The 70556-nt window shown below is 34.1% G+C and overlaps 7 protein-coding genes across 12 annotated transcripts; 5 read left to right on the plus strand and 2 right to left on the minus strand.

Annotated features, from left to right (window-relative positions):
* Positions 1 to 577: 577 nt before the first annotated feature.
* On the plus strand, positions 578 to 1525 carry LOC100255451 (citrate-binding protein). The gene is made up of 2 exons (XM_010666838.3): positions 578 to 982; positions 1056 to 1525. The coding sequence occupies exons 1-2, from the start codon at positions 716 to 718 to the stop codon at positions 1437 to 1439; spliced, it is 651 nt and encodes a 216-aa protein (XP_010665140.1). The 5' UTR covers positions 578 to 715; the 3' UTR covers positions 1440 to 1525.
* A 2468-nt stretch (positions 1526 to 3993) lies between these two features.
* LOC100250270 (sterol 3-beta-glucosyltransferase UGT80B1) lies at positions 3994 to 25141 on the minus strand. 5 transcript variants are annotated; one of them, XM_010666837.3, is made up of 15 exons: positions 24962 to 25141; positions 23994 to 24323; positions 19501 to 19649; positions 18752 to 18997; positions 15585 to 15696; positions 14497 to 14667; positions 12123 to 12186; positions 9507 to 9564; positions 9175 to 9352; positions 8419 to 8549; positions 7736 to 7838; positions 6312 to 6388; positions 5816 to 5863; positions 5428 to 5577; positions 3994 to 4489 (listed from the first exon to the last, which is right to left on the minus strand). In XM_010666837.3, the coding sequence occupies exons 2-15, from the start codon at positions 24199 to 24201 to the stop codon at positions 4289 to 4291; spliced, it is 1896 nt and encodes a 631-aa protein (XP_010665139.1). In that variant the 5' UTR covers positions 24202 to 24323; positions 24962 to 25141; the 3' UTR covers positions 3994 to 4288. The 5 variants fall into 5 exon arrangements, with proteins under 5 accessions (XP_010665139.1, XP_010665137.1, XP_010665138.1 ...); XM_010666835.3 differs by having other exon boundaries at positions 24428 to 25118; XM_010666836.3 differs by lacking the exon at positions 24962 to 25141 and adding an exon at positions 24528 to 24952.
* Positions 25142 to 28905: 3764 nt separating this feature from the next.
* Positions 28906 to 30447, minus strand: LOC104882682 (UPF0496 protein At1g20180). Its single transcript, XM_010666834.3, has 2 exons — positions 30223 to 30447; positions 28906 to 30106 (listed from the first exon to the last, which is right to left on the minus strand). Exons 1-2 carry the CDS (start codon positions 30260 to 30262, stop codon positions 29046 to 29048), a joined length of 1101 nt encoding a protein of 366 aa, XP_010665136.1. The 5' UTR covers positions 30263 to 30447; the 3' UTR covers positions 28906 to 29045.
* A 19878-nt stretch (positions 30448 to 50325) lies between these two features.
* LOC100262291 (probable mediator of RNA polymerase II transcription subunit 26c) lies at positions 50326 to 53954 on the plus strand. Of its 2 annotated transcripts, XM_010666833.3 has the most exons (11): positions 50326 to 50880; positions 50971 to 51394; positions 51547 to 51615; positions 51692 to 51774; positions 51959 to 52032; positions 52149 to 52207; positions 52280 to 52313; positions 52526 to 52650; positions 52731 to 52824; positions 52928 to 53066; positions 53570 to 53954. In XM_010666833.3, the coding sequence occupies exons 2-10, from the start codon at positions 51041 to 51043 to the stop codon at positions 53032 to 53034; spliced, it is 999 nt and encodes a 332-aa protein (XP_010665135.1). In that variant the 5' UTR covers positions 50326 to 50880; positions 50971 to 51040; the 3' UTR covers positions 53035 to 53066; positions 53570 to 53954. The 2 variants fall into 2 exon arrangements, with proteins under 2 accessions (XP_010665135.1, XP_002265433.2); XM_002265397.5 differs by having other exon boundaries at positions 50339 to 51394.
* A 1298-nt stretch (positions 53955 to 55252) lies between these two features.
* LOC100262305 (G-box-binding factor 4) lies at positions 55253 to 62756 on the plus strand. Its single transcript, XM_002266790.4, has 4 exons — positions 55253 to 56408; positions 56599 to 56670; positions 59839 to 59868; positions 62318 to 62756. The coding sequence occupies exons 1-4, from the start codon at positions 55764 to 55766 to the stop codon at positions 62396 to 62398; spliced, it is 828 nt and encodes a 275-aa protein (XP_002266826.1). The 5' UTR covers positions 55253 to 55763; the 3' UTR covers positions 62399 to 62756.
* A 1805-nt stretch (positions 62757 to 64561) lies between these two features.
* Positions 64562 to 66216, plus strand: LOC100257188 (early nodulin-like protein 14). Its single transcript, XM_002265447.5, has 4 exons — positions 64562 to 65066; positions 65167 to 65282; positions 65397 to 65795; positions 65971 to 66216. The coding sequence occupies exons 1-4, from the start codon at positions 64928 to 64930 to the stop codon at positions 66031 to 66033; spliced, it is 717 nt and encodes a 238-aa protein (XP_002265483.1). The 5' UTR covers positions 64562 to 64927; the 3' UTR covers positions 66034 to 66216.
* Positions 66217 to 66411: 195 nt separating this feature from the next.
* Positions 66412 to 68233, plus strand: LOC104882680 (uncharacterized). The gene is made up of 2 exons (XM_010666832.3): positions 66412 to 67186; positions 67263 to 68233. Exons 1-2 carry the CDS (start codon positions 67042 to 67044, stop codon positions 68213 to 68215), a joined length of 1098 nt encoding a protein of 365 aa, XP_010665134.1. The 5' UTR covers positions 66412 to 67041; the 3' UTR covers positions 68216 to 68233.
* Positions 68234 to 70556: the final 2323 nt, after the last annotated feature.

Raw genomic sequence — 70556 nt, forward strand, 5'->3', positions numbered from 1 at the left:
AAATCAATGTATAACCTCTAGTTAAAATTGCTTCTCAAATATGAATTTGATGACTGTACCGTCCATGGTGATCAGTTACCTTACAGCCCAGTCGACCAGGCTAAATAATCCAAAAATAATAATAATAATAACTTCCAACTACAACTCATGCCAAAGAAACTTCCTAAATATCAACACACATTCACCACCCAGTCCTAAATCCTATATGGAATCAAACTGCATACTGTTATTTAGAGATGATATTCTGAACCAAACAAACCCAGACAAGAAGCTCCAACCATGGCTGCTCTGCATTCAGAATGGAACCTCCACCGGAGTTACCCCCATTTTTTCAAGTGCAGATTGGAACATCATACCCACCATTCAATCGGTACACCTTACTCTTTTATATGGTCTTTGTCTATATATTTGTCTGGAGTGTGGCATGTGGATGGTCTAAATTTGATAATCCTTAGCCATGACCTTTAACAAAGCTACAAATATAATGACCCTCACAGTGAATCATCAAATGTGAAATATCATAATCATCCTATACATATATAATATCCTCGTTGTGGCCTTCACGGGTCTAAAACAAACCCCCACACATGCAAAAGAGGCCAATTCATCCACAAGTGGGAGTTTATATATAACCCACTATAAATATGCCCTCAAACATGGCCTCATGCATCCTTAGGGCTTAGAGTCATCTCCCAGCTTAGGACACTGCATAAAAATGAAGATTTCTCATTACTACTGCATCACTAGTCTCCTGCTTCTGATTCTCTTCTGCTTTTCAGAGGGCTGGCGCGCTGATCCCACATATGGGTTCACTGTTGTGCCCTTGACAGAATGGAATTTTGAACTGCAAAAGCCATATGATGTGCCGCTGGAGGAGCGCTACAGCTATGAAAATGGAGTAAGGAAGCTGTGGGTGTATGCTGATGATAAGCCCCATGACCCTAACAGTCTCACTCAGCCACGGACCGAAGTCCGCATTCGGGTACTCTTCCTCTCTCTTCCTCTGCCTATACACCATGCTTAAACACAGTACTCTCATTGTGATCTTCTTGCAGGGACTTGACTACTCATCTGGGGTTTGGCAGTTTGAAGGGTATGGCTTTGTGCCAAATGGAACCTCTGGTGTGACTGTCTCCCAGATACATGGTGCAGCTCAGGCCGCTACAACTTTGATTCTGAGGATCTACAATGGTGATATGAGGTACTATAGTGCTGATCTGATAGCCACTGGTATGTATGATAGGTGGTTCAGGCTTAATGTCATCCACGACGTCGATGGGGGGAAGGTGACAGTGTTCATCGATGGCGTTCAGAAATTTCAAGTGAAGGATAAAGGGCCAGGAGACTTGTATTTCAAGTGTGGAGTTTATGCTGCCCCGGGTAATATCAGCTACTGCATGGAATCAAGGTGGAGAGACATCAAGATTTACAAAAAGTAATGGTGAAGGATTGAGATCTTTGTAGTCTGTATTGAGAAAACTCTTGATTAGCTATTATGCAGATGGACTTTTTCTCTCAAATGATTTTGGGAAGGACTGAATGATCAAGCTTAGTAAGTCATGGACTCATTTTCCAATCATGAATCCAATTTGAGGTCATTGAATCATTAAAAAATTGGTCCAAAATCAACACACCAGTTAGGTTCCAAGTAATAATAAAAAACTAAGAAACATCCAAGGAGCATAGTCCAATCTAAGTCACAAAATGTGTATAAACTATATCCTGATTTTGATTTGGAATCAAATACGCCATTGTTTCTACTTTAGAATCGGTGAGCTGGGCCAACTGCTCGACTCTGAGAAGTTGACAAGGAATAACTGCAACAAGTTTCAGCCAACAGTTGTGTGCAATGAATCTTATGTTCCAAAATTTCCAGGATGCTGGAACAGATGACTGAAACATCATCATGGTTTCAGCCTAAGTGGGCTATTCCCAGAAAAAGAGAAGCCACATCTAGAAGGTTAATGCTATTAGTTTTTGAATCATTCTTCTTATAATGAGAATGCTTTAATGCCAAAGTTTTTGCAATGAGAAGCAGTTTTTAGAACCCCACAGAACTTAAAAGAGAGGAAAGCAAAAGGGATCCAAAACTGTTTTCATAAAACAGTTTCTGAAATGTTTCTGTCTTGTATAACAACCATGGTTAAATTAGATTGTCCAGCTGCAATCTTGTGCAAGTCCTCTTCCATGAATGCGAAGGCGGGCTTGGACCTTCTGTCTTAGAGCCATGGCTTGCAGATTCAGCTTATTAACAGTTGGAAAACAAGTAGACCAGGATAAGACTAGCTGAGCTGCACTCTTATAATACAGCAAAAGATTATGTATCCCTTTTATGTTGCCTAGCAAATTTTACCTCTGTTTATGGTATTTTTCTTTCTTTTCAAGTTCTCAACTAGAATCAGTCCATTAAAACCTATCTTTTCAACTGTATTTCAATTTTCACCAGATGGTGGAGATTATGGCCCTAGAGATTCATGTATTGGCTGGCCCCCAATTAGCTCCTCAACAAACTTGACTGCTTCTCCTTCAGGCTTTGCTATTGTTTAATGTGAGGATCTGCATCCTCCATGAAAAAAACAAAACAAAACAAAGTAGTCTTCTTCATAGACCCCCTCAATGAAGTCAATAATTTAATCATGTAGTACCTATAATTTTGAGCAGTAGACTCTATACTCCCAATGCTTCCAAGACTACGACAAAAATAAAAGTTTTAGTACTAAAAAATTTCTTTCTTTAAGTGTTCTAAAGAATATTTGATCACAAAATTCAGATGGATACTCTCTCCAACTATAAATTGAAATGTCAATGGAGACTAGGAAAATTAATAAGAAAGTTGATAGTGGGGGGCACTTTCAAGTGACCTTCATGAAAGGAGAGGAAATGTTAAACATAAACAGCCTTGTGTAATCTTTGGAGCTGATTATAAACTTCAAACAAGGCTCTCACATAGGGAATAGATGATTAAGAAGATGGTCAAATACTCATCTACATGGTTCTGCCTATTTTACTCATCTCTTCTTTGGAAATTTCACAAGTACTGCCATGTTGACTGATGCTGACCTTTTTAACATGAGCTATCAGTTTTAAGAAACATATGCTGTAACACCCTTTAGACGAAGTAAACTAGATCGATTAGGTATAACAAAGCTCCAAATTACTAGGCAAAGATATGACTGCACCTGGGGACCTGTATTTCAAATGTGGGGTTTATGCAGCACCAGCTAATTCAAGCAACTACATGGAATCAAGATGGAAGGGATCAAGATATTCAAAAAATCAAGTCGGGAATTGCAGTAACTATGGCTAGAGTCATGTAAACTTTGTTATGTTGTTATCCTATAGAACTATAGAAGCTTGTATACTCTCATGTGAAAGAAAGCAGCAGTGTAGAACATGTCATTTCCATCTTTAAAATCAGAAATCACAGACTTCAGGCTTGTACTAGAGAAAAGATGACAAATTAAACAAAACATAACAAAACAACATGGGTTGATGCCTCATGGTAAGTGGCAACCTCAGCCACTTACATTCCAGTTTTCAGTCCATTAACCATAGAGCCTAAAGCTTGAACAACAGCATAAGAAATCCAAAATTGGGCTCTCTATCTTGAGCAGTAACATTTTGCCCATCTGGGTATGCCAGCAAGAAGAAGAAAGTTCACAAAAACTACAGTTCTCTCTGGCATCTTACAGTTCATTTGGCTTTACATCAGAAACTTCCTTGGTAGGCAAATTGCAAAAGAAATGCATTCAAGCAACAGCAAAATTGAAGGGAAGGGAAATTTTTTTGAAGAAATCTTAATTTGTCGTTTGATAGTGTTATTGAAATAGAAAGAAAATATGGTGGAAATCCAAAGGGGTTTGTAGCATTTGAAACTCTTTATTCTAATTTTTCAAAAAAAGAATCAGTGTGGGAAAAGGAAGAATAGGCAAGTACCAGTAGAAGCAAAACTACTACGTCAATAGGAATTCAAGCAAATGATGATAACTGATATCAGCAACACAAATTAAATTGAGTAAACAAGCGCGATCCATTAATTCCACATCCTCAATTAGGTACTCTAATCAACAAGAAGGAAGACAAAAGAAACCTAATCCTCTTCTTATACAAGCTCAGAAAGGAAATCTATGGTAATATCTTGACTATTATTATCAATCACCTTGAACCGATCTAGAAGGCCATGAATGAAATGAATGAAATGCTGAAGTGAATATATTTTTTCTCTCTTTGTTTTTTTTTTTTTTGCTAAATGGCACATTTGTACAGCATTATGAGGTAAGCGAGAAGCCTAGGAACCACAGGGAAGGCAACACCATTTCTCAATCAGAGAAAAGAACCACTGTAGAGGGTTGGGATCTGTGTCTTCTGATGAAGATGCAGTAGGCAGTGGTAGATGTGGAGGTAAATGCCGATGAAATGCATCAACTGCAGCTGCTACCCCATCTTCATTCTCTATCAATTTTGCTAATTCCATTGCTTGAGATTTAACCTGGGAGAATCAAAACATGCCCCATTGGTTTATCAATTCAGCATATGCAGGCTACCATGTGACCTCTCCTTGCATGAAAGTGGAAAACCAAGTGCCTGTTTGGATATACTTCCTGTTTTTCTGTTTTTAAAATCAAAATATAGTAGCAACTTTTATATAAGACATAAGAATTCTTAAAAGCTTACATTGAAAAAGTAATGGTTTTAAAAAATGTTTAAAAACATTGAGGCAGAAAAAAAATAAAATTTAGACCTCAAAGTTGAAAGTTTTAGAAAGTGGTTTTTAAAAATAAAAGGCAAATTTATTACTACATTCCAATTTTAAAAATAAAAGATGAGAAGTGTATCCAAACGGACACTAAACAACTATACTAAAATGACGTACCATTCATGTGCTGAAACTTTGTGACAAACATAACAATTCATTCTAACACAATATGCTCAATTAAGATGACCAAAACCCTTTTTCCGTTTTTTTTCCTTTTTCTTTGGTGAATCCCCAGGATTGTGCTTCAGGAATAGAATTCTCACTTTTTTGTAAATGGTAAATGTCATGCAGTATAAAATTACTTGCAAGTCTTTAAATGCTACTTTTATGTCCCTCAATCTACATTGATTTAATAGCTAAATAAACATGGTTGTCTCATGAGAAAAATAATTTAAACCAGTTTTGCAAGGATTTTGTTTCTACAGAAGAGGGAATTAGGCTGAAGACAGTACACAGTTGTAAGTTGTGAGAGCTTCCAAAGATGACTTAAATGATGAATTTATAAAGACCTGAGAAAATAGAATTGCCTCATAATTCTAGATGGTAGAATTTCATTGTTTTCACTACTTATCTGTAGGTTAATGCATTGATATGGCTTTGTGGGACCCATTAAATATGTGACATTTTCAGATGATCTTTTCATGAGCAATGGAGGATATAATCATAATTACCTCTGGCTGGAGCATGAATCGTATGGCATCAGTAAGGGTCTCAACACTGAGCTGCGATATAGGTATAGGTGCAGGCCCAAGTCCTCTTTGATGAATTCTATCACCCCAGAAGAACTGATCTCCAAAGAACGGCACTATGGTTGTTGGACACTGAAATTCAAAATTTGGACGTCAAAAAAGACCAAAAAGTGGAATTATATGCAGATTGCATGGTGCTATGAATGCATACAATCAAAATCACTTAACAGGGATTTTTCCCATCATTAACATAAAAATCTTTCAAAACCTTAAAGGCAGAAGTATCTCAAACAAATTGAAAATTTTAAATGAATGTCATTCTCATAATCAAGAATATCAAAATTTGCAACATTCAATGAGAGAATATTACCCCAGCCTTGAGTCCTGTAGCTGTGGTTCCAGCACCACCATGATGAACCTGCATATTTGTGGCAATACAGCTTCCAGTTAATGGTCTGCTTTACAGACAGCAAATTTACCATGTTCAGCAAAAGTGCATACAAAGAAGTCATGGTTCTTGTCCCTAGATTTGGATGGCATGACCATATTTCTCTGAACAATACCAACTAGCAATCATCTGTTTTTAATTTAATTTAATTTAATTTAATTTAATTAATTAATTTATTTTTGGACAAGTAGAGCAGGCCAAAAAGTGGAACTACATTAAGTAGAGCCTGTCAAATTCTTAATTGCTTTATCAACTAGCAATCATCTGTTTTTAATTTTATTATTTTATTTTTAATATTATTTTATTTATTTATTTTTGGACAAGTAGAGCAGGCTGAAAAGTGGAACTACATTAAGTAGAGGCTGTGAAATTCTTAATTTCTGTACAACTCACCAAGGCAAGATAAAATACAACTCACCACAGCAGAACACCGAGGAAACAGCCAATCATGGGGACATTCCTCCAGAAGAAAAACATAATCAGGAACTTCCGGAACTGTAGAATAGAGGCTGAAGTAAGTGAATTACCTATTAAAAGGAGATACAAGTTTGGAATTCAAAACAACACCATCTGTATTTGATTTTTGAATAACACATCAGGTATAATTGACAATGTTCTTAGGTTTTTTTTTGTTTTTTTTTATTTTTTATGTTGAACACTTCTAGAGGATCTTCAGAAACCTCTATATGACAAAGAAAAACAAATCTCAATAAGAACCTAAGGTATTATGAAAAACATGATGTAGATTTTTTATGATGATGAACTGTTCAAATAAAACAAAAGTTGAGGGAGAGAGAGAAGTGAGGTCCCAAAACATAACGAAAAAACAAGAAATTTCATTAAAAACTCAAAACATTATGAAAGAAGAATCTGTATCCTTTTTATTATGATCAACTGTTCAAATAGAACAAAGAGTTGAGAGAGAGACAGAGAGAAAACAAATGTGAACACTAGGTTTAGAGAGATGTGAAATGGAATAAGGGTAAAATCAGAAGTATTTTGAAGTTTTTTTAGAATTCTGATACATCCACTCCATAGAGAAGATGGCCTTTGATATAGTCAAACCCAAGTATTTCCAATTATTACAAAAAGATCTTCAGATCAAATAGATGAAAAGAATGAATCATTGTTTTTGGCTTTTTCTTCAAACTTCACAATGAATCATTGTTTCATCCCCTTTTCTTCAACAAGTCAATCTTGTATTCCAATGTTCAGGATCACTTCAGAAAGAATCAACTAAAATGATTCTACGTAGAACTCAACCAAGTCCAAGTGGTTTTTGGCCACAATTCAACACGGGGACATCAGAAGATGAAAAGAATATCTTTGTGAAACGTTTGAGAATTAACCTAACAAACTCAAATGCAATCTAGTTAAAAGTCTCTTTCCTTAACATTTGGTTTCTGAGTGAAACAGTTTGAACAACAAAAATGAGCCCCTTAAAAAGTAACTTCCTTGAATCAGGCAAATATCACTGAGGCTTCATTTTGAGAAGTACCAAATTGTGAAAATGCAGTTACATGCACAATAAGAATATGAGCAATAAAGCAGAAGCCTCTTGCAGTTATTATGTCTTGATTCAAGCACAATACAAGCTTTATCAATGTTTAACACAAAAACACCTAGATTGATAAGACACAGGAAAAACTGAAAATTATTCTTATTAGTGGAGAGCAAAGCAGGCAACTGACCCTAAGTTGACAAAGGCATAGAGTCCATGAAGGAATGCACATCAAACCAGAAGCTATTACCAAGCAATATGTAATTTTGCCAAACACTCAGAATTTAAGATATAAAGTGAGAAAAAGTGCAACAGCTTAGCACCAATAAGAAGACACTCACGAATTCCAAGGCCTCCCCAACCTCGGTCAATTACTCCCCTCTGACCTGTATCTTTCAATGCCTTTAATATGATATCCGTAGTTTTCTTGGGATCTTCAAGAGGCTTAACAAGAAACAAAGTAATCTTTTCAATTATAAGCTTTTCAAAAATATCAGCAGAAACAGCATGTTCTACATGCCAGCAAAATGAATCATGAATAGAATAGAAAGTTTATATAGAATCCTTACACCTGTAGAGTATATGAAGACAAACAATGAACTCCACCCATCACAACAACAAAATTTTAAAATTTTGAAGGAAGAAATTTGACTTAGTAGGTTCAATAGTACAAGTTAGAAGAAGACTGTTTCTACCGACATTATGATTGCCTAGACTGTCTGATAGAGGATTAAGTTAATTAGTCATCAAGATTTTAACTAGGATACCATGGCGTGGTTCTGGTCAATGAAACCCAAGCGATACAATGTTGTGGCCAATAGAAAGACAAATGAAAGAAAGAAAAAAATGCTATAACACAATCTAGAGAAAAAAAAATTTAGCAATTTAATTTACCTAAAATATATAAGTTAACAGGTTTACTTGATCATCATACCCAGGGTGAAAACCCTCTGTTGCATAGGAACCAACAAGAAGCACAAATCATAAATCCTTTTACCAATAGTTTGAAGTAAGATCACCATACCATGCTCCCAAAACCTATATATATAGGTTTGTCTCCTTTTTGGATCCACTGAACAAACTCTTCTTGAGGTTGATACCTGGACCCAAGGTTTAAGAAACAATAGCCAACAACATCAACTAAGGAGCCCCAATCTGCATTGAAGAAGTTTGGGAGGTATAAGTGCAAAGTGCCCACATGAATAAAGCTGGATAACGCTTCAATTTGATTAAAGTTAACACAGAACCATGGCCTAGAATTACTTTTAGGTGCCTCACCATGTCGCATTTTAATTTGGTGAGGGAGAAGAGGATTAGAAAAGCAGTAGTTAGTTACTGAACAATCTCCCAGTTTAACTAAAAACAAAACATCAGATAAAATACAAAAAGAAGTATTGGCTACCTTCTAACAGAAATAATTGGCCCTTCATTTTAGCATTGGAAGCCCTAAAGTCAAAAAATATTGGCAATACTTCCCCAATAATTTTTTATATTCTTGTTCTTATTAACAATCACCTAAGACGAGGTAAAGGGAACCCAAACAACATGTAACATAGGTGATGTCAAAAAGAAGAAGAATAACTACATGACATACAGCAGATTGAAGGACAAAAAGGCTGTCCAGGCATCAATTTTTTTTGTACGGGCCAAAAATAAAGTATGAAATCTAAGAGACCGTGTAGTTCAGTCATTATCAACAAAAGAAACATAAAATGGCTAAATATAAATCTCATATTATAGCATGTTAGTTTGCACTTTGTATAAACAAAGCCATTTTCACCTTTTGGTTTTGACACAACATGGGGACTCCACATGTAGCCTGTTGGCAGATGAGATATTGACCCATGGTAAGTACTGAAGTATGCAATAGGAGGAAGCTTCAACTTCTTTTTCCTGAAGTCATTAATATATCCTCTTATGCCCCACCATATCAGCAAATCCACAACTATATATGAAAGCTGGATCCAGCAAACAGAAAATAAGGAAGAGATATTTGTAAGCACATCCAACAAGGGAAAATGAAAGAAAAGAAAGAAAAGAAAGAAAGACACCAAAAAAAAAAAAAAAAAAAAAAAAAACAAATGCAGAAGAATCTGGCAGTAAAGAAAATACCCAATAACCAGCACTTCGAGGTACACGAGCCAATGGATGAGAAAATTCATATGTTGGCCTGCCTATTGAAAGCAGATGTAAGAAGGCATTGCCTCGTATAATGTTCTCCGCAAAATAAATAAAATTTTAAAACAATGCCTTTGTAGTACACAACTAAAATTTAGCTCCATTTGCATTATTGGCTAATTCCCTAAGACCTTAGGCATTAGGGCACATGATAGTCTAATAAAAAAAATGTCTCTTCATATAAACACTTCCTTTTTTTTTTTAATGTTACTTTGAAAATACGAACAGCAACTTATCTTAACAGAAAGATCCAGATTATTTGTGCACTCATTTTTTTTTTTCTTTCCAATGAATGTTTAAAGAGCATGCCTTTGGCACACAAGTGTATTTGCTTGATTGGCATTATTGGCTCATTCCCTAATACCTTAGGCTTTGGATAAGCAATAGTCTAATAGAACAGACTTCACTTCAGTTAAACAATTTGATTCATGTTGCTTTGAAAATATCAACAGCGATGTATTTTCAGAGATAGATACTTCCAGATGATGAGTTCACTTGTTTTATCTTCTTTCCAGTGAGTCTCTGTTGAGTGTGGATGAGAAGATGAGAAGCATGTCTTTCTCACTAAGAATAAACAGACAGGGCCAAAACATCCTACTGCTAAGATAACAGACATTAGGTAAATGAGACAATATTCCAGCCTCTCAGCCCCAAGCCATATTGCAAACTAGTTGGTTTTGAGGTTGCAATACCTGAAAACTACATCTATTTTATAGGTTCTTGGCAGTGGTGGAGCCAGAAAGCTTGGTTGGGGGGGCAAAATTGTTCACAAATTTGAAAAATATGATATCCTTCTTATCCTTTTAAGGAACTAAGTAGTTTATGTATTTATAAAAGTATACAAAAATATTACATTAAATCTGCAACTTTTCAATAATGTTGGCAAAAAAACAAATATTAAAAGAATTAAAAAATGATTAGAAATATAATTAGAAAATTTTCAATATTTTTTCATTAAAAAATCCTTCAAATTTTTTTTCAATAAATTTCATAATTTTTTTTAATAAAATTTGAGATTTTTTTTTCTTGAATAAGTATAAAATCAATTGAAAGTGATGAAATCTTTTACTTAAAAATTACCGATTATTTAGTAAGATCCCTAACATTCAATATCTTGATATTTAAACCTTTAATAAATTCATATATCAACTTAAATAAAGTATAAATAGTTACAAAGAATTTGATACTTATCATTGTGTACTGTTCAAAGTATTTTATTGGTTATATTATCTTCAATGGCTAAGACTAAATATTGATCCAATTAATGTGAATAAATTTAAAATTTTTAAATGATGGAAGAGAATATACCATGAAAAAAATTATTTAATAAAACATAAGGTACAAAATGATAAAAAAACTTAATTTTATTCAAAAAAAAATTATAAGATGGAAAAAAAATTAAGATAATGTTAGCATATGAGAAAATAATGATAAAGATAGAACAAAAGGAAACGATAAGTAGGGATATTAAATATATTTTATAAAATATTTTATTTTTTAAATTTTATTTAACTTAATAAAGTAAGGGTTAATTTCACTCATTTAGATTAAATATACTAAGCTCAATGAGATCTAGATTAAACACTTAGCCATTATTGACTTGAAATTTTATTAAATAACTCCTTTATTTTAAGGTGAAAGGAAAACAAATGAATAGGATAAGGGAGGATATTTAATGAAATTTCAAACTAATGGTGGCTAAATATATTCAACACAAACCTCAAGGGAGATGAGTGAAATTAAGAGTGCGTTTGATAGCGTTTTTACTTAAAGTGTTTTTAGTGGAAGTGTTTTCTTTGTAAGTGTTTTTAGGAGAATCACCTATCAAGTGTTTCTCCAAAAAACATTGTAAGTGATTACTCAATACAAGAAGTGATTTTTCAAATTTTTAAAAGTGTTTCGTAAATTTTGTCAAACACCTAATTTTTTTTTTTCAAAAACATTTTTTAGGCTAAAGGAACTTCTTAAAATCACCATCAAACAGACTCCAACTCTACAAAGTAAATTTACTTTTTAGTTTTATTTAAAATTTATAATATTATTTTTATTTAAACTTTTTGTGGTATTTGAAATGTAATTATTATTTTATATTTTAAACATTCAAAATTAAATTTATATTTATAGGGTTCATTTCTATTTTTTTTTTAAATCTCTAGTTATATATAAGATTTTTTTTTTTTTTTTTTGGAATTTGATGGGATAATACATAAGATTTTTTTCGTCCTTTTTTTTTGGGGCGGATGCCCCATCGGGCCTTTACTAGATCCGCCTCTAGTCCTTGGCACATAGACTGCACATTTCTAATATTTAAACAAAAAATATATGTGTTAGCCTAATGATATCGAGGGCCTAAATCATAACAGCTTAAGCTTTTAGAAAAGTCAGTAACCTAACAATATGCAACATATGTTTCACAAGTGAAGGAGGCACCTATCACATATTAAGCATAAGGCAGTGCCAGAGTTGTTAACATGGTTCTTAGTAGCATATTTCTGAATGAGCGGTTCCACATTCAAATTAAGATGCAAGGAAAGTCTAGTTGAAACTCACGTCCAAGGCATTGTGAAGAAGATATGGAGGGGTATACCAAGAGCTTCAGCAACATGTGCATGTCCTACAACTCAAAAATATTTTAGAATTCCAACGTACATAGTTCAGAAAAAGCAATGACAAAAGAAAATATAATTATTTATCGAAAGTAGAGGATACAGAGTTATAAACGCATCCTTAAGAACTATAATGAATTGATAACCAAGCATCAGTTCACATAACATTACAACTAAGTTTCTCCATAATAACATGAACAAAATGAATTGTCAAAGAGAGTTACAATAGGACAACAAAAGATAGGAGACCTATCCTGACAAGGCCAATAAAATTTTTTTATGGTAGCCCAATTGTCAACCTAATGCAATTTGTGTGAAATCAAGGTTTGGTTAATCTCAGTTTTGATAATAACAAAACAAGGTTTGGAAGTAAAAATTATATTTCAAGTGTGATTAGGCAAAAAAATTTCCAAAGTGGCAATCACAAAAACAAAATCAAGCTAAGAGTAATCAATAAGAAGAAAAGATCTCAAAGAGAAGTGTTTTTCAAGATCTAAGCTTTATAGGATCTCTTTGTAAGGTTGTTGGTGTGCTAGGTCTTTCATGCATTACATTATTAATTTACGCACCAAAATCATTCAAAAGTAATTTTGTTTTAAAATTGGACGATTTCATGTTTTCAACTAAAACCTTACGTTAAATGTTTTCCAAACTTGTTTAAAAGGTTTTAAGTTGAAAATGATGATTGTTGAGTCAAAAATGGCTTAACCGGTTAAATTGGATGAGGAACCGGTCGACCTATTTAACTCAACCGATCGAAGGGTGCAAAAACCTTCTCTCTCTTCCAGAACGCTTATTCAACATGTCAAGGTTGAACCTCAACCAGTTGAGGTCCGGTCAAGGGGCAGTCAAGTTCCAACGGTCACCTGCCAAACATTAAATACTAACGGCTAGTCAACCGATCGACCTTCAACTTGACCGGTCGAACCCCCAATGGCTAGTTTGGTCATTTTCCTCTATAAAAAAAGCTTTAATCTTCATTGTTTCAAGAGCTTAACCTTTCTAAACTTTTCCCGAATATATTTGAGTCTTGGGAAAGTGTTTTTGAGTGCACTATTATTCTAAAACTTGCATATCATTAGTGCACCTTTCAATATTAGTTTTTCTTGTACATTTGAGCCTAAAGTTTTGTACTAGGATTTTGTGATAATATTTCCTATCTTCATTTGTAAATCTTTGAGAAGAAAAGTCTAAATGTGTGATATCACTTAGGGATTCTCAAGTGTGGGGTATCACTTGAGGTGTTGTTCAAGAGTGGGGTATCTCTTGAGGATTGTAAAGGGTGCTTGGAGCCAAAAGTCCAAGAGGGTGAATTGGAATCATAATCCAATTGTATTGCTTGAAGGCTTGGTTTGGAAACCTTGAAATAGTGGAACCTCAAGCTTAGGATTGAAGCTAGAGGAGAGTGGACGTAGGCCAAATTGTGTCGAACCACTATAAAAATTTTGTATTTGCATTCTCTCTTCCACACTTTTTTACTTATCTTTATATTGTTTTATTATATATTTGCATATAATTGTCTCTTGTATTCATATAATTTAAATTTGCGAAAAGAGACCATCACTCTATTCACCCCCACACCTCCCTCTAGGGTGATTACCTTAGGTTAGATTAGCCTAATTTTTCTAACAATTTGGTATTAGGGAAATTGGGGACAATGGCTATGGGAATAGAGCAGGAAAGAACACTTGAGTACCTAGTAGTGCAGAAAGAGTTTTACAGGTGTCCAGAAGAATGGATCATAACAACACAAGCTATAGACAACTATAAATATTTATTCTTCTAATATTAATGATGCAATCATGATATGGTTGATTTCCAATCCAAGATGGACTTTATGACTTAGCCTAACAAGGGTTGAAGTCCCTTTCATGTGCTTTAATTATCTCCCTTACTTTTTTTTTCCTAGCGGCTTTATATTTTTACTAAGTAGGAATATCTCTGTCACACTTTACCAAAAAGTGACATGCTTGCTTAAGGGTGAGTCTGCCTGGACACCTTAATTAAGGAGAATGAAGGCTAAGATATGATTTCATTAGGATTTCCCTAAGCAGATTGTAGGATTGTCTTGTAGCCCTTTGTGCCACTGTTTTCAAAGAGAAAAAGAAGAACTTCTAAAGTTCTCAAGGTTAGGACATTCAGCTCTGTTCTAAAGAAAATTATAAGCCTTTCATTTTCTTCTTTCTTTATCAGCATTTAACCATGACCTTGTGATGTATGGTATATACTGTGCTCATGTACATAAATACAATCAATAGAAAAATAAAAAACAGAAGGGCTAGAAGACGAAAATAAAGGTATAACTTCAATGAACTCACCATAAGCAGGAGGGTTTGCAATAATTGCCTGAGCTCTAAAAGGCACACCAGTTTCTATATCTGGTTCTATGCATGCTGGAAGAAGAGATTCAATAATGGCCTTTAGCTGCTTTCTTTGTACAGATAGTTCTCCTGGTCCAGCTGGAATGAAACCTTTATTTCTGGCCATATCTAAAAATTATAAAAACCCGTACTTACTAATTGAAAAAAACAAAAAAAACAAAAACAAAAACAAAAACAAAGAGAAACCAAGCTGATAATATCAACCATATTTCTGAAATAGTTAAAACAGAGCTTGGGAATTGAAGGCCTTTGTCTCAAGAGATTGAAATCTTGATCTGTATCTCACTTCTCACCAAAACAAAATTTGTACATTGTTTCTAGAGGTAACCTTAATAGCAGGGCACCGATTTGCATAAAGCCCTAGTTAAAACATTAATTTGTCCATTACATAAAACTGTTATGTCTTGCTTGGCAATTGTTTTCAAGAACAATATTTTATTCTCCAAAATAAAAAATAAAAAATAAAAAAGAAAAACAGGAAAACATGTTTAATAATCAGAAAACTGTTTTTCTTTTATGTTCTTAAAAACAAAAAACATGTTTGTTTTCAGAGAACATTTTTTAATTGTTTTCACTTGTTTCCTGAGGTATTTTAAAAAATAATTGTATAAATATGAAAAATGATTAAAAATAAAGCCCCATATATAAAAATTATTTTTAAAACATATTTCAAACCATTAAAAATAGGTTAAAAACATTTCAAATTTCTAAATAACCTTTTTTTATACAAAACATTAGAGGACAACTTTAAAAAAGTATTCTCAAAAATTGTTTTTCAGAATTGTTTTCAAAAACAGTTGCCAAACAGGCCCTTATCGTTCCATCTAATAAAAAGAAATCATATACATGTATTAAATTGCAGTCTGCCAAGGGTCCGTAAAGGCCATGGCAAAACAGGTAACAGAAAGGGATAATTGTGAAAAGGAGGGTCTAATATAAAGTGATCTACTAATAAATCATCATGATAAAGCAAATCAAATTTTGTTGGAAAAAAATATAAAATTCCAAAACTAAGAGCCTCTTACATCCTGCCAAAACCCGAGGATCACCACCCAAAGGATAGAAGTCCACACCAGCTGACTTTACAAAAGTACAGAAGTTACTATGAGTTGCCAACCTAACATAATGACCAAATTCCTGCAGGTACACACAGAATCAGTTTCAACAAAGGAAAAAAGTGAATAACAAGGTCTGCTCATCCCAAAAACTAGAAACATTGGGCTACACAATATTGATGTAAGTAACTTATTCTGTCCAGCACAAAATAATAGCACAGGTAGGTTACTGACGCTTAAGATCAACAAGATTGATATTTTGTAAACCACAGCCAACCTACCACTCCATGAGCCCTAAAATTCATAAAAAGATGAAAGAAGGTTTTGATGCATAAAGCATTACTGGAATCAAGCTATAGGCTGCAATCATGCACAGCAATGGATAGACTCGTCTTGTCATGCTCATTAACCATATCCACACTACACCACAACTATTTGAGGCTCTCCAAAAGAGGTGCAACTGGATTACCCATGCAATAAGTAAAATGCAAAAAATTGAGTGATTCATCCCATGGTGCTGCATCTTTAGAAAAAGGAAGAAGTGAGAAGCTAAAAGATATCAATACTTTGAAGGCTTCCATGAAAAACCACAAAGAAGGGATGCAAGAGGAAAGGCTTCAAAAACATTCAACCCACTCTTCATGATTAAACAAGAAGCTCTTAGATATCATTCTTGCAGCATGATCATTCAATCTGAAACCAGCAATTGGTTTAGATACCATTTCAAAAAACTAAAATTACTATTTCTTCTTCCATAGAGCTATTTCCAATACTTTAATAGCTCTTTCAAAGAACCAGAAGTATTATTTCTTCCATATTGCTAAAACTCCAGTTTTTAGGCATCATAAGATTGTGACAATGTTTTCAATATGTGGGATTCAAAGGTAGTTTCAGCATTAGCATATTCCAACTCCCTTCATCCATTGTTCTTTTTATCAGATAAAGCAACAGATCAATATTGTCCCAGTTGAACAACCAATTTTCATAAAAGTTTAAGCTTGTATGATTTATGTTCATAGAGTATATCATGCTCTTTAACACCATCCCACATGTGAAGTCTCATACCCACATGTGGAGAGAGACATAGGCTTGTAGGCAAATAACCACAGTTAGCCTCTTTTGGGCCTACACAATAAATTAGGGAAATGAATATGAGATAAGCTTTGAATACATGACTTCCTGCCAAACGAGGCTTTGACATCATGTTGAACTAACAATTTCCTAGAATTTTGAACTTGTAAGGTTTGAGTTCACAATGCATATCACGCTCTTTAACAATCCCCTTACCTGGATCAGTGCCATGATAGCTAAAGCTGTGCAAATTGACATCTATGTTGCATGGATTTGGGCAGGGGTGTTGGTTGTAGGTGTATGTTGTAGGATACGGGAACTCATCAGCAAAATGATCTTGAATGGTACTTAGACATGACATGATACAGGAAAAAAAAACATATCCTTAATAAATAAATAAAATTCTCTTTTATTGCCTATTTTTAAAAAAAAGAAAAAAATCATTATAGATTAACCTTGAATCCAGAATTGCCTTTCCTTTATAACTTTATTTGAAGCAAAATAGGAGGTTTCCAACGAGAATCCCACACCTACACCCTTGTCATGTCATGTCGACATAGGTTAGTTGAATGAAGTTGAAGGGTTTGGGTATCATAGATTAACCTTGAATCCAGAATTGCCTTTCCTTCATAACTTTATTTGTATCAGTGATGATATTAATGGCTTGCTCCCTTAGCACAATTGTTGAAGGTGGATGCTATCAGGGGCCAGGTTCTAAGGTAGTCAATGGTCTTTTGTTTCCTCCCATAAATCATCATATTTTTCCATAATGTCCCAAAATAGGGAAACACCACTCATGATGCACACATTAGGCAAGATTAGGATTTGATGTAGGTTCCTTATATTAATTTAGGAGCTTTTAGGATTAAAGCTTAAGAATATTATATTTCAAGGTTGTCAATATTGAGATTTATATGGGATCAATAAAGAATCTATCAGATTGCTTTTCTATATTCGAAACAGAATTGTGAAATAGTCGATATTTTTTTTTTTTTTTGATAGGAAACGACAACGGGATATATTGATAAAAAGAAGTTACAACTAGAAGGATGAGAAATCCTCCCACCAAAGAAAAACAAGACTACAAGATCAAATAAAAGAAATACAACTAGAGAATAAGCAAACGGTCTATTTACACACCGCTAACCAATCAAGTTGTAACATGTTAAGAGGAATCCCTTTAAAAACCTTAGAACAAAAAGCCCATAGAGAAGCCAAAAAACGAATAGAATCCCAAAGACACCCTGAATTCCTTGCTTTATCCTCAAAAATCCTTGCATTTCTTTCCCGCCACACCACCCACATTAACGCGATGCACGCGTCTTGCCATAACACAACCCCTCTCTTAGAAGAACCGAAACCATTAAAATTAGTAAAGAACATGTCAGAGATGCTCCTTGGGGAAACCCAATCCATCTTTGCTAACTGAAATAATCTGTGCCACAACCCCTTGGTCAACGAGCAATGGAGGAAAAGGTGATCTACTGTTTCTCCATGCTTCATGCACAACTTACATATGTTGGGACTAAGTGCTTTGTGGGGTCTTCTCAATTGTAGCAAGTCATTAGTCGATATGAAATACATGTGAGCCATAACTAGCTCAAAAGTGTCCACATATGAGGTTATGCCTCATTAAGGCCTTATACTTTTGAGGCAATGACTGGGACTCAGGCCTCAAGGCACTCGTTCAACCCATAATTCCAAAAATTCCCCTCAAGAGAAAACTTTGTCTTTTAAAAACTGCTAGCCAACTTTACAATGAATATTGAAGATTAAACAAGGATAGACAATCCCACCCCAAATTCATGAATAACAATCACACACAATAATACACACACATATCACAAACTAAATTTTGGGCAAGATATTTTATAGTAAACTGACAAAGTTCTTTGTCAGCTTATGAAGGAAATTCCACAAACATATGGAAAATATGTTTCCTTTGGAATCAGAAAACAAATGAGAGATCACTTGTTATTCCATCAGCATAGTAACAAATAATATTAAACCTAAGGTCTCAACACTAAACTTTTGGGTTTTGGGAGAAGCTGATGTATTGAACACACCTGAAGTCTCTTTGCCACTGCCAGAAATGGTTGTACATCTCCTCTTGTTCCAACCACAAGCATCACAATTTTCAACTTTGGAACTGATTTATTGAATTCAAAATAAGATTCATCAATATGAATGGATGATATCCCTTCAATAGCACGGAGCTCTAACAACTCTGAAGCCACAGGTGCACTATTATCTAAATCAACCTCCACCGTCCCATCACTTTGGATCTTCACTAGGTTTGCTATTAATTTTTGCTGAGAACAAGAACATATTGGTATTAATGGATGCAAAGTAATACAAGAAGGATACAGACATATAGGGAAAAGAAAAAAGGATAAGCATTTCTCATTAGTTTCTAAACAGAGAACCCAACAGAAAAGCAGGCTTCTCGAATGGCAGCAGAAATTAGTAAGTTCATGACAAAGCATACAAAACATATTGTAATTTAACGTTAGATCAATAATGGAGAAAACATTATTATCTGGCAGCTTCAGGTGTGAGCTGTCAGATTATGAGGGGGGTGATATCAATAAATGTGCATGGTGCCATCACTCTTACTCAAGCACAAGATGTAGACTATGGTATAGTATAGAATGATACAATTACACATATATAGCCACCCCAGATATGCATTTGTAATATAACACATGTTCTGGTTGTGTACTTGACTAATTGTATAGTAACACCGATAAAAAATATGGGGCAAGATTTGCAAGAATGAGTGTTGAAACTTGCAGTGTGTGATTCTGATATTCACCTTTGCACGTTCTGACAGTCTATCTAATTTTAAGTCATGCCGTGGACCCTCCTTCTTCTCAGTCATAGATCTAAATAATCCAATCTCATTGCCGTCAATTAGCAAATTTTTGTGTGTGCCAGCAGGAGCAGTGATGCAATGATCCAAGCCTTCAAGAAAGATGCCTTGATGTCCGTTAACATTTCAATAAAATTTAACAAAGGCAAAATAAAAAAAAAAGGAACACATTTCTAAACAATATAGCTATAAATTCAAGATAACATAACAAGAACCAAGTTTGACTCTACAGTTTGACTCCATGAGTTCCACAAGAGGTGAGCACTATAATTCATTACATCTCATTGTAAGACTATAACTGGCAAGGAAGTATTCTAAATCTCAATATATAATAACTTTCAAAATCATTATTTTTTTTTTATTAGACTTTCAAAATCATTATTGGAAATTGTAAAGTAATAAAATAAACAGTATGGTGCTATAAAAAAGCTATAAACGACTTTGTTATGCAGTAAATGCATATCAAATCAAATCAACAGATGCATATGTGATCAACATAGCTCAACTCAAGAAGACCCCATTACATACTAAAAGGAGATGCTGTGAACATGTGCATAGTCAAAGGTCTAACTAAAATGGGAGACTTTAACCCAATACTAAACAAAAATAACAAAAAAAAAAAAACAACAAAACAAAAGCCCACATACAAAACAAAACAAGCAAATAAACAAACCTTAATGGGACTTGTGGATAAGGAGCTTGCTAGTGCTGCATAAGATTCTCAGTGAAGTTCAAAAGAGCCTTTTAACTTTATCCTGGTTTCAAGGCCTACCAAGGACCTCACCCTACACGTTCAAGCTTATTAAGGATATTCTAAATGTATCAGAAAGTGATCTTAGTGATCCACTTGTACATAAATTCCATGATAAGCAATGAAAAATATTTTATTGTATTGATGATGATAAATCTCCAAGATCCACTTAAGAAATGAATGAAAGGAAATAAAGAAACCCTAAATTACCCTATTAAGGGTATTTAGGTAATTTTGCATATAATTGGTTAATAATTGCTATTTAAGTTGCATTTAAAATTTGGGGATTTTTTTGCTACATGAGTTAGGTTTACTTTTTCATAGTTTTATTCAATTTTAGGGTTTTCTAAAGCCTATAAATTAGGATGAATGATTAATGATGAATAATATTAAGTTTTCTTACATACCTTGCAATTTCCAATAGTCAGACTTTATTGCCCTTCTTCTAGCTAAGACTCCTAAAATGCCTTATTAAAAATCCAAGAATACCTTATCTTTTCTATCTTTACTTCCCCCCATTGTTATAATTTTATTCTCTTTCTTCTCCTTAAACCCTAAATGATTAAAGTTCTAAGCCACTTATTTGATTGTAAACAATCATCTTAGGGTTGCCCTACATCAATTGTCTTACATATTGCTAGTCTCACATTGCTATGGACTATTTAACGAGAAAGAAATGCGAGGATTTTTTATAATAGATGGAGGTGTTTGGAGCCAATTCAGGACTTGCTTTATTTCTCATCTTCTCTTTCTGATTCAACTCAGAAAACCTTTGCAAGCACACCTTTGAGACTTACATCAATAGAATGAAACCTAATGTGCAAGTCCACAAGATTGACTAGGGAGACAATTTCTGTAAGGTCACTACCTTCTGTGGGTTTTATCAGTTGAATTTTGATGGGTATTTTGTTGGGTAACTCAAGACATCTAAGGATTGAAGGATTGCATAAAAATCATTTTTGGTACAGTGGAAAGAGCTCCCTCTAAACCTCTTGGAGATGGTTTAGCCATTGAGGCTGTAGTTTTAGCCCTGTTGAAGGTGTGGCCCAAGGCAATGCTTTTGGCCTTTCCAATCTTTTAGTACGGGAATATTCTGCTTGTCATATCATGAGTAACAAAAAAAGAAAGGACTATGGAGGCTTGATGAGCAGCTTAACTAAATTTTTTATATTGCTTCAAAGTTGGGTTGTTCCTTTGATGGATTCCTTAATTAGCTAATTATTCATGAACTTTTTAGTAAAGAATGGAGCTAAACATTTGGAGTCTTTCACTGGGGATTCTTAAACTTCCTAGGTATACCCAATGATCTTTTGGTTTTAAATGTGCAGCCATCATTATGTGTTCAGTTAGCCTTGATTTTGAAGCAGTGTAGGCTTACTTTTCTTCTTTTTATCAGATATTGTACAGTTGATTGTATATTTGGTGAAAGGATTCCATAATTGTATTTATTACTTTACAACAATGAAATGGCTATTTTGGTTTAATAAATAAAAAATAAAAAAGAATTCTATTTCAGGGATTTTCATTCACAAGTTTTCTGTCAGAGTGGATCTTATGTGCATGCCTAAACCAAACAATTAAATGGAAACATGAATGGTAAATCGTACTAATAATATCATCCATCTTAAAAGCTACAAGAGCAAGCAGCCATAAAATGGGTTATTCCTCTATGAAGATGTGTCATTTCAGAGAGAGAAAATAATTTCAAATCTTATTACAATTGTGTCCATCCACAATCCATTTCTGATGGGTGCATATTGATTTCTTCACAGGCATGAACTCTTTAAGTACATAGTGTTGAGAGGGCACACCCCATATTATTATTATTATTATTATTAGTAGTAGTAGTAGTAGTAGTAGTGACAGACTTCCTTTTTGCTACAATGTATATACACCATGCCCTATAATCCAGCTATCAGACCTAGAAATAAAAGCAATATATGATTTTGCAGCAACCAATCATGAAACAAAAATGAAGGGTCAAGTATATGCACATGTAGCAATCATTTTACCATATATACATCTATTGTATAAACAACAGTGGCTCTAAGTATTCATTAGAAGTAAAAGAAATAAAATCCCCACAAACTAGGCCAATGTAAATATAGATCTAATAATACAATGTTCAGCTATTAAGAAATATCACACTTCAAGAAATCAACTGTGATAGAATAGTTTGACTACATGGTGATCAATGTTTCATTCCTCTCAGTTCACATGTCACCGTATACTACTCAGCTTTGATTTTATTCATTACCAGAATAACGCATCCATCTCCTTATGTTTTCTCTTGATAGGATTTGAATGACCTACTTTGAATAAGCATTTGAAAAGGCCAAAGTTGGGTGGAAATTCTATTTAGTTAAGACTTCAGATTGAGTATTCAGAAGAGAAACTTTTGAGGAATCCATGAAAGCTATTTAGGAAAGTGATTTAAAGGAATAGTATTGTCTTCTCTCCAACTTTTGGTGTAAGCCCAGAGGACCTAATTGCCTTCTAGTTAAGCTCATTTCGTAAAAACTCCAGGTTGAATAGCCCATATCTGCCATTAAGAGTAAACCATGTAAATCTTTTGATTTTATTGTTATTTTGGTTGTTTTTATCTGTTTTCTCCACTTCTCTTGGTTAGTAACCGAACAAGATCCTTGTTTCTAGCACATTCAGGACACAAGAAAGTGGATAGTTTGGCAAGTTTCATGTCATCTATCGGATTTGTGACATTTGTCAGCAAAGCAACTACAATGTTCAGTAGAGAATGTAAATTAAAAGAAAGGGTGCAATGCTTGAGCTGTTAATTTTACACTTTCAGAATTCAGTCAACATCAAGTACAACTCCTACAATAACCACATGGAGGATAAGGACAAGATGAAAGAGTATTAGACAACATAGTATGCGTCCGTTTGGATACACTTCCTTTTTTTATTTTTAAAATCGGAAATTTCTATATAATAGTATAACATCTTGTACAAAAAGTATAAACTTACCTTATGTCTTTAAAAAATCACTTTCAGAAATTATAAAATTTGAGGTTGTAAAAATTTTTGATACCTCAACTATTTTAAAAACCATTATTTGTTCAATGTAAACTTCTAAGAGTTCTTATATCTCATATAAAAGTTAATATTATTTTCTGATTTTAAAAACAGAAAATAGTAAGAGTGTATCCAAATGGACACTAAGTGATTGAAACACAATTCTCAACTAGTATCATCCCCTGGAGTATCTTATTCTACCAAACAGCCCATTTCTAAAAAACAGATCCACGATGGGAATCTTAGATTAAACTAAAGCCTTGTGAGTGAATTTTAAATCCAACCTGGCAATACAAATGTTGAGCCAACATGACTCTCATTCTAAGAGCTAACCACCTGTGATAGTTCGCAATGCATAAACTACATGGGGAAAACTATCCTGCAGTATCGCTCACAAACTAATTAAGCAACAATACGGCTAGAATTTTAAAAGTATAACCCGTGCTTCTGAAGGCTTATTGTATTGTTTAGCACTTACAATCAAGGCTAGAACCTCCAAATGCTGACTTAATTGTATCTAGAACACTAGATTTTCAATGCAACAACAGACCCATTCTAACTTTCTTCCACAAAGTTCAATTGCAGGTTTCAAGATACAGAATTAACAGAGAAAGATAGTAGAAGATATCAAAACAAAAGCTGGAGAACTAACCCCTCCTTAGTGAAAAACTATCATTCAAATCTTTCAGTTGCGAAATCTCCAAAACGGATGTCCTCCGGCCCGACCCCGCCTTCACATCCTCTGCCCCAAGACCTCCCTCGGAATACTTGTTTTCCACAACGGCTGACCCGTTAGACACACCTACTTCGTCTGAACTTTTGAGCGAGCTCTCAATCCCATCAATCCCATTGGTCCCCATTTCACTTGACTGCACAGGCACGGCAACAACCAAAACCCCACTAAACCCACAATCCCAAAACCCTGCAACAACGGTTCCCCAACACCCAGTTCCTTGAATTCTCCCCAAATCAGAACCAAAACCTGAAAGAACAGAAAGAATTCATCGTTAGTCCATGTAAAAGCACAGAAAGAACTCAAATTAAAGAATTTATGGTGAACATGCTAAACCAGACAAGCAGACCCACCAGTCAAAAAACGTGTAGAACGTTTGGTGAGTAAGCTAGTTGTATTCTAAACGGTGAATTGGCTCAAAAAAACATGAGAAAAGGGTTCACATTTTTGCACCTTTAGGACTGAAAACTGAAACCACAACAGACCACCCACAAAGTGACAGATACGGAAATCTTCACCCGCAAGACAACCGCACGACAACAAATTGATTCCCCACTTCCAGAACAAGCCCAATTCTTGAAATGGGTATACAGACAACCAATATAGAAAAAGAAAAAGAAAAAGAAAAAAAAAAGGAAATCAACACAAAGTACCAAAGGGAAACCCTTCACTGTACTGAAAACTTGAAAATCATTGAAGACCCATAAGCGAAGTTCTTGAAAACTCTATAATATACCCCACCAACGATCTTGACTGACAAAACCTTAGTGAATAAGAAAGAAAATTGGTGGTTTTTATTTTTAAATTTTTTGTTTCTTGGCGGAGAACGATGAGAGGGAAGTCAAGAAAGAAAAAATAATAAGAAAATAAAGAAAGGGAATCGTTACAGTGGCGGCCTTGTTGGCATAATACTGAGATCCCTGCTAGTGCTGGTTCAACGGGTCATCAAAATCTATTGTTAATAAAAGAGACCCTTATATTTTTTTCCTTGGAATATTCACAATCTAGCTTTCTGATGATATATTTCTTTTTCCTTTTTTTTTTTTTCCCCTCTGAATTCTTGGAGGAACCTAGGATCAAAGGTGGTATCAGGTTCATAGTCATATACAGCTCATCATAAATGCTGTCCTGTTTTTTTGGGTAAGAAAAACACCATCGGATTTTCTTCTCTAAAATGATATAAACAATAATTATCTAAAATAATCCTGTATATATTCTAACATGTTTTGTTATTAAAAAAATGACAACATGGTATCAACTTCTTGTTTTTTAAAATAATTATGTCCGTTTGATTGTGTTTATTATATAAAAATAGCTTGGTTTGATTATGTTTATTATATATTTTAACATTTCTAATATTCAAAAAATTTTATCACTTAAATATTTGAAACACTAAAAATATTTTCTAAAATCAATATCAAACGCACCCTTAATCCTATAAAATTTATTAATAACTTGATTTTAAATATTATAAAAAATTGATTTAGAGTCGGGGATTAATACACTTTTAATGTAAAAAATTACACTTATTAGATTGGTTAGACAAATGGATATTATAAAAATTCTTATGTTGGTTGAGTATTTTATTTAGTCAGTAATTTCTTTTCTTTTCTTAGTATTTGAATGCAACTTTTTTCTTTTTTGGGCTTAGTAGTGAACTTGATCAAATTTGGATTCGATTATTTGGAATTATAAAATTTAAGACAAGTATGTATTTATAATTCATAAAATTTTTTGGAATAAGTGATACAAGAAATTAAGAAGTGATTCATTTTATGAAATATTTTTTTAGTAAGTTTAAAAATTATGATTGTCTCTTCATAATTTTAAAAAAAGTTTTATAAATATAAATAGAGTTATTTTATTTAATACGTATGGTGAATTTTTATGAACCTATAAAGAGCATAACCATTTATCAAAAGCTTGATCCCCGATTCCCAAACTTTTGAGATTTTTCTTGAAAGTAACTTTTGGTTACAACAAAGGTTGATTCCCGATTCCCAAACTTTTGAGATTTTTCTTGAAAGTAACTTTTGGTTTTGAGATTTTTCTTGAAAGTAACTTTTGGTTACAACAAAGGTTGATCCCCGATTCCCAAACTTTTGAGATTTTTCTTGAAAGTAACTTTTGGTTACAACAAAGGTTGAAGATCTCGTGATCAAATTCACCAAGGAATATACAGAAGCATAGGGGCTAATGGTATAAAACCCTATAAAGTATGTATTTTCAATTAGGTAAAACTATATAGTTTTTTTTTCTCATATTTAATGGATTATTTAATGATTCAAATACCATTCATAGTTTTATAAATTTAATAGATTATTCTATGGTTTTTCCACATTATATCCTTTATTTGAGTGATTGATTTTATTTATATTTATACAATTTTTTTTTTGTTTTTTTTAATGAAGAATTAATGTAAAGTGACAAACCTAAAATAGGTAATAAAATATTAATTTGAGAATTAATTTAAATACTACATCTTGTAGATATTTTCCACAAGACATAAAGTTTCTTTTAAAGGTTATGATTTTTAATTAAATATTTATTATCATTAAATTTTTATTTCTTTGTAACATATATCATGAAATAAATATATTTATTAACTTGATTTTAATTTTAATTTAGAAAAATAGGTTTGGAATGGAAAACTAAATTAAATATTAACGAGATTGAGTTTTTACAAGAATTATTTGGTTGAAAATGGTGAAATAATGTCTATATTTGTTGATTTAACCTCTTTCGTGTTTTCTTTTAGAATAACTTATTTTTGACATAAATGTCATTGACTATTTCAAATATTTACATGTAATTTAAAATATAAAAAAATTATCAAAAAGAAAAGAAAAAAGAAGATATTTTTGTCAAAATGTGACAACAAAACATGAAGGGTTAGACTTTCAAAATTGAGTTTCCAATGATCTTTTTACTCAAATAACAATTTTTACAAATATACCAACATTGACCTAATTTATTTAAAATTGCATCCTAGTTTTAATTTATTAGGAGTTCATATACTTCTAAAAAAATCGATACCCATTTTTATTAACATTTATAAAATTTGTTTAATATTTTAAAATAATTAATTTTCAAAAATAAATTAAATTTCACTTTCTATACATTCCAAGACTATCTCCTTTTTTAAAAATAAAAAAATAAGTCATACCCAATTCAATTCATTTGTTAAATAAGCTATACATTATCATGTTATTTTATTTCTCATAAATGGATGGTGTTTTATAATTTTTTTTAACATATTTATTAAATACAATATGTTTCAATTAAGTAAGTTTGCAAAATTTAACGAGTGTTTAGTAAATTAATTTAATAACTTAAAGTGACTTAATACTTTAATTTAAGTTATTAAATAAATTAAATATCTATTATAAAATAACTTATGATATGACTTAAAGTAAAAAACAACTTTAAATAATAAATAAAAATAATTAACTTATTCTTAAATCCACATTTTTTATTTTACCTTTTTATTCTCATTTGTCCTAATTACCTTCATGATCTTTTTTGCTACTCCACGACATCTATTATTGTTACTCGATCAATTCTATCCTTAGTTATAATTTATGAGAATAAATACGTTAATTTGATGATTTATAATAAATTTTAAATTAATTTTATCAAACAATCTTAATATTTAGAGTAATGATTAAGTAATAAATTTTAAATTAATAACTTAGATATAATTTAACTTAAAATTAGTTAAAATAATTAAATAATAAGTATTAAGTTTTATCAAACATCTCATTATTTTTACACCAGATCCGACCCCAAAAGAAGGGTTTTTTTCTTTCCAAAAATAGATTTAAAAGGATTCATTATGCAAATAATTATTATATTCTCACTTGGTATTTAAATTTAAATATCTTAATAGATATAAATGCCAATAATTGAACCCGATGACAAAATGATAAAAAGCATTAAAACATAAGATTACATGACCCATGTGGGCCCTTAGTCCAACTCATGTTTTTCAGACAATTAACCTACCAAATGGACTTTAGATATTCGTCTGAATTTCAGACTTAGACTAGACCAGTGGTCCACCGTGGTAGAAAATAAGGTTAGGCATCATCAATGTGGGGCCATGGTACACGATTTTTCTAAGGGGGAAAATTTTTTTTCACCTAAAACTTAATTTGAAAGATCTAACAACGCTCTTGGGCTGAAGCAGGCCGGGCTTGCATTCTAAGGTCTGGTCCTAGGGTTAGAAATCTAAGCCCACTTTAGCCCTACAATCCAAATTTTGAGTTTGTTTTACAGTGATTCTAAGAATTACTTATATTTTTTCTAATACTTTAAAATTTTTATTTTTCAAGTATTAAAAAAATTAGAAACACTTCTTAAAATTACTATCAAATGATTCAGGTCATCACCTTCCACCCCAACTTTAATTAGATCAAGTTATAATAAACTAGTCTTGAACACATACGATAAAATTGTCATAAAAAATAGTTTTTCGAGAATTTGTTTTTTCAAACAAATTTGAGGCATTCATAGTAGATTTTTTTGTAGAGTGTTTTTTCACAACAATTTAATATATGTAGAAATATTTTGGGTTTTTTCGTTAACTTTATTTACTTCTCTTGAGGTTTTGGCTAAACATACATATTTCTCGTTAATTTGAAATTTTATCAAATACCCTCCCTATCATTTTCATTTCTGGATTAGATGTATTTAATCAAAACCCCGGGAAAAACAAATGAAATGAACATTATAAGAAAACCGTTTTTATTCCTAATCAAAATTTTATTCAGAATTAACATCATGGCTATTGAGTATTTCAATTTTCCTTTTACAAAAATTGAAAGTACTTAGTATATAAACTAAATTTCATTGAGAGAGAGGCTGAACAAATCTAGCATTTCTCCATACCCTATTAATGGTACAGAGTATGTATCATTGAAGAGAGTATACATTTGTATGTATAAATACTATACAATAAGGCCATTAGAGCTACTGCAATGAATTTTCTACACAAGAGGCAGTGATCATTTCCTTGATCACCAAAGCTCTAGCCCTATTAATGGTCACCAGGCACAAATACACATGTTCTTCCAGCTCCTCCACCTGCTTCCTGAACCCAATATCACTCTTCTTAAGCTCCTTCACCACTTCTTGCAATGAAAATCTGTCTTCCCTCCTCTCCAAACAGAACTGTATCATTGCCTTGTTGTGCTCAACCTCATCATGGAGTCGCGCAACGAGTCGACTCATCGTGTCAAAATCCCTGTTCAAAATGTAGGTGCCCTTGGCTGCTACATCAAGCTGCTGCCCAACTTTTCTGAGAAGCCCACTTCTTAAAAACCTAGCATCAAGAAGCTTCTTCTTGAACCTCTTTATGGGGAAGCTGAAGATTGCAGGCCCCATGAGGAGTGCAGTGAGGGTGTGTGCTGCGATAACCATGGCTGTAACCGCAACCAGACCGAAGCCTACAGTCACGAAAACCCCAGATGCTTTCTTGAAGTACTTTATCAGCTTGATTTTCCTGGCCACCGACTTTCTCTTTGATTTTAGATGGTGCAATACCGATGAGTACTTATCGCGAATCTGCTTGAAATCATGTTTGCTAAGACTAGAGAAGGGGTTATTAAGGATAATGAATGAATTCAGCTGGGACATCATCGATTCAAATCCATCAGGAGAATAATTGTCAGTTGTATCAAGTACTCGTTGAATGAACTGGTAGTTAGCTAGGAGCTGGCTGATGCTTTTGAGGAGGTGGCTGCAGATTTTTGAAGCCTCGGCGCTCATATCAAAGTAGTTGAGAATAAGGCCCTTGAGCTCGGGTTTCTTGGAGAGGATTGCTGATTCAAGAATATCAGCAATTGTGTCTTGTCCAGGTTCAAGGAGGACTTCAGAGAATTTGACATGGCAGTAATTTGATGGAGATGATGGCTGTTTCACTAGTAACTGAGCTTTGGTGAAGAAATCTGCGTAGGATTTTGTTCTCAATGCGCAAAGGTACTCCTCATTCACATTCAAGCTTCTTCGAGCTTTTTCTGAATCCTTTCCATCTGAAAGCCCAATTAAACTGTCATACAACCTGTTCTAATTATACAAACCCTAGATCAAGTAAGATCAAATAAAAAAAATAAAATGGAAAAGTGTAAAATAGGATGAACAAACAAACCTTTTGTGATCTTTGAAACTCTCAACCTTGTCCAGAACATCTTGCTCAATTGTTATGGAACAAAGTTGGTGGTTTTAGGTCACAAGAGACAGCTCTGATCTATTACCTGCATGGGCAGATCTATACTGAAATTTCTGATATAAGTCTGTCTTGTAGAATCTTACAAGGAAGAAATATATAGGTATGGACATATGTGAAGGGGTGTTTAATGAAGTATAGGTTCAACTTCCTAGCTAGCAAGGGTGGTCTGTTGGGTTGAGTGTCATGTATCTTTCCCCTTTTAAAGCCACTAAAAGCCATTTTTAAGGATTGTGTTTCACGCCATCCCTTTTGATAACTCTAAAATCTCATATTCCATCTCAGAGAGAAAAAAGGAGGGGAAAGTTTTACTTCTCCAATTTGTTTGCAAGCTTTAAGGCTAAATTTGCTGAAGAAGTTCTCTTTTCTCTTGGGCACCTTTACACATCTTTGTTGTTAGAAAGTTGTATAACTTTGTGAACTCATACACCATTCTAGACCCCTAAAAAGAGAAGGGCTACATGCATACCCTTGGCTTTGGAATTTGATTAGAAGGGCATTGCATAATGCCCTTGATTTAGGGCAAAGTATCCAAAGCACCCTTCATAATGGCATGCATATCCACAGGGGGTTAGTTTAGGGTTAGGTATTCTAGTTTTGGCAATGTTTGTTGACATAGAAATCTTATTTGCCTTTTGGTGCTTGCATGGCCCATCACCAATCATTCAACAGAAAACTTTCAGAACCAACCACCATATTTGTCTGTTAGGAAGTGTCATTAAGTAACTTTAAGTTTGGATCATAACCCTCAAAATTAGTCATGTGAAGGTTAATTAACACTCTTCTCATCTCATAAAATTAAGCCCTAAGCATTGATCGATCGGCGTCATTGCCTTCACTATTTGCCGGTTTAAAACCCTAGTTCATCAAGAGTTTCCATATGTTAGCAATCACAAAAAGTCCATGCATTAATAGATCCCTCATAATTGTTATATTATCATTCAGATTAATGAATCATTTTCAGATCATTATAAGAAGCCCCATCAATATTGTACCAATGATGAAGGAAAACTGATGGGGCATATTATTTCTTGTCCAAAATCATTACAAGACTTCAAAATGATGAAGTCTTAGTTGGGTAGTACTAAATTAATCATGGAATGCTCTAAAGTTGTATGATGATTAGTCATATATTCTAGCTGACACTCAACTTCTTCATGCTTGCAATCCACTGAATGAATCAGACTGTATATATACATAAATATTTTACCTGCAGTATATTAGGGTTTAAGGATATGGATGCATGGAAGGGTATAACAGTAGTTTAGAGGAAGAAGAAGAGAAGAAATGTAAAAGGAGAAGCTTGTTTTTGGGGTTAGGTGGGGGGAAGAGAACGGTTAGGGAAGGCATAGGAGGGCAACCTGTAAAGTTCAAATTTTCCTTTAACAACTTCCATGATTTTCTGGTCTCAACCCCACCACGTCTATCTCCTAAAGCTCAATTTATACGTTAAAATACACGTGGAGTGTTGATCAGAGAAAAATGATTTGGATGAAGACGATGATGATGATCATCATCAAGAAGAGAGAAAGAGAGAGAAACCCATGTAAGAAACCCTCTTCAAATTCCCAATACTCAATCCAATGGGGTTTCTTATGAGGCAGAAGGTGGAGTTGTCAATACGTAGAGGATTCAAATTGTACTCCTCAATGATTTTGTCCATTTTTAAATAAATGCCCAAATTAAGGCAAGCTTTTTAACAGAGAATTTGAATGGTTGGAAGTCAATTTCATACTATACATGTAAAGTACTTCTCATCCTTATCTCAATGGTGAGAATTTTCTGATATGTGAGTGCAGTTTACAGTTGTTTTTATATTTGAAGAATTTTTAATAAAGTGTCTTCTTTGGTGTAATTTATTTAAGTGTTTTTTCATAAAAATACTTTAAATGATATTTTTATGGTAAAAATGATTTTAATTTTTTTTAAATATTTCTTAAGTTTTATAAAAAACACCTAATATTTTCTAAAAATATATTTTAAGTTAAAATAGATTTTAAAAATACACTGTGAAACGGACTAGTAAAATTCTATAACCAAAACTTGTATACCTAATTTTTTCTTAAAAACATTTTTTAGGTTAAAAGTATTTTTTTTTTAATAAAATTGTCAAATAAATTAGTAAAATCCTGTAACCAAAACTTGTACATCTAATCTTTCCTTAAAAATACCTTTTAGGATAAAAACTTTTTTTTAAAAATACCATCAAACAGGACTAGTAAAATCCTATAACCAAAACTAATACGAAAAAAGCTTAAGACTTTAAAAAAAAAAATTAGAAATAAATGTTTTTTTATGAAGTGTTTTTAAGAGAAGCAGCTATAATTTCTCTAAAAACACTATGTGAGTGATGTTTTAGTATTATAAATGATTTTTCAAAATTTTAAAAGTGTTTTCTAAATTTTGTCAAACACAGAATGATTTACAAAAATACTTTTTAGGTTAAAAGTGTTTTATAGAGTTACTATCAAACAAATTCATAAAATAGAAATAAAATATTTAAAAAAAATAAAAAAAGGTTGGCTATACCAAAATAATTCTTGGAAAATTGTTATTTTGATTTTAATTAAAATAAAATTAGGATACTATTTCTATTAAAACTAAGAGTATGTTTGATAGTGATTTTAGAAAGCATTTTTACTATTTTTAATACTTGAAAATTGAAAATTTTTATTTTTAAAAATTATAAACATTTCTTAAAATTATTAACTTTTCAATAATAATAAATAAATATTTTTAAAATTGGGGGCATATTAATTCCCTTGATTGTGAAAAACAACTTAACTGATCCCATGTGGGCCACCTCATGATATGGTATGTAATGGATCAATGAGACATGTTGAGCCCACATTAGATCAACCACGTGATGTGTCCACTGTCCACATAATTGCTCACATGTAGAGCCCTCTCACTCCAACAAAGAAGTTGGCAATATTATTATCAATGAATCAATTTTTAATTTGAGGACATATAATATAGTCCACGTAAGAGTGAGTATTTCTATAAAAAAATTGCCACCTCACCCTCTACTATGATGGATTCGAGTATATTCTAGACTAATAGAGACAGATTTGAAGGAAAAAAAAATGGAACATTCCAACTTGGCATGAATTAGCATTGTAATATTATTTATTAATATTATTATTATTTGAACTATGGTATTTAAAACACATATTATTTGATTTTCTAGACTTTAGTGGAATTAAATTTCATGCATAAATAAGACTAATTTCTTTAAAATTGAAGAGTGAATTTCACGACATTTTTTTGTAAAGCGTTTTTAGTGAAAATATTTTCTCTAAAAGTGTTTTTAGGAGAATTGCTTATCAAATGTTTTTCTAAAAAATATTATAATTGATTTTTCATCATTATAAGTGAATTTTAAAAAAATTTGAAGTATTTTCTAAAATTTGTCAAACACCTCAGACATGTTTGGTAATTGTTTTAAAAAATAATTCTGAAAAATAGTTTATGAAAATTGTTCTTCGATAATTTGTAGAGTAAAAGTATGTTTGAAAATTTAAAATATTTTTAATCTTTTTAAATATTTTTAAAATAATTTTTATATTTGATGTTTTATTTTTAATCATAAAACAACTCTTGAAAAATAAGTGACAATAGTATAAAACATTTAAAATGTGTTCTTTGAAAATACTTTATTTTTTTTTCTTAAGAACAGAAAACAATAAACAATTTTTAGCTTTTAAACATGTTTTTCTGATTTTTTATTCTAAAGAACAGAAAACCGTTTTAAAAAACGGTTGTCAAACAAACTCTTAATATTTTTTTAAAAGCACTTTTTAGGTTAAAAATATTTTCAAAAATCATTGTCAATCGCGCTTTTAACGTTAAGTAAGAGATAATAGACATATTTGGTATTTTAAAAAAACAAAAGAAAAAAAAGAAGAAAAGAAATCATTCATCCATGAATATCCCCTAAAAGTTATTTTTATAATTTGTTTTTTTTTTTTCTTTTCCAAGAAACAAAGGTATCAAGTATTAGAAATCCCTTAAAAAAGAAAAAAAAATCTAAAAAAATTGCAATGCATTTGAGAATCAGGTCCGTCCAGCAATGTTGGTTGCTTAATTTAGTATAAAGTAGAAAGAGGAAAATGATTCCATCAAGGTCTTTCGAGGGAGGTTGAAAATAACGTGACCAAAAAAGACCACACAGTAAAGCAAAGCATGGGAAGGTGAAGGGAGTATAATGTTGACAAAGATAGGGCTTTGCTTTTATAGCGTGCCTTAAAAAACACAACTACACCAAAGTAAAGATGATGTTAGTTATTGGCTATTTACTTTTACAAAAATTCTAGGATTCCCGACCTAAATCAAATATATAAGATCAAAGTATAAATAAATAAAATTAAATTAAAATATAAAAAACGGGATCATACATGATAATAAAACACAAAATATATACGTGACGGTATATATGAATCAGTAGCGAGACCCTTAGGTTTTATTTAGGTATTGAAAAGTATTAAGAGAAAAAAAATCTTTAAGAAAAATCATTTTCTTATTTTTTATTGTATTATAAAAAATATAAAATAAAATATATTATAATTAAAATCTTATTTTTTTATATTATATAGTTTTTATATAATAAAGTTAAAATAAGTTAAATAGATTTAAAATAATTTATTGATTTTAACTTTATTTTTCTTTTATTTTTTTATTTTCTCTCTATACTTTTTTCCCCGCACATTCTCCCTCAAAATTTTCTTCGCAAACATGTCTTTGTTAGTCTATTTCACCTTTTTTTTTTTTAATAGTGGGTATGATTCTCTAAGCCGGTTATGGCTTTTAAGGATATGTGAATAGGACATCACAATTGTGTTGGGACCATGCCTTAAAGTTTGATGAGTTTCCATATTTGTTTTATTTGTCATTTAATTGCCTAAAAGCTCCTTCCTCATATCGGGTTTTTACATAATTTTTTTGCTTTCAATTTTATTTAAAAATTAAAATTATAATGTTAAAAAGACAATCATCAAATAGTTTTCATAGAAGTTAGAACATGAAATGATTGGATTCTTATTTTTAGATTAAGGTTATGTTTGGTTACTGGGAAAGTCTAAAGGAAAAAAAATAAAGAGGAAAAACTGAATGAAAGAAAAAAAAAAAAAAAAAATTTAAAATCAATAAATTATTTTTATATATTATTTCAAACTTTTTTCACATATTTAATTTATACATATAAAGATGTCATTATATGTCACTACTTTTTAAAGGCTTTGCACCTGTGCAATTCATTTTAATCCGTCATGAAAAATGGATTAGAAGGTTTATGGGCCTTGTGAAAATACCACTCTTTCAGTGAGCAATGACACCAGTAGTCTCCCCTTAATATTTCAAAATTCCCTCAAACTTAAAGCTTGGACCCAACAAAAGGTTGTTCAACCGCTAGACCCCAATACTTGACCCCACTTACTTTTGCTATGGGCTTGGTGGGAAACATTTTAAATGGCTATTGAGGGCTTAACAATCGATCGACACCACCTATTTAATAACGTAAGGACTCGATTGAGTCATGACTCAATGCGTCACGATAGAGCTCCTTTCACAATACTACATAAATCCAATTTCCTCTCATTCCATCTTTAATCCAACTTCTTAATAATTTAGCACCAAACGAATCAAACTTCAAAGAACAAAAAATTTACTCATCTTTTGAAAAATTTTCTACTACAATGCTTGCCAATCAAAATCTGCTACTCGTTCGACGAAACGCCTCAAAGACTAGCTCTAGCTTTAAGAACCAACGAAACTATCTGTGAAACCAAGGTTTGGTTAATCTCGATTTTGATGATAATAAAACAAGGTTTGGAACTAATGATTATATTTCAAGTGTGATTAGGTAAGAAGATTTTCAAATTGGCAATCACAAAGACAAAATCAAGCCAAAGAGAAATCAATAAGAAAAAAAATATCTCAAAGAGAAGTGTTTTTCGAGACCTAAACTTCATAGGATCTCTTTGTAAGGTTGGTGCACTAGGTTTTTTTATGCATTACAATATTTATTTATGCACCAAAATCATCCAAGAGTTATTTTGTTTTAAATATTTTAAAATCAGATGATTTCATGTTAGGTTTTTTATGCATTACATTATTTATTTATACACCAAAATCATCCAAGAGTTATTTTGTTTTAAATATTTTAAAATCAGATGATTTCATGTTTTTAACTAAAATCTTGTGTCAAATGCTTTTCAATTTTGTTTAAAAGGTTTTAAGTTGAAACAGATGGTTGTTGAGTTAAAAGTGACTTAATTGGTTTAATCGGATGAAGAACCGGTCGACCTGTTCAACTCAACTGGTCGAAAGGTGCACAAACCTTCTCTCTCTTCTAGAACACTTGTTTAATCGGTCGAGGTTGAATCCCAACCGGTTGAAGTTTGGTCAAGGTCCAACAGTCACCTGCCAAACATTAAATGTTAACGGTTAGTCAACGGGTCAACCCTAACTCGATCGGTCAAACCCCAAACGACTAGTTTGACATTTTTCCTCTATAAAAAGGCTCAAATCTTCATTGTTTCAAAAGTTTAACCTTCCTAAATCTTTCTTGAATATATTTGAGCCTTGGGAGAGTATTTTTGAGTGCACCGTTATTCTAAAACTTGCATATCATTAGTGCACATTTCAATCCTAGTTTTTATTGTATCATTTGAACTTAAAGTTTTGTACTAGGATTTTGTGAAATCATTTGTAAATCTTTGAGATAAAGAATCTAAGTGTGAGGTATCACTTAGGGTTTCTTAAGTATGGGGTATCACTTGAGAGATTATTCAAGAGTGAAGTAACTCTTGAAGATTGTAAAGGATGCTTGAAACCAAAAGTCTAAAAGGGTGGATTGGAACCATAATCCAATTGTATTGCTTGAAGGCATGGTTTGGAAGCCTTGAAATAGTGGAACCTCAAGCTTGGGATTAAAGCTAGAGGATAGTAGACATAGGCCGAGTTGTGCCGAACCACTAAAAAAATATTGTGTTTGCATTCTCCCTTCCCTACTCTTTTACTTTATATGCAATTTTCTTTATATTGTTTTATTATATAATTACATATAATTGTCTCTTGTATTCATATAATTTAAATTTGAAAAAAGAGACCATCACCCTATTCACCCCCCTTTAGGGTGATTACCTTAGGTTGGATTAACCTAATTTTTCTAACACTATCCACACTCAGACCTTGAAATTTGGGTTTGGATCAAAAGGGTGGTTGGGTAGTGCCATGGTTGATTTGTATGCTAAATGTGGCAATGTGGAATTTGTTGTGAAAACATTTAACCACCTTGAGAAATGAGATATACTAACATGAAAATAGGTTCTTTCCATGTATTTAAGGTAGGGATTATTGAAGCAAGTTATTTGGTGTTTTGGGTCATTGCAGAATTGTGGAGGGTCACCTAATTAGTTCATTTATGATATTGTTTTGTCATCTTGTGCAAGATTGGTGGATATTTATTTAGGCAAATAAGTCCATTGTGGTCTTATTAAGATGAGTTTTAAGTTTAATTTCTTCTATGAAAGGTCTTTAATTGATATATATTCAAAATGTGGTTCTCTGGTTGATGCTCAGAAAATATTTGATGCAGTGGTGAAGCCTAATACAATTTCTTGGACAACAATGATTGTAGGGTATGTTCAAGTTGGTTTGCTTGAGGAGACACATAAAGGTTGAAATTTCGTATGCTTTCTCCATTATTCTTAATAAAACGACACTATGTAAAACATGGAAAGTAGACAGTATCATCGACTAGTTGGGTTCATTTACCATCTTTTGAATAACAATAGTTCTTCCCTAAGTAGACATTATCATCAATTAGTTAGACTTATTTACCATTTTCTAATTAACAACAATATTTCTCCTCCTCTAAATTTTACAACTCCACACGTTGACCTTCTCCACTAAATCATCCACACTCTTTATGAATTGCATTAGTTTCTTATACATATCTTCAACCACATGTTTCACATTTTTCTCCTTAATAGCAAGGTCTATGATCTTGATGAGCAACTTATTTTACCTTCTTAGGGAAGAGATGAAAAATTGAGAGCTGATTAAGTGATTGGTAGTAATAAAGGTGCTTACTTCCATTGAGCTCATCACCGCGTTGTGCCCTTTCAGGCGGTTATCATTCTTCTTTAGTAAAGTGTCAATCTATGTCCCCATTAAGCCTAGTGGGATTGAAGTTCTTAACATCCTTTAAAATAATCTAAAAGAACAATTCAAACCACTAGAAGTGGAATAATTTAGAGGTACAACTTGAAAAATGAGTAAAACCACAAAGTAAACATACTCATGAGAATGAATGTTATAGATGTGGTATGAAAGGACATTGGTCAAGTACCTGTTGTACTTCAAAACATTTGGTTGACCTTTATCAAGTCTTAATAAAAGCAAAAGAAAAGAAAATTGAAATGAATTTCATTGATTATGATGGCTCAATGGATGTAACCCATTTAAATGTTTCAAACTTTTTTGAGAATCCTAGTGGAAAAATTGACCATCTAATTAGTGATGGAAATGTTTGTTATGATTAAATGTTATGTTCTTATTTAGCTTTTTGTATATAGTTGATTTTATTTTGTTATCATCTTTTTGAACACATTGTTTATAATAGTTTATTTCACATTTTATTTAAATGTGATTATTTTCTTTATTTATACTTAAAGATATATGGATCCTCCTCATACCTTGATAAATTATATGACATCCAATGTAGATGCATGCCTTGTAGATTATGACATCCAATGTAGATGCATGATAAAAGAATATTTTTCTAACTTATGGTTGGTTAAGTCTAATGTTAATACAATATTAGGTCTTGTCGATTTGATTCAATGCTTCGGAAAAGCAACTATTATTTACCTAGTGGAACTAAAATCCACATTAACGATGCTCTTTATTCTAATAAATCTAACTGAAATTGAGAAAATAAAGGCTCCCAAGAGGGGGGTGAATTGAGTTTTTAAAAATTCTTTTTAAACACATAAAGTTTAAGTACAAGAGAAACAAATATAAAGAGATAAGGTTAGAGAAATCAAACTTAGATTTTATAGTGGTTCGATACTTCCTTGTCTACGTCCACTCTTCTCAAGCTCTTAACCGTGTGAGAGTTCCACTAACTTGAAACTTTAACCAAGCTTCTAATCACCTTTACACTTGGATTCCGGCTCCAATGGGCTTTCACACAATCTCTTCAAGTTTCAACTTACTTGAAGGCTTTAACACTCAATTAACAAGTATGAATCTCTCAACCTAGCTCAACAAAGACTCAAATACAACTCAAGGGTAGGGTAAATCACAAAGGTACACTAAAGGATATGCAAATTGAGATTTAATGCACCAAGAAAAGAAATGAGAGTTTTTAAGGCAAAGACAAGTAGGTAAACAAAAAAATGCAGGTGTTCTCTTACTCATAAATGAAGTGGAGCTCTCTATTTATAGGTTTCTAACCTCAGGAGCCAAAAAACTAAAAAGTAACCTCAACCGGTCGAGCTGGGGGTCGATCGGTTTACTAGTCGTTGGAGCATTTAATACTTGGTAGGTGACCGTTATCCTTGATCGGACCTCGACTGGACCTCGATTAGGAAGGTAGATCCCTCAACCAAAAAGGGAAGACTACTGGAAGAGAGAGAGAGTACTTTTTGCACATCTCAACCAGACCTTGACAGGGAAGAAGGAACCGGTCGACCGGTACCCTGGCCGGTTGAGCCAGTTTGGACAGTGCATTGATTGGTTCACCATTTTTGACCTGAAAACCTATATTTTTATGATATTTTTGCTTCTAATACTTAGACAAGGTCTTTAGGTAAAATTATATGCCAATTTTGAAACGTTTTTCTTAAGGTTCATTTGATAGATCTCGAATTTTGATGGAAATGTAACTTTAAAGTATAAACCGAGTTTTTCAAAGAGGTATGAAATGATATGTAAATCCTAAGTGCACCCATGCATACATTTTACATATGTTTCTTATTATTAAATGTCTTCCAAAAGTCTTGATATTGCATCCATTAGGTCATTTGATGAATTTTCAAATTAACACGTGAAATTCTTTATAATTCAAACCAATTAGTAACTTAACCATGGTTTGTTATCATCAAAACCTGATTAGGAGAACTCTTGGGCTAACATAAATCTTCTTAGTTTCAAGGATATCCGCCGAAATGGATATCACATTGAAACTATGGTAGTAATGAATACCTTCTCATTACTTTGGCTATTTATAGAAAAAAAAAACATGTCTTGGAAAAACTTCATTTTTATTCATGTGGGTTATATCAAACAATCATCAGACCCATTGAGTCATATGATGTCATTAAAATTTCTATGATTAAAAAACTTTTATGATTTGGCATGAATGCCTTGGTCATCCGAGATTATTTATGATGCATCATATCGTCAACAATTCTTTTAGGCATCCCTTGAAGAACTAGAAAATTCTAATGGTAATGATTACAATTGTGTTGCTTTCTTACAAGGCAAATTAATTATTAAACCATCATTTATCAAGGTTGAATTTGAATCACTTACATTTCTAGAACGCATTCAAGGAGATATTTGTGGGGCTATTCATCCACATAGTAGACTTTTTTTTGTTATTTTATGGTTTTAATGGATGCATCAACTCCTTGGTCCCATGTTTGTCTTCTTTCAATTAGGAATGTTGTCTTCGCCAAGTTACTTGCTCAAATAATTTGACTCAAGACTCAATTCCTTGATCACCCTATTAAGATAATTCATCTTGATAATGTTGATGAATTCTCTTCTCATACATTTCTTGATTATTGTACGTCGGTTATTATTAATGTTAAGCATCCTATTGTTTATACTCATACTTAGAACAAATTACCTGAATCTCTTATTAAACGTTTGCAACTGATTGTAAGACCATTACTCTTGAGAACAAAATTGTCTTTGTCTGCTTGGAGGCATGCTATTCTCCATGTTGCTACTTTCATTTGGATTCTTCCGACAACTAATCATAAATTCTCACATTTACAACTTTTTTTACGCTCACAACCAAATGTTTCACATTTACTTATTTTTGGTTGTGATATCTATGTTCCCATAGCTCCACCTCAACGTTCTAAGTTAGGTCATCAACATCGACTTGGTATATATGTTGATTTTGATTCTCTCTTCATTATTCATTATCTTGAACCTTTAACAGGTGATGTTTTTATTGCCTATTTTACTGATTGTTATTTTGATGAAAATGTTTTCCCATCATTAAGAGAAAACAAGTCAATTCCAGAAGAATAGTGAGAAATTACTTGGAATGCATCTAGTATGTCTCATCTTGATCCTCATAAAAATCAATGTGAACTTGAAGTTCAAAAGGTCATTCATTTGTAAAATCTCGCAAACCAATTACCAAATACATTCATTGATACAAAGAAAATGACGAAGTCACATATCCTGGCTATAAATACTCCAACATGGATTGATGTCCCTATAGGACAGTTAACAAATGGATCTAAGATACACCTAAAATGTGGTAGCCTTATCAACTCAAGGGATGTAACTCCTCGAAAAAAGAAAACACAAGGAAAACTTGACACTCTAGAAAATGCCACTTAATTACTTATTAGTCTAAAATTGATAAATCTATAGCCCCCAAAGAGACACAAATAAAATAGAAAGCCCCTAAAGAGGCACATATTAGACAAGATGCCCTTGAAGAGGCACATATTGAATAAGAAACCCTTGAAGAGGTACGAATGGAACAAGTAACTCCTAAAGAGGCATCTGTACATGAAAATTGTGAGATCTCAGTAAGTTATATACACATAGGAAAAAAATGGGATCAAAATAGTATTGTTATTAATACTATTTTTGCTTTCCAAGTGGCATTTGACATCATAAGAAATAATGAAGATCTCGAAGCACGAAATATGAAAGAATGCCGACATAGAAATGATTGGCCAAAATGAAAAGAAGCTACACAAGCAGAGTTATACTCATTAACAAAACATAAAGCTTGTTGGATATAAATAGGTCTTTATGAAAAAACAAAATAAGAATGATGAAATCATAATATAGAAAGCACGACTTGTTGCTTAAGGTTTTTTGCAAAGACCTGGTATAGACTAGGAAGAAACTTATTCCCTTGTAATGGACACAATCACATTTCAATACTTAATAAGTTTAACAATCTCTAAAGAACTAAATATGCATCTTATGGATGTTGCTACAACTTACTTGTATGGTTCTATAGATACTAACATATATATGAAAATCCCTGAAGAATTCAAATTGCCATAAACAGCTAATTCAAAACCTTGAAACATGTACTCAATCAAACTACAAAGATGTCTAGATTGATTAAAGCAATTCAGATGCATGTGGTGTAATAGTTTGAGTGAGTATTTGTTAAAAGAAGGATATGTGAATAATCCAATTTGCCCATGTGTTTTTATCAAGAAATCAGAAACTAGGCTTACAATAATTGCAATATATGTGGATGATTTGAACCTTATAAAGACTCCTGAATGGCCCACAAAACAACCAATTATTTAAAGAAGGAATTTCAAATGAAAGATTTGGGGAAAACAAGATATTGTCTCGGCTTAGAGATTGAGTATTGTTCAAATGACATATTAATCCATCAATCGACATATATAAAGAAAGTATTAAATCGATTTTACATGGATAAATCACATCTACTCAATTCCCCCATGGTTATTCGTTCACTTGAAGTGAACAAAGACCCGTTCATCATCCTAAAAAAGAAAATGAATAATTGTTTGGTCCATAAGTACCATATCTTATTGCAATTGATGCATTAATGTATATTGTAAATTGTACTATATTAGACATAACATTTTTTGTCAAATTGCTAGCAAGATACAATTCTGCCCAACTAGAAGGCATTAGAATTGGGTTAAACATATATTGTGATACCTTAGTACAATAAGTAGCATAAGCTTATATTATTCAAAAGAATTAAAATCGTAATTAATTGGATATGCAGATGCAAGATATCTTTCAAATTTTCATTAAGCTTGATCTCAAACGGGGTATGTCTTTATTTATAATGATACGTCAATATCTTGAAGATTAGTCTAGCAAACAATGGTAGTTATTTCTTCAAATCATTCATAAATTCTTGTAATTCATGAAACATGTCATGAATGTGTATGACTAAGGTCAATGATTTAACATATTCAAGAAACATATAGACTACCTTCCATCAAAGGCAATGTAACCAAGTTACATGAAAATAATGATGCTTATATTGTACAAATTAAATGAGGATTCATAAAAGATAACAAAACTAAGTATATCTCCCCCAAATTTTTCTATACTCACAAGCTCCAAGAGAAAGGTGAAATTGATGTTCAGCAGATTCGGTCATGCAATAATCTAGCAGATCTATTCATAAAGATGTTACCTTCTACTACATTGAAAAAGTTAAGGTATGACATTGGAATGCAAAGATTGAGAGATCTACTGATTGTAGTGTTGTGAGGGGGAGAATACTAATATGGATATACTGCATTCTTTTTTTCTTCGTCCAATCCGTGTTGGAGTATTTGCAGCTGGGATATGTGACTTTGTCACTTTCTTTGTATCAATGAATGCATCTAGTAATTGATTTGCAAGATTTTGCAAATGAATGATTCTTTGAACTTCTAGTTCACATTGATTTGTACGAGGATCAAGATGGGTCATAGTAGATGCTTTCCAACTAATTTCTCGTCATTATTTTGGAATCGACTTTTCTCTCCCTAATGATGGGAAAACACTCTCATTAAAATGACAATCCGCAAATTGGGCTGTAAAAACATCACCTGTCAAAGGTTCAAGATATCTTAAAGGATGCGCTTTATCCATATAGAAACGCTTCAAAACTTTCTTAATGTATGTTGATTAATGTACTAAAACTCCATTTGGAAAATGCTCGATCTGCAAGCCGAGACAAAATTTTGTTTTTCCAAGATCTTTCATCTTAAATTCCTTTTTCAAGTAATTTGTTGTTCTTGTGAGCTTTTCAGGAGTTTCAACAAGATTTAAGTCATCAACATACACTGCAATAATTGCAAATCCGGTTTCTGATTTCTTAATGAAGATGCATGAGCATATAGGGTTATTCACATACCCTTCTTTTAGCAAGTATTTGATAAGGCAATTGTACCATATGCGTCCAGATTGCTTTAATCCATACAAGGATTGTTGTAACTTGATTGAGTATATGCTACGAGGCTTTGTACTATTTGCTCCAGACAATTTAAATCCTTCAGGGATTTTCATGTATATATCATTATCCATGGATCCGTATAAATATGCTGTAATAACATCCATGAGACGCATATCCAGTCCTTCTGAGACTACCAAACTAATTAAGAAACGAAATGTGATTGCATCCATGACGGGAGAATATGTTTCTTCGTAGTCAATACCAGGTCTCTGCGAGAAATCTTGTACTACTAATCGCGCTTTATATCTTATGATCTCATTTTTCTCATTGCGCTTTCGTACAAATACCCATTTGTACCCAACAGGCTTTACATCTTCAGGTGTTTGGACTACAGGTCTAAAAACTTCTCGTTTTGTTAATGGGTTTAACTCTACCTGTATAGCTTCTTTCCATTTTGGCCAATCATTTCTATGTCTACATTCTTCCACATTTCATGGTTCGAGATCTTCATCATTTCTTATGATATCAGAGACCACTTGGAAAGCAAAAATATTGTTAATAACAATATTATTTCGATCCCATTTTTCCCCCGTGTGTACATAACTTACTGAGATCTCACAATTTTCAGGTACCTGTGCCTCTTCAGGGGCTTCTCGTTCAATATGTGGCTCTTCATGGGCTTTTTGTTCAATATGTGCCTCTTTGGGGGCTTATTGTTCAATATGTGCTTCTTCAGGGGCTTTCTGCATTATTTGTGCTTCTTCTAGAGCTATAGATTTATCAATTTTAAACTGATCAGTCATTTTGATGGCCTCTTCTAGAGTGCTAAGTTTTTCTTGGGTTCTTCTCTTCCGGGGAGTTACATTCTTTGAGCCAACAGGTTTACCACGCTTCAGGCGTATCTTAGATTCATTTGTTAACTGTCCTATAGGGACATCAATCCGTGCTGGAGTATTTGCAGCTGGGATATGTGACTTTGTTACTTTCTTTGTATCAATGAATGCATCTGGTAATTGATTTGCAAGATTTTGAAAATGAATGATCCTTTGAACTTCTAGTTCACATTGATTTGTACGAGGATCAAGATGGGTCATAGTAGATGCTTTCCAACTAATTTCTCGTTGTTATTTTGGAATCGACTTTTCTCTCCCTAATGACGGGAAAACACTCTCATTAAAATGACAATCCGCAAATCGGGCTGTAAAAACATCGCATGTCAAAGGTTCAAGATAGATGGAGAATCAAAACCTACATAAATCCCAAGTCTTCGTTGGGAACCCATTTTAGTGCGTTGTGTAGGTGCAATTGGTACATATACGGCACAACCAAAGATTTATAAGTGAGAGATATTTGGTTGTTTTCCAAGCACAAGTTGTGAAGGGGAGTATTCATGGTAAGTTGTAGGTCGAATACGGACTAAAGCTGCAGCATGCATAGTAGCATGTCCCCAGGCGAAAGTAGGTAATTTGGTTTTCATTAGTAATAGTCGAGTTATTAATTGGAGACGTTTGATGAAGGATTCTGCTAAATCATTTTGGGTATAAGTATGAGCAACAGGATGCTCAATATTTATCCTTACTGACATGCAATAGTCAATGAATGTTTGAGAAATAAATTCACCAGCATTATCAATACGTATTGTCTTAATTGGATAATTTGGAAATTGTGCTCGTAATTTGATTATTTGTGCAAGGAGTCTAGCAAAGGCAATGTTATGTGTAGAAAGGAGACAAATATGTGACCACCTAGTAGAAACATCTATTAAGATCATAAAATAACGAAATGGTCCACATGGTGGATGAATAGACCCACATATGTCCCCATGTATTCTTTCTAAAAGACCGATGACTCAGATATGACTTTAGTAAAAGATGGTCTGATTATCAATTTACCTTGTGAGCAGGCAGCACATGAGTATTCATTGGGCGAAAGAATCTTTTGGTTCTTTAGTGGATGCCCATGTGAGTGTTCGATTATTCGACGCATTATTGAAGACCCTGGGTGACCTAGCCTGTCATGCCAAAGGATAAAAACTTTTGGGTCGTTGAACTTCTGGTTCACGACAACATATGATTCAATAGGCTTTATAGTTGTATGATACAACCCAGAGGAGAAAGCCGAGAGTTTTTCCATTATAAGCTACTGGCCAGATATAATGAAAGTAATGTAAAGATATTCTACATTATCTTCATTCATAGTTTCAATATGATATCCATTTTTGCGGATATCTTTAAAATTGAGCAAATTTCTTCTGGATTTGCTAGAATATAAAGCGTCATTTATATGGAATCTAGTTCCATTTGGCAACGTTATGTTTGCTCTTCTAGAGCCTTCAACTAAGTTTGTAGTACCAGATATGGTATTTACATTAGCTTTTATTAATGTCAATTCGAGGAAATATATTTTATCTCGAAGAATTGTGTGCGTGGTCGCATAGTTTGCGAGACATACATCATCCTCATTCATCTTGAGACCAAATAACACATGGATTTCAGATATAACAAAAAAAAAACAAGGCATAATGTAAATAACAAAGTAAGTCAGATGTAAATATAAGACATAATAATATATTATTTCATATATAAAGTAACATCAATCAATGTTAATTTTCTCATCATTTATCAAATGGTTTGTTTTTTCATTGGGACCTCCAAAGAAATCAATGTCATAGTAGATTAGGTCCAATCCATCACCATCGGTAAAGTTCATCTCTATCTCTTTTCCTTTAACTTTTATTGATGCTTGGTAAAGGTCGACCAAATGTTTGGGCGTACGACAAGTACGTGACCAATGCCCCTTCATACCACATCTATAACAATTATTCTCATGGTTCTTAGGGGTTTATTTTGTAAACGCTTCCCATTTTCTTGTATTGTCTCAATATTGTTCCACTTCTAGTGGTGCAATGAGGCTTTCATTTTCTGAGAATTATTACTATAAGAACCATGGTATCGAGGATTTCTTCCACGACCACGTCCTTGTCCTCGTCCACGTCCACAAGTTTGGGACGATATTGCATTCACTTCAGGGAATGGTTCAGATCCAGTTGGACGAGACTGGTGATTTCTCATCAAAAGCTCATTATTTTGTTTAATAACAAGAAGACATGATATTAATTCAGAATATTTTGTAAATCTATGCTCTCGATATTGCTGCTATAGGAGCACATTTAAGGCATGAAATGTAGTAAAAGTTTTTTCTAACATGTCTTCTTCTGTGATTTTTTCTCCACACAACTTTAATTGAGAGCTGATTTTGAAAAGTGCGGAGTTGTATTCACTAACAGTTTTAAAATCTTGCAACCTTAGGTGCATCCAATCATATTGAGCTTTTGGGAGAATCACAGTTTTCTGGTGGTCATATCTTTCCTTCAAATTACTCCATAGAGTAAAATGGTTCTTTATCATAAGATACTCATTTTTTAAACCTTCATGGAAGTGATGGCGAAGGAAAATCAATGCTTTTGCGCGATCCTGTAGGGATGCTTGATTTCCTTGTTTGATCGTAGCTCCAAGGTTCATTGCATCAAGGATCCAAGATAGATAGTTCTTTCCCGAAATGTCAAGTGCCACAAATTCGAGTTTTGTGATATTCGACATTGTAAAATAACTTTATATATATGACAAAACAATATTATTAGAATCAGTTATAATAACTTGATAGCATTGGTATAACTTTGATTATAAACAAAATCAAATAATTTGTTTATAACTTTTAACAATATGTAACAAAACAAATCAATAATAATATAAATATATAAAATTTTATTCTATATAAATAACTTCAAGTTTAAGATACGAGAATTACCTTCAGAGCAATTCGTGCTGATAACGTATTGTAAAATGAGAATAAATGTGACTCAATTAAAAGTAGGGATGACTATGTATTACTTTAATAATATATATATATAGAGGGGGGAAGAAATCAAAGAGAAGTGTTGAGAGAATGAAAGAAAGAGAGAGAGAGAATGAGAAAGAACTTTTCTTTCTTTTCCTCGGGATGCTCTTACATGAGGTGTAAGAAGCCTTTTATAGGCTTCATAATATGAACTCCCATTATTCATCTTAAAGATGAGTAAATGGAGTTCATAATGACCATCAATGTGGTCATTCACTACTCTTCATTTACAACAAAAATAAATTATAAGAAATATATATTTTTTAATTTATGTGTTAAAAACGAATTAGATTAAATTATTTTTTTACTTAATCATACATAATTACGGTCGCACTCACATCTATCCTTATAATCCGTGTCGTATGAGGGTTGGATCGTCTCATTGCCATGTCAATGAAAGGGGTAAAAAATGAGGTCATCCGGGGAAAGCAATCTCGATTGATTGAGCCAAATATCGTTGCTCGCCTCCGCTTTGTGACTTATGAGTAGGACTTGATCATGACAGGATCCAGGCCCCCGTTATTTCTTGAAAATTTACGTGCACTAGAAGACGAAAAGTTTGGCATTAATGGGCGTTAAGTAAGCTCCAAGCGTGCTAAAAATAGTTACACAATGGCCCTTCCTAAAGCTCTGCTAGAAAAGTAGCTTAGGCTTGGAGAAGACTAAAATAATCCGTAGTGGCTCCACAAACTCCAACACGTAGCCCGCCTAAAACCCACTTATATTATTTAAAACCGCCCACTCATTGTGTTTGATTAAATCACCACCCAAGACATCTTCCATGTTACCATTCATTCTTGCATTTTACAAATTATTTTATTTTACACAATTATTATTTTATATTTAACAAATTTCATAATACCAAATTTTATTAAAATAGTGAGGAGTTGTTGGGTAAAATTTAATATTTATTATTTAATGATTTAAATTGGTTTTAAGTTAAATTATATTTAAGTTGTTGATTTAAAACTTATTATTGAATTCTTATCTTAAATATTACAATTGTTTGATAAATTAATATAAAATTTATTTTTAAATCATTAAATTGACAAGTTTATCCTCATAAATTATAAATATGACAAATATGACAGAGAATATTGAATAATAGTGGAGATTTTAGAGGTAATTAGGACAAATGTGGGTAAATAAATAAAATGAGTAAACTTAAAAATAAGTTAATTTACTTAAAATTATTTTTTAATTTAAGTCATACTGTTAAGTTATTTTATGTTATTAAGTTGTCAAACACGAACTTAGAGAGTATTTGGTAAAACTTAACATTTATTATTTAATGACTTAAGTTAACTTTAAATTTAATTATGCTTAATCTGTTGAATAAAAAATTATTATTTAATTCTTATTTTAAGTATTAAGGTTGTTTGATAACATTAATTTTAAATAATTAAATTAATATATTATTCTCGTAAATTATATTAATGGAAGTCGTGAAATAGTGAAAAAAAATTGTGAATATAATTATGATAAACTGTGATAAAAAATAAAATATAAATATAAATTTAAGAATAAAATTTTATTTTCTTCCTTTATTATTTAAAATTGTTTTTAATTTTAAGTCAATTTATTAAATTATTTTATTAAATATATTTAATTTAGTGTTTTTTTTTCTTTGGAAAAAATTAAGCATTTTTTAATTTTTAATTTTAGAAAATAGAATTAGCTGTCAAAGGTATTGATTTTCAACGGGTGAATTGAGTAGAAAAAATTATTCTTTAGACTAAACGAGCTAACTCAATCCACCATCAACCCTTCAGAGCTTTGACTTTTCGATAAACACCAGCGATCTTTATATAATCGGAGAGGAAAACGCCAAAACAAAGCGGGACCCGCACCATGTGATGTTGCCACGTGTACAAGATTTAGGTAGGTGTACATATGCAATAATTACCTTCTTTTATTCATTGGATAAGCTTATATCTTGTCATTTATTTCAGACCAGTCAACTCATCAGCCACGAATATCATGGGCAATTTTGTCATTTCGGGACGAAAGAAGAGAGAGAATATGCCTACTTAGCCTCTACGCTTGCTTCACGTTCACTGTGATTTTAAATGATGAAGGCCCTCATCCATCCCTTGGATACTGCTTTCGGCGAGGGTTTGCCAGCGGTTAGATATTAGCTGTCGCTAGTTGAAGATGACGGACGGGTGGCGTTTCAGCCGAAATGCGACAAAACCCTAAAAATAGAAGTAATATATTCACCGCCGAAAGAGACCGATAATTCCCTCGTCTCTTCAAAGAGTCAGCAACGGAAAACCAAAGGGAAAAAAATAAAAAATAAAATAATAATAGTAATAAAAAGGAAAATGAAAGTGAAAAAATTATACAAAATCTGAGGTTCTTTCTTTGAAATTTCTGTTTGGCGAATGAGAAAGTGAGGGAAACTGGAAGGCTTGTTCCGAGGATTTCACTTTACCATTTCCCTTTTATCTGTTCCGTAAAGCTTCGTGATTGGCGTGGAAAAGCGGGGACGGAATCTGGTGGAGTCAGGTTGAGAATCGATGGATTTGCAGGTTGGTGATGATGGCGTGATCTTGTTGTTCAATCGTAGTCGATGACTCAGAACTGTTTTACGATTATAAGCAGCTTGATTTGATGCGTAGGTGAGGTTCTTGAGGCATCTGGATTGGTGACTGAGTAGTTCTGGATCCAGAACAGACACCTTTTAAGGAGATGGATTGCGATGAGTTTCGATCGATCTTGGAGAGTTCGGGTGTGGATGTGTGGACATTGATAGAAACAGCAGTGTCTGTAGCGTCTGTGGATTACAGCGAAGAATTCAAGGGCCGAAGAGATAGCATCGTCGAACGGCTTTATACGCCTGTGGTTTCGCGATGCCTGAACTGCGATCGCGATCGTATTCATAAGCCAAATGGTGATCGGTCTGTGAAGGAAAAGATGGATCAGTTGCAAGACGAGTCCTGGATTGAGACGCCAGAGTCAGTGGAGAGGGATAGAGATGGATCAATCGATGAAGAGCAGTCTAAGATTCTTGCGATCAAGGAGCGCCTTGAAGATCCTGATCAGGTTTTTTTTTTCATCTCAATTGTCTTTTAACTTTTGTATAGTTAATGCTCTGTTTGGTTGGTGAGAAAGTGTGGGAAAAGCAACGTAAATCGGAATACGGTTTCTCGTTAACCTGGCGTACCTTAACTGTTTCTAATTTGTAATTTCTTCAGTTAGAGGATTCTCTGGTTGATTTGCTTCAGAGTCTCGCAGACATGGATATCACATTTAAAGCTCTTAAGGTAGTGACTCAAACAGCTTTCTTTATCTCTCTCCGTGTTTCTCGCTGATCCTTCTTTTTCTTCTGTATTTTCTCAGGAAACTGACATCGGACGGCACGTGAACCGATTACGGAAGCATCCATCCAATGAAGTTCGAAGGCTGGTTAAGCAACTCGTCAGGTTTGAGGAAAGAAAAACTTTGTAGTCTGTTTGGTTGCCGAGAAAGTAAAGGAAAAGAAAGGCCTCCTATTGTCTTTTTCCTGTTCTACCATTTTTCTTCTCAACCAATTAAGCATCAAATTCAATTTTAAATGGCAAGCAATCGTGTGTGAAATCAAAGGGTGAAAGAATTTTTGTTTCTCAGGAAGTGGAAAGATCTGGTTGACGAATGGGTGAAACTGAGTACACCTGGGGAAACTACAGCTTCTGCAATTGTTGGTAACAATCAGAATTCTCAGTTCGTTGCTTTTCATAAGATTCTTTGGATGAATTACAGAAAGTTGGATAAAGATCACTTGTCAAAAGTTTAACGAGAAGGTTACTAATGGCTGCAGCTGATGGAGACTCTCCTCAACAGAACCACCTGAAAAGCACCTCCAATGTTCATCACCAGGTAAGAAAAATCTCTCCTATTTCTATAAGCATTATTTGACATTGGTATTCATATTATTTTTATGCTTTTCAGGTACCTGATTTTGCATATTCTCCAAATCCACACAGTAAGTGATTGAATCAGATTCAAAGTTTAACTTGATCATTAGTTCTGTTTATTAATATATATTTTTTTCTATTTACATTCTGGTTTGGCTTCTGGGTAAATTGAGTAAAAGAAATTAAAGATATTCTGAACTGAAGCTGGCCAAATAATTGTATATTAGTATTGCTTTCTTTGCAACGAGCACAGCGTTAACATTGTTTGAATTTGTTGCAGATGGAAGCTCTGGTTCTGACAAGAACAATGTGGAACTTGAACCGAAAAGGAAGGCAGTTCCCCGAAGAGAAACTCCAAATAAGCCAAACCAAACGCCTCCCATTCCTACTTCTGTTGCTCTAAATGTATACTACCTAATCAAAAACTTCAAAATTTGCTTGGTTTTTCTGCTTTTATGAGCTTATTGGTTCTTTATGATTTGCAGAAACAGAGGGAGCAGAAAGACAGCCTCGTAGATGAAGAAAAATTGGCTTCGGCTAGAAGGCGGCTTCATGAGAATTATCAGGAAGCTCAAAATGGTCTATATTGATCAATTTTATTCAAACGTTGTTATATATATTGTGTGATTTTAGTCCAGTTCTCATGACGAAGTTATATACTTATATTAATGTTTTTCTGCAGCAAAAAAACAGAGAACAATTCAAGTGATGGATATTCATGACATTCCCAAACCCAAGAATACATTCTTTGCCAAGAACAGGGGAGGCGTTCAGGCAAAACATTGGTGATTACAAAGCACAAATTAATACCGGCAATACCGGTAAACGTTAAACCAATCCTTTATTGAACTTTATCTGTTATCTGTTTGGATCCATCCCATGAGCCCTTGTCTCCTCCATGTTTATTGGGCCACTACAGTGATAACAACTTTATTTGGATTCACAAGATAATGCTTCCTTTCAAGAAAATTTATTTGTTAGAACAAAAATCCTTTTCTTTCTCCGTATGATTTTTCTTGGAAAAAAAAAGTGAATATGCTTGAATTGAACCCATTATCTTGTTGGTCAAAATAACTTGAGGATGATAACGTGGCCAATTAAAATTAAAGTTAAGAAAAGCGTGAAAATTGAGGAGAAAGTGAATTCCTGCTGTATCTGTTTGTTTACCCGACTGATTCAGTGAAGCCTGATATAATATGATTTGCTGTAGGATTAAGAATATTTGTTCACTTTGTCTCTTTGATGAAGAAGATGAAAGAATCTGTAAGAGTCTGCAGCAACACCCTCACCTAACTGTTCCTGCTTCTGTTGATTGATTTTTCAGGCTGTAAAAATTAGGAGTTGAAACCGCTAAGGGTCAAAAGGGCTCCAACTGGCGGCTGAGCTCTGGGGCGAAGTGGTGGAATTGTAGGAAGCAGGAGTTGTGACCGTGATACATGTGACTTTTATGGGTTTGTAATATTGTTTTGTTTCAGGAAGAGGGTGTTGTTGGGTACTGGCATGAGCAGTGACGACTGACGTGATAAAACAAAAAACGAAAATACTGTGAAGGAGAATCCATATGATTGCATCAGACGGATTCACTGTAGTACTGCATGCCAAACAATTGCATGTGGGTTACACAGGGGTGACTCCACGATTGCCAGCTGCAAATGTATATTGTAGCAAACTTGATAAAACCTATTGGATTTGGTCCCGATTAGAAGGCACCATCGTGTCAACACAGCTGTGGCTTTTGATTTTTCACGCTCTAGGGTAGGGAAGGGTTGTAGTGATGGTCAAATCATGTTTAGATTCCATTAGCTACGATCAGTTGAGGGCCCACGGATCTCACACGTATGGTGCAGTGGTGGTTGGGTGTGATATGAATTGGGCTAATACTCATTTGCATTTCAAATGTGTGCACCATGGTCCGTGCCGGTGGAATGGGTACCATTTGTCAAGTGGGCGTGTCAGTACAACTGGAACCATAAATACAACAATTGATGTTCAAAGTTGTTGGTGGGATCAGCCGACATTCAATACTCACCGGTTTGCCCGAAGTCTTCGTTTTGGTGTCAAATTCCCTTCCCCCCCTCCCCCACCGCGCTCAACCCTGTCCAGTCTTCCGGACCATCAGTTGCTACAGTACGTACTTGTGTGCATAAAATAATATAAACACTAATATTGCACACAAAAAAAAAAAAAAATATACTGAAAACCCTTTTTTTTCCGAGTAGATATTCATCTCAAGATAATCATTTATAATAGATGTAACCGTGGTAGGGTCAGCTAGTTATGTTATAAGGAATAATTTTTAGGATAAACTTGCATTTGATATAAATTTTTGTTTGATTATTGATGATTTCGTGGAGCTTCGTCTCGAGACTAATATCACTACGTAGTAATAATACGCAACTTAGTAATAACTAGCAAAAACTGGAGAACACATAAAAAAGGGTCCTTTTATTTGATTGATTACTTGTCGCCAATCCCATCTTTTATTTGCTCTTATCTAAAATCAAGTGTCATTTTCTGTCGCCAATAAATTTTACAATTTATCAATCTAGAAAAATTCCTTCACTATTCGGCAGTGCAGTGATATCAAGAAATTTTTTCACACAAACTGTCCAAATTCCAAAGGTTGAAGGGATAATTTAGAGTGATTAAAAAAAAAATGTCTAAAGTGGTCATTTTGAGTTTATTATTTAATTTTTATTTTAAGTTAAGGGTGTTTATATTAATTTAAAATATTGAATTGATATATTTATTTATTTAAAAATTAATTTTAATATTCAAATTATAATAATACGTTATTTATCAACATATTTAAAAAAAGGACCGGGCGGTCTTTTAAAAACCAAAACTTCAAAACATATTTTAAATAATTTGAAATCACAAACCCACTGATCGTGTAAAACAAAAATTATGCGTTGGGGACACAACTCATACAGCACAGCAACAAGCAACAAGCAACATCATCTTTTGTCAAGTCGTTTATTGGCAAATAGAAAATTTCGATGGAAGATGTTAATTCAGCCGCCCGAGCTATTAGCTGTTGGTGGGGTACATCAATCCCTCAAATTCAACACCCATCTACCAGTGGAACAAAGCCCCCGAACCCTAGGAAAATTTAAAAATCCAAAGAAAGAAGATGATGAGGAGAAAAAACTTAGTGTAGAAAATGATGTCTTGGGCCCTGGGGGGTGAATTTATTGAAAAAGGTAAAAGTTAGAATCATTTTGTAGGATAATAAATACTAAGGCCGGGGAGCCTGTTCAACCGGCAACCGGCTACCGGCTGAAAGTATTCCATTTATAGAAAGTTCCAGAAAAAGGCCTCCCAGGGAGTTTTCAAAAACACCTTGCTCAGTCTCACGCGCTCGCTCCTCCTCGTCGTTTCAGATCAAAACCCCTCTGGCTTCCTCATCACATGATTTCAAACTCTTCCAAAATTCAAAACCAGAGTTCGTACATTAACCTAATCTGAACCCCTAATTCTGAGCATCCGAAAGAAGCTGTGGTTTGGGGTCCCTGGAAATGGTGTCGCCGAAGGTGATGGCGTCTTCATCTTCTCGCAATTCGGATCTAAGACGTCGTTCCTCGTCGAAGTCCGTGGCTTCCGACCAGGGGAAGTCGGGACTCGGTTCGATGACGGTGGACGGCCTCCTCCGCAACGTCTACAGCGCCGCTCCCCCCTCAGAGAGCACGCTCGTTGACGCGGAGATCACGTTGGTGGACTCCGGGACGGGAGCGATGGCGGAGCTGGAGGGGGCGCCGGCGGCGAAGACGGTGGATGATGTGTGGAGGGAGATCGTGGCGGGAGGGGGTGGTAGGAGGGAGTGTAAGGAGGAAGTTGAGGACGATATGATGACTTTGGAGGATTTTCTGGCGAAGGCAGGGGCGGTGGAGGAAGAAGGGGAGGATCGGGACGTGAAGGTTCCCCTGGTGACGCAGCGGCTGAGCGGAGGGATTTTCGCTTTTGATCCCGTGCCGCCGAGTCCCATCACGCCGGCGCAGGTGGAGGGTTCGGTGATAGGGTTTGGGAATGGAATGGAGATTGTTGGGGGAAGAGGCAAGAGGAGGGCGCCTGTCTTGGAGCCCTTGGATAAGGCGGCTCAGCAGAAGCAGCGCCGGATGATCAAGAACAGAGAGTCTGCGGCCAGGTCGAGGGAGCGGAAGCAGGTGGAATGTTCTCTCTAGACACTAGTATTTTAAAAAGAAAAAATTCTGTTCTCTTTTTCCAAGAAAGAAATTGAAGATAAGAAAAAAATTTCTTTCTGTTGCCTAGATTTCCCAAAATTGAACATTCCTCGAGTATTTGATTTCTTCTGAGCACTTTGATTCCCATGTTTTCGGGTATTTTCGAGTGTAGGCATACCAAGTTGAATTAGAATCATCAGCAGTAAGACTGGAGGAGGAGAATGAGCAGCTATTGAAAGAGAAGGTACATTATTTAGTTTAATCTTCAAAATTAAGTCACTTATTATTTGACAATGACAGACCGTAATTGTTTTCTTGATAATGTAGTATGGTCTTTGTTGCTAAATATTTGGATTTGAGTTGATGATTATGTCCTTTATGGCGCTTTTTCAGATTGGAATGGATGATCATGTATGTTATGGTACTTATTTACAATATAAAATATTGTTTATTTGAGTTTAATATTTGGATACTTGTGAAGCAATGAAGTTACTGTGTTTAATTTGTCCTTCAGAGTTATCCAGTATTTTTGTTATTCGAAAATTAAGACTCAAAGCATGATAGCAGGTAGAAACAAGAAACAGAAGCAAAGAAAAAACACAAGCACCTTAAACCATTGTACAACCCAAGCTGTTGAAGAACTCCATAAAAGAGGGGCTTCTTAACAAAACCCTACCGTTTGTTCAAATGTGTGGATATCTCAGCACATCTTCTCATGTTTACTTTATGAGGATTCCCCTAAAATCCTCATGTTCTGTACCTTCTACAGTCACCATGTCTAACAGAAGAAACCATTCATCTCATTTCTTCCCTGCAGTCTGGGCTTTGAGCCTTTTTCTAAACAAAAACTGATTGATTCCAAGAATTTAGTTAATTGACTTTGGGTTCAGCTTGTAAATTCTTCGATCAACAATTATTCAAACATTTGATGCTGACAAGATATCTTCTCTTCTGTTCAGCTTGTCAAAAGTCTCTATTAAATAGAACATATGAAAATTTAAATTTCTTTCTATTGATTCACTCCATGTCCTCTTTGCTTGACCTGCCTCCCCTTTGCCCATTATTATCCATGGAATGCTCAATGATTTCCTCTTAGTTCTCTTAAACATGCTCTCTAACAAGCGATGAAAAATGTTAAAGACTATTAAGCTAGTTAGAGAGCATGTTTAAGAAACTTCTAATTCCAAAAACCCCACTCCTCTTATTCGAAAAAATTGTTGATCAATTCACCATATGTGACTTTCTGTCAAGAGCCCCTACCCTTAAAGGAAATCCCTTTGGATCTTTTCTAGCCTTGAACTCACTTTTCTTGAGATGACAAATAATGATATGAAGTAGATTGACAAATTGATAGAGTGTTTTTTATCAGAGTTGGCTTTCCTCTTTTTGATAGGTGCTGTTTCTTCCACATAGCGAGCCATTTTTGAAATCTTTGTCATACAGTGTTCCAAACCCAAGATGGTATGCCAGGGGTTCTCAACAAAGACCTAGATGGTGGGGAGGGCCCCCACCCTACATCCCAGTACCTCAATTAGTTCCTCCACATTGGCACCCTTTAATGGGATCAACTTTCTTTTTTCGAGAGTGATCTTTAAACCTGATATTGCGGCAAACCACATAAATTCCTGTTCAGATGCTCTATATGCTCCTCCATTGCATCACATAGAATAAGAGTTCATTAACAAATAACATAAGGGACACCTCCAAACCCACACCTTCCCCTAGTAGAGAACCCTGCTATGAACATCCCTTCCTTAGCTTTTATTTAGGATGTGAGAGATTGTTGTCATGACCATAAGAAAGAGATATGGGGACAGAGGATCACCATGTCTCAAGTCTCTACTACATATGTACTTTGGGGTGCACTTTTGGTTTTTCTTTTTATAATATTCTCTTGCTTTACCCATCAAAAAGATGTCTCAAGTCTTTAGAACTTTAGAAAAAACTTGTGGGAGTCTCATTTACTAAAATGGAGAATTGCATTGTAGAGATGCATCACTTAATCCATCTAATCCACTTGGAGCCTTCCAAGAGACTCCACCACTGTTGCTTTTTAGCCTTGATTCAATGTCTTCATTAGCTATGAAAATTGCATTCAGAATTTGTCTGCCTTCCACAAACGCATGTTTGAAATATGAAACCACTTTTCCCACCACATTTTTTTTTAATTAAAATTTATGGTATTGATTAGACCTTGTTAGGTAACAAACAATATGATGCAAACTCTTTAGAGTATCATCTTATGACTCTGCCAGAATTCAAAACCTGTATCCACAACAATGTTACAAATCCATTTTGCATTTTTTATTAAAGTTAAGCCAATATGTCTTTTAGACCTTTTCCCATAGATATTTGTCACACAACATAAATGTAGAATATTTAATACCTTACAATGTGTATATTATAAATGTCTATGGATGCAGTAAATAAAAATTACAAAATTAGTTCCAAAAGTTAGATGATCATACATCATTTAAAGTTCTTGTTTGTTTGTGAGTTTTGATTTAATTGCTTGTCCTTAGACTACTACTTTTTAAATTAAAAAAGTAGTTTGTCATTCCAAATCATTACTTTGAATGGGAATAGCACAACAATAATTAACTTATAATATTTGCTCTAAAAAATTTACCTATAAAAAAAACAGAAGAAAAACAATAATTAATTTATGATATCTATTTGCCAGGGGCTAATATATCTGTTTCTGGATGATAATTCTATACTACTAAATACAATGAGTGTTTTCCATAATTATTGTAGGAAACAAAGAAATAAAAGACACATGAAGGATTAAAAGGTGATTTTTAAAGAAACAGAGCAGAGCTGCAAGATTGTTTCAATCCCACCTATGCCTCTCATATCAAGTTTCATCTCTCTTTCTATTTTCAGAAAATCAAAATTGTCTGGTTCTCTCTTTAGGAGCATAAATAAATTTTAATTTTAATACACAAGGTCCACATCTTGGACGCTTTTTGTTTCAGATGCTTGTTGTAGTACAAGTACACCAAGTGTTAAAGAATATATGGAAATGAGATAGCACCTGTCAGTGCTCACATCTTTATATTGCGATATTATTATGTTAATCACAGGTCAGGTTTTGAAAATGTGGAGATAGGAATCAAATATTGATATCAATTAGGTAAAATGGTAGAGTTATGGGTTTTGAGTTATATTTTCATCTCATGTTCTCTGTATGATTTTCATGTTTTGAATGAGTTATGGGAGAGTTATTAATCTAATTTTATTGTTATCCCCACTTGCAATGTCATCAATGGCAAGAGACAAAATAGTTTATGCAGTGTAATTTTTATATTAGGAATATTCTAATTCTCTTTTGTTGCATTGCAATTTTTGTATTTTTCTTCTTTCTTCACCTCTGTAGTTCTTTGAACTAACAAAAGGTTTTAATTTACAGGCTGAGCGTTCAAAAGAAAGGTTAAAGCAGGTATGGATTCTAACATGATGTTTTTCTCTCTTCCTTTTTTTTTTTAAAAAATATTTTTCAATATCAGTCTTTATATTTCGGTGGGGGAAGAACCACTGAGAAATTTGGTTTAGTGCATTTTCTGTCTTGTTGAAGCCTATTTTCTTGTTTAAAGACATAAGCTGGCTTATGAATGTATAAAATCTTCTAAGCACATCAACTCTCAAGTTGTTGCAAGAGTTTTATCTTTTGGAAGAACTAGCACCAACTGAAGAACACACAGTTTACTAGAAGTCATTGTTTATGTTGTTATAGCATTAGAAGGTGTTTGGATCATTTCTCAAACATCGTTTTTCATGAAATTTTGGGTTACATCAACTTTCAACTTGTTGCAAGAGTTTTATCTGTTGGAAGAACTAGCACCAACTGAAGAACACACAGTTCACTAGAAATCATTGTTTATGTTATTATAGCATTAGAAGGCATTTGGATCATTTCTCAAACATTGTTTTTCATGAAATTTTGGGTTTTGTACCCTTCTTTTTTGTAGAAAATGTGATTCTGACTTGCTTATATTGCCTATGCCCTGTTGTGATGTTCCATGCACATGTATGCAGACCACCTTATTGTAATTAGAAAGCTACATCATGATCTCTTTAAAAGGCCATCTTTTGTGTAGTGTGCAAAACCTTGGTGGGTTTTGATAGCTTCATGCTTGTGTTTTGCCAACAAATTTGAAGACTGTCAAAGAGGATAGGATGTCTCAGTGTTCTTGAGGAAATTTCAGGAAGTTTATATGGTGTGTTTTAGGCCCAGTTCCAAAAGAAAGGTGGGGCAGAAAATATTAAAGAAATTAGTCTCTTTAGGATTTTAGACCCATAAGTTAGGTGGGTGTTTATACAAGCTATTTGGTCAAGATTCTTGCAAATATGGCAAGAATGTTGGTGGGGAAAGTTGTTTTTGAGTTCCAAAGCGAGTTTGTAGAGGATTGGCAGAAGCATCTTATATACTGTGATGGTTATAAGTATCCTGTTGAACCAGTTGGTTCTTTGATGGCTGGACCCTCTAAAATCAGATTATTGAGGTCTACTTATAACATTAGTTCTCATCTTTGTTATTTTATTAACTATTGATGTCTACAGTTCTTCCTGGGAAGATGCTAATTAGGGTATAATTGCAGAAGTTAGTACTTCTTAGAGTTGAGAGCTCCTGCTTCCATTTTTATGTGTGCTAAACGTTTTTTAACGGAAGATATGAAGATGGAAAACATGTTTTTACTCTCATATTTCCCTTTTTAACGACTCTTAGGTTTTTTTTTTTGGTTTTTTTTCCTTGTTTTTTGTTTGTTATTTTTGTTATTATTGTTATTTTTTCTATTGCATGGATTAGAACCTGAAACCTCCCCATCCCTCCAACCACTTGCCAGTTTAGTCAGATATGAGGGGTATTTAGTGACTCATAGTTTCTTCTTGAGAGCTTATTTTATATTTTTATCAGGACCTTTCCACTGGCTTCTTATCAGTTGGAGGATTCAAGTTCTGATGGATATTCACAGAGTTGTTCATACCTCTCGAGAGCCAAGATTTGAAAGTGGGTTGCTTGGCTCTGGTTCATTGGAACCTGAATTGCTTGCTCTAGTAGTTTGTCATGGTTCAGTTGTTTTTTTTTCCTTCTTCCCTTGGGGCATTTTTTTTCCTTAGGATTGATAAATGTCTCAAGATGCATGAAAAAAAAAAGGTATGAAATGGTAAAACCTATTTTGAAGCAAATATAAGCGTGTTCTATGACCAATGGAGGAAAAAAAAAAAGGAAAGAGAAAAGACACTTGAAATCACTGCACAGAGGAAGTTCCTTGTGATTTGTAGTGGGTGCTCAAAATTACCATTAATTGCTTATGATCCTTGTTGGATACATTTTCTAAGAAATCTATGGTTCCTACTTCCTAAAATATCTGTTGTTTTGACCACAAAAACATTTTCTTTATATTGATTTTGAGAATTTGAAGCCTTCTGAAGTAAATATATAATGACTAACTAAGCTTATTTTTTGTAGCTTACTGTTGTGCATTTCTATTTATGTAGACATGATTTCAAGTATATAGCTGTGATCACATGCTTAGACTTTGATGGTCTCCTCCTTCGAGATGTTTGTTTCTTTGTTGTAATGGAAAAATCATGTCTGCATGCTTAAGTTGATGGGACTTCTGTTTTCCTAATAAAATGGTATCCTCCCAAAAAAATTGAATACTAAATGAGTGAGAAGTTTTGGAGGTGGCCTGATGTGCTTTGGCTTCCTGTTCTATTAAGAAAATTGTTGCATATATGTGGTTATTTGATGCCGAAAGGTGAGATTTGAACCAGTTAGTTGATTTATGACTGATGATATTTGGCATGGTTGAAAGCTGGGAGAGAAGGAGAATGGTCTTCTAAGTATTGCATTACTCAAAATAACTAGTTGGTTTTGCCTGCAGCTCATGGAAAAAATTATCCCAGTTGTGGAAAGGAGGAAACCAGCCCGCGTCCTCCGAAGAGTTCGCTCCATGGAGTGGTAGAATATTGTTTATGCATCAGGTATGAGATTAGAATACAGAACACCCTTATCTAACATAGAAAAAAATTGCAATCTTCTGTGGAGAACTATCTTCATTGGCTCAGATATTCTGAGAGAAAACATGGTTACCCTGATACAAAGAAAAACATAGGGGATGAGAAGCCAAGTTACAAGGGAAATTCCTTATGACTGAAGATATAAAGGACTTCCATCAAAGGAGATTGAAGAGTTGTAAGACAAACCTATAGTTGTAGTTAGTAAGTGTATTAATGTGTAAAACTGACTATGGCAGCACTTTGACAGAATACATAGTGGTGACTAATGTGGCATTTATGATATTTTTTGACCTTGCTCTCTGACTTTCTCCCTCTTGTCTGTTTGTTGAAGGCTGAAAACCACCGGGTGTAGGTTGGGAACCGGCCAATTTGATGCTGGGAATGGTTTTTGTATTTTTATTTTTTTATGCAATAAAAACGCATCTTCCGGTTCCCATTTTAGTCTTTGTATTTTTTTTTAAAAAAAAACTAAATGCAGACATGGATATCATGTGAAACAAAAGGTCAACAATTTCTCACGAATATAAAAAGACTCGAGAATATTACAAGTTCTTAAGAATTGTCTTGAAGACGATTCCACAAGAACACCCTTGGATTTTGCCGTAGCTGTGGACTTGAGATAAGGAACAAAGGCTCTATAAGATTGGAATCTCTGGGAAAATAAAGAGAATTATATTAGAAATTGAGTGATTGGATGGAGATATTTTTGGCAGGGAAGAGTAGCTTTTTGTTGTTTTCTTTTCGCGGGAAAAAAAATAGGCCCACATTGCAGCATATTGAAAAAAGGAAAAAGAAAAAAAGAGGGTATGGATACTGGGTACTTTGGGAGCAAAATCTTGAACTTAAGAAATCAACAAATGCATTACAAATTAAGAATAAGACATAATAGCATCTGAAATTTTGTGACTTGACTGTTGGGACTAAAGAAGCTTGTGTCTCTAGTGTTTTGAATTTTAGTGATGGAAGATGAGGGTGGTGTTTGGTCAGAGGGTGAAGACTCTGTTCCCCATGTCCACCATTACTGTATCCTCCCCTTGTCTTCTAGTTGTTGTCTCAAATATTCTCTGTATCCTTTTGATGTAATGAGTTTGGCCCACACCCAAGTTTCACTTTGTGAGCTGGTGGTCCCCATTCTCTACTCCACTCTGCAGTCTGCTCTGCACCCTTCCATTGCCATACACAGCAACCCTCGGCTTTCTTGCTAGCAGGCCCACTCACCCAATAATATTTACTCATACGAGGATATATGCCTGCCTGCATGCATCACAGGAGATGAGGTTGATATTGAATGTTAGGAGAATGGGAATGACCCTTCCATAAATTTGGATACCCATCATTCCTATCTTTAAATGACAAAATGTTTATGTATGCCTTCCCACAATTCCATTTTATTTTCAGCTTAAATTATTTAATTACAACAATAATAACAAATTTTAATATGTAAATAGCCCTCATCATTAAAGAAAGCGGAATATGCCACTCTCATTTAGGGTCCTTCATTCAAGAAAAGGTAGGAGAAAGAAGCATTGTACCTTAAACAACCATATCCAGTAATCATGCTTTGTCTTATGATATTGGGTGGTTGAAGAGTTGAAACATGAATAAAAAAGTTCAAAGCTATTATTCTTAACTCTCTCTCTCTCTCTCTCTCTAAGATGCCACTAGAAATGTTTGCGTTTGCTCGAGTCTAGAATTGAGGCTGCCCTAAAACCCTAATAGGGTCAGTCCTAAACCCTAATGGGGTCAATTCCTTCACAGCCTAGAGAAAAGGGTCTGCACTTACTTTCCGCCTTGACACATCTTCCTCCTTAATTTACTTACAATGGTGTGCTCAAAACCAAAAATAAAAAATAAAAAATAAAATTCCCTTTTGGAGATTTTAATCTTTGGAGCATAAAGTGTAAGATCCATTTAAACTAATAAAAAAATAAAAAAATTTGGAGGAAAAGAGAAAGGGAGGAAAAAAAAGGTAAACCATAAAGGAAAAGCAAATGGATTCCCCAGCAAAATAAAAAATAAATAAAGATACATACAGTGATACAGCAGCCCGGTAATCACTGGAGTAATCATTTCAGAATAATAATCTCATCTCTCTTCATCCTCTACCGTTGGATCTCCCTTTTTACTTGGTAAAAAAAAAAAAAAAGAAATTGCTTTTGTGAAGCATTTTCAGAAACCAAAATCATTCCCAGCTTTTACTGTGAAAATAATAATAATAAAAACAACACCACACACGATCTCCAATACCACAGACCCATGTCTGGCATCCATTCAAACTCTTCCCATCAAAGCCAAGCACACCCGACACCTCTCTCCATCTCATACTGTCAGTCATACACACTTATCAAAACAACACCCTTTTTTTTCTCTTTTTTCCCTTCAAGCCCGTGAGGCCACAAAGCTCTAATCTTAAATGCATTCCTCTCTTTTTATCTTTTGTTTTCACACAACAAAAAACACACGCTGTTGATCATATGGATACCTCCTCCATGCTTGTAGTCTTCTTCACTTCTTTCCTTACCCTACTCTTCCAACTCTCTCTTTCCACAACAGTGGTAGTTGATGGAGTTTCTGAATGGAAAAACCCTATTGTTCATGTTGGAGATTCTATCAGTAAGTGCTAAAACCCCACCAGATGAGTTTTTTTTTTTTTTCGTTTTTCTGGGTTTGTGTTAAACTAATGTATATGTATTTTCTGGTTTGTTTTCTTCAGTTTTCAGACATAGGAATCATTATAATCTCTATGTTTTCCAGAACAGAGAAGCCTTCAATCTCTGTAACTTCACTCAAGCCACACTCCTCACCAAACCCAACTCCACCTCTTACACGGTATGGATATTTTCCCTGCAAATACTGTGTGGAAATGGGAAATTCTTCATTTGGGTTCTTTAGAAATCTCTCAGAATCTCTGTTTCTGATCGTTTTTCTTGTTATAATGCGAAGTGGCACCCATCACGGACTGGCTTCTTCTACTTCTCCTTCAACAATGGCTCTCTCGAAGCATGCCAACAAGCTCAAAAGCTCGCCATAAAGGTGCAGGCCTCTGCAAAGCCGCGGGACAACTGGGCTACTTCGCCGGCGCTACCTCCAAGGGCGGCTCCTGCGCCGACTTCCGGAGGCACGCCAACGTCGTCTCCGGTGTATCCATGGCCATTCCGCCCTCATGAGGCGGCTCCATCGAGTGCAGAACCCAGTGCGAGTCCTCCAGCGACGGTGATGCCGGACAAAGGCGCCGGCATACCGTTTATCAATAGTAATCCGGCGGTTCCTCTGCCGACCGGCGAAGTGGACTCTGCTACCATACGCCCTGTGCCCACTTCTGGCCATGGAGGGTTGGTGCAGGTACTTTGAGGTTTTATTTTTATTTTTCTTTTTCTTTTTCTGGAAATGAAATTTTTACTTTTAAGACAAGTTGAAATTTACATTTTTGACCTAGATATTTGTGATTATACATATCAAATGAGGAGGGTGTTGATGGGATATTGATTGGTTTCAAATTTTATGGGTGCACATGCAGGTGAAAGTGGTGCAATTTGCAGCTCAAATGAGTGTGGTATGTGTGGTTTTGGTGATGCTGTAAAAAGTAGTACAGAGAGAGAGAGAGAGATGCAGTGTATGTAAAAAGAAAAGGTGAGCAGGAGGAGAGTGTGCAGCAGGAACAATGGGGTTTGAATCTTGAATCTAAAGTAGCTTTTAGGGTTTTGATAATTACATGTAATGCTGTCCTTGGCCCTACTTCTCAATCATTGCTCTTTCCTCTTTATTTTTGCCCTGCAATCAATTGCTCCCCCTCCCCTTCTCTCTCATTTCTTTTTTCCACCCTTTCATTAGAAGGAAACAATATGTCACTCTTGGATGAGGTTTTCACAAATCTTTAAGAAAATGTGACATGACATATCTGATGTGCAACACAGAGCAGAAAAATAATTTCAGAACAATGTGGAGATGGTGTAAAAGGACAGTCTGTGTACAGTGTGTTCATTTCTCTTCCTTTCTTCTCTCTTCAGTTGCTTTCATAAACAAACTGAAAACAGACTCCAATCATAACATCATAATTCAAATGCCAAACTACTTCTCATTCTCACTGCTATTACAATGAGTTTACTGAGCCCATTTTCAATGTTATGGCCCCAGACACAGCATATGTATTCTTATAAAAAGGGATGGCCTCCATTTTGGCATTGTACCTATTGCAGTCTTTTGTGGCTTCAAATGGGCTCGACCCAGACCATTTTGAACCCAAAATTGGCCCATTTCCAGTGGTGATACCTTTTTGATAGTATCCTCAAGTCTAGGAATATAAAATGCTTGTTGACCCATAAGATAAAAATAACAAAGAGTTTCATATACTAGAAATTACGACTGTCCATGATTCTAGGCGTCACACGTGTTGGAACTTGGGGGTTGCCTAGGGCATCCAAAGAGACGTTAGCTTCCCGCCAAGGCAAATAACAGGAGAAGTAACCGACTTCTAAATGTTGTAACGAATTAACAAGTAATGAATATGTGCTTATTTTCAGCCTACCATGTCCATTGTTTCTGTATTTAATCTCCCTCACCACTCTTCCACACAATCATCTCTCAAACAATGGAGATTGAATTGGGACTCAGGGTTTCCAGACCCAGTCATGATGCCATCTCCGCCAGCCTTCGCATCACCAAAGATGGCCCCAATCCTCTTTTCCTGTATATGGAAACTGACGAGATGTTCATCCTCACTGCCAATCTCAAAGGTGTTCTTCTCTCACTCTCTTTAAATCTCTCCATATATATACTTGATATTTGATGTATTGTCATGAATATATGTAGGATATCCGAGGGAGAAACTCAAGATTAGTATAGACGAAGTTGGGACTCAGATTGCTATTAGTGGGGAGAAGGTGATTACACAGATGATGACGGTGGGGTGGATAGCGCACAAGAGAGAGGTTGAGGTCAGGAGATTCAGAAAGGTTTTTCGGATTCCAGACGGGGTTGTTCTAGATGGAATCAACGCCAGTTTCAATGAAGAAGAATCGGTTTTGAAGATTTTAATGCCTAAATCGGTGAAAGGAATTAGTGGGGTTAAGATGGAGGAAGTGAAGGAAGAGGACATTGATGGAAGGAGCTATGAAAGGACTCGAGTTGTGGCTGATGAGGTTCCTGAAACAGAGAATCCTAGAGAGACTCTGAAAGAAGAGATAAACAATGTAACGGCAACTGATGAGGTTGAGGGAAGATTGTCCCAAGCTGCTGATACAGAGGAAGAGCCCACTCAGTTGAATGAAGGAGAGGTGCCATCATCCCAAGAAACTCCAGCCAAAGCCAGAAAGGATTCTGATTCAGAAGCAAAAAGTAGAGCAGCGGAGGAGAAATCAAAGGAGTGTGAACAGAGTCCAGAGGCAACTGAATCAACAAAAGTTGAACAAGATCAAGTGACTGAAGGAGCTCAGGTTGAAGAATATAATGCCCATGAGGAAAATGGTGGAGTTGAAACTCATCCATCACAACAACAGCCGAATGCAGAAATTCAAGAAGCGGCCCAGGATCAAACAGAGTCACTGAAGTCAGATCATCCTGAAGAAGTTGAAGGAATGGGAAATGAAATTCCAGCAGAAACTGATCGAGTAGACCCTCCTGAAGAAAAAGTTGACGACAGACAGGGCTCGTTGGCTCCTTCCAAAAAGTCTAAGCTATGTAGTCCATGTTTCTTTGCAGGATCTGCCATTGTTGTATCAATTATGGTGCTTGTTATTTGCTTAAATCGACCTAAAAGAAGATGAATGATTTCAACTTTATTTGGATTTCTCTTTCGTTCCTTTGGGACTGATAAATATAGATTAATTGGTTTCATTTTATGGGTGGAAATGGTGGTGGAGGTGGGGCTATATGCAGCTGAAGTGAGTGTGTTATGTGTGATTTTGGTGATGCTGTAAAAAGAGTGTTTATATAGTTTTTTATCCGTAAGATGCCAGCCACATAGGACGGTGAGGTTGTTGAGATATTAAGAATGCTTTCCTTATATCATTCTTTTCTTATATCATTTAGTGTTGAGATATTAGGAATGTTTAGATATTAAGAAAGTTGAGATATTAAGAATATTGAGATATTAGGAAAGTCGAGATATTAAGATATTAGTTGTTATTTCCTTATATCATTCTTTCCTTATATCATTTTTTCCCATTCTTAGAATGGTGATTACCCTCTATATGTACTCTGTGCATGAACGAATGAAAGAAGGAATGAAAAACTATCATTTATCAATTTGAAGTTGGTATCAGAGCCATGTAACTGAAATCCTGGATATTTTGTCGCTATGGTAGTCCGACAACGATCAACCGTCCTAAGACAAGCCCTAATATTGATAAGTCAACCTTCAAATGCATTCATTGCAATAAGACTGATCCCACCAGTCTGGATATCCCACAATTTCAAAGCAATGACTCTTGGTATGACCAGGAAAAAATGAGGAACCAAGGGTTTGAATCATGGACCTTTAGATCATGTTTAGGCTATCAACACTTTGTTATTAATGATAAAAATCGTGATCAACGGAAGAAGGATTCTAAGAAAACCTCGACTGCAACTGTTGCCGAAATAAAAATAGAGGCTAATGTTGCTGAGAAAGCCTCTGCATTGGTAGCCGTTACAGATCATGGTGGTAAGTTTTTAAATACTTTTATACCTGTTATTAATAGTGCATGGATAATTGATTCTGGTGCTACAGATCATATGACTTTTGATTCTAGACAGGTTTCACCTCTTAGACCTTCCTCACAAAAAATAGTTCCACAACCAATGGTAACACAACCCCAGTCATTGGGGAAGGATCCTTAACTCTTACTGATACTTTGAATTTGGATTCTGTTTTAGTTGTTCCATCTTTAGATTACAATCTTTTGTCAGTTTCTCAAATCACTACAGCCTTATCTTGTATTGTCATTTTTTGGCCTGAATTTTGTGTGATTAAGGACATCCAAACAAGACAGACGATTGGTTGTGGTATTAAGCGGGGAAAACTCTATTACTTGGACTTGCAGTCAAAGGATTCAAATAAGTTGCAACAAGCCTTGATGGTAGATGGATCTGAGGGAGAGAAGAAAAAGTCTGAAATTTGGTTGTGGCATCGACGTTTGGGACATGCTTCCTTTGGTTATTTAAAAAAATCGTTTCCTAGTTTGTTTGCAAAGAGTGATATTTTTGGTTTCCGTTGTGATATTTGTGAATTGGCTAAAAGCCATCGTGCTTCGTTTCCGTTAATTTTGAATAAAAGTCTGTTTCCTTTTATGGTTATACATTCTGATGTTTGGGGCCCATCCAAAGTCCCAACTTTGAGTAGCTCACGTTGGTTTGTTACTTTTATTGATGATTGTATCGAAATGATATGATTATGCTTGATGAAGACCAAAGATGAAGTGAACTTGTTGTTTCAAAATTTTCATAAAGTGATTGAAACTCAGTACAATGCAAAGGTTCGGGTTCTGCGTAGTGATAATGGTGGAGAATATCAAAGTTCTGATCTTCAAAAGTATTTGGAAGGACATGACACCATTCATCAGACTACTTGTTTCAATACACCTCAGCAAAATGGAGTCGTTGAACGAAAAAATCGGCACTTGTTAGAGGTTGTTCGTGCTTCCTTGATAGCAGCAAAAACACCGATATCTTATTGGGGAGAAGCAGTCACATCTGCCGCATACTTGATTAATCGGGTACCTTCCAGCTCAATTAACTTCCAAACACCTCTTCAAGCTCTTACTAATACTGTAGTTGCCCCAACCGTCCCAAATCTACCTCCTTGTGTTTTTGGTTGCGTGGCATTTGTGCATCTACACAAACACCAACACACCAAGTTAACTTTTCATGCATTGCAATGTGTGTTTGTTGGATATGCATTGCACAAAAAAGGATATTGATGTTACCATCCTCCAACTCGACGAATGTATATTACAATGGATGTGGTGTTTCATGAAGATTTGATGTATTTTTCATTTGAGTCTGAATTTCAGGGGGAGTACCATAAGGAAATTCAGACTCTCGATTATGATTATCATATCTCTGAGGAGGATGAATCTAAACAATCTGAATTAGTGAACCAGGAAGCGGGTGAGTTGGATATGAGTG

The sequence above is a fragment of the Vitis vinifera genome, chromosome 18 (genome assembly GCF_030704535.1).
Source record: "Vitis vinifera cultivar Pinot Noir 40024 chromosome 18, ASM3070453v1".
NCBI lineage: Eukaryota > Viridiplantae > Streptophyta > Magnoliopsida > Vitales > Vitaceae > Vitis > Vitis vinifera.

Excerpts from the sequence above, each read along its gene's own strand:
- LOC100255451 (XM_010666838.3), top strand. The coding sequence starts at position 716 with ATGAAGATTTCTCATTACTACTGCATCACTAGTCTCCTGCTTCTGATT. Across the intron at positions 983-1,055 it reads GGACCGAAGTCCGCATTCGG|GGACTTGACTACTCATCTGG; the intron begins GTACTCTTCCTC and ends ATCTTCTTGCAG.
- LOC100250270 (XM_010666837.3), bottom strand. The coding sequence starts at position 24,201 with ATGGGGACCAATGGGATTGATGGGATTGAGAGCTCGCTCAAAAGTTCA. Across the intron at positions 6,389-7,735 it reads TTGGGGAGGCCTTGGAATTC|TTCCGGAAGTTCCTGATTAT; the intron begins GTGAGTGTCTTC and ends TCTATTCTACAG. Across the intron at positions 4,490-5,427 it reads GATTCATGCTCCAGCCAGAG|GTTAAATCTCAAGCAATGGA; the intron begins GTAATTATGATT and ends TGATTCTCCCAG.
- LOC104882682 (XM_010666834.3), bottom strand. The coding sequence starts at position 30,262 with ATGTTCTGGACAAGGTTGAGAGTTTCAAAGATCACAAAAG. Across the intron at positions 30,107-30,222 it reads AGTTTCAAAGATCACAAAAG|ATGGAAAGGATTCAGAAAAA; the intron begins GTTTGTTTGTTC and ends TTGGGCTTTCAG.
- LOC100262291 (XM_010666833.3), top strand. The coding sequence starts at position 51,041 with ATGGATTGCGATGAGTTTCGATCGATCTTGGAGAGTTCGGGTGTGGAT. Across the intron at positions 52,208-52,279 it reads CCTCCAATGTTCATCACCAG|GTACCTGATTTTGCATATTC; the intron begins GTAAGAAAAATC and ends TATGCTTTTCAG. Across the intron at positions 52,651-52,730 it reads CTACTTCTGTTGCTCTAAAT|AAACAGAGGGAGCAGAAAGA; the intron begins GTATACTACCTA and ends TATGATTTGCAG.
- LOC100262305 (XM_002266790.4), top strand. The coding sequence starts at position 55,764 with ATGGTGTCGCCGAAGGTGATGGCGTCTTCATCTTCTCGCAATTCGGAT. Across the intron at positions 56,409-56,598 it reads GGTCGAGGGAGCGGAAGCAG|GCATACCAAGTTGAATTAGA; the intron begins GTGGAATGTTCT and ends TTTCGAGTGTAG. Across the intron at positions 59,869-62,317 it reads CAAAAGAAAGGTTAAAGCAG|CTCATGGAAAAAATTATCCC; the intron begins GTATGGATTCTA and ends TTTTGCCTGCAG.
- LOC100257188 (XM_002265447.5), top strand. The coding sequence starts at position 64,928 with ATGGATACCTCCTCCATGCTTGTAGTCTTCTTCACTTCTTTCCTTACC. Across the intron at positions 65,067-65,166 it reads TCATGTTGGAGATTCTATCA|TTTTCAGACATAGGAATCAT; the intron begins GTAAGTGCTAAA and ends TGTTTTCTTCAG. Across the intron at positions 65,796-65,970 it reads GCCATGGAGGGTTGGTGCAG|GTGAAAGTGGTGCAATTTGC; the intron begins GTACTTTGAGGT and ends GTGCACATGCAG.
- LOC104882680 (XM_010666832.3), top strand. The coding sequence starts at position 67,042 with ATGGAGATTGAATTGGGACTCAGGGTTTCCAGACCCAGTCATGATGCC. Across the intron at positions 67,187-67,262 it reads CCTCACTGCCAATCTCAAAG|GATATCCGAGGGAGAAACTC; the intron begins GTGTTCTTCTCT and ends GAATATATGTAG.